General features: G+C 41.4%; 5 protein-coding genes across 9 annotated transcripts; 3 read left to right on the forward strand and 2 right to left on the reverse strand.

Annotated features, from left to right (window-relative positions):
• The first annotated feature begins 4,636 nt into the window (after positions 1-4,636).
• Positions 4,637-10,605, forward strand: crip1 (cysteine-rich protein 1). Its single transcript, XM_030786553.1, has 5 exons — positions 4,637-4,778; positions 9,142-9,236; positions 9,461-9,518; positions 10,224-10,274; positions 10,374-10,605. Exons 1-4 carry the CDS (start codon positions 4,739-4,741, stop codon positions 10,262-10,264), a joined length of 234 nt encoding a protein of 77 aa, XP_030642413.1. The 5' UTR covers positions 4,637-4,738; the 3' UTR covers positions 10,265-10,274; positions 10,374-10,605.
• Positions 10,606-18,568: 7,963 nt separating this feature from the next.
• mideasb (mitotic deacetylase associated SANT domain protein b) lies at positions 18,569-36,730 on the reverse strand. The gene is made up of 13 exons (XM_030786199.1): positions 36,651-36,730; positions 29,139-31,196; positions 26,004-26,306; positions 25,198-25,558; positions 24,948-25,014; positions 23,625-23,767; positions 23,049-23,152; positions 21,797-21,872; positions 20,992-21,080; positions 20,730-20,873; positions 20,497-20,622; positions 19,997-20,187; positions 18,569-19,031 (listed from the first exon to the last, which is right to left on the reverse strand). Exons 2-13 carry the CDS (start codon positions 30,813-30,815, stop codon positions 18,794-18,796), a joined length of 3,519 nt encoding a protein of 1,172 aa, XP_030642059.1. The 5' UTR covers positions 30,816-31,196; positions 36,651-36,730; the 3' UTR covers positions 18,569-18,793.
• A 1,928-nt stretch (positions 36,731-38,658) lies between these two features.
• Positions 38,659-41,954, forward strand: ptgr2 (prostaglandin reductase 2). 4 transcript variants are annotated; one of them, XM_030786200.1, is made up of 9 exons: positions 38,659-38,743; positions 38,841-38,959; positions 39,389-39,580; positions 39,723-39,893; positions 40,305-40,514; positions 40,614-40,735; positions 41,426-41,513; positions 41,686-41,725; positions 41,816-41,954. In XM_030786200.1, the coding sequence occupies exons 1-9, from the start codon at positions 38,695-38,697 to the stop codon at positions 41,878-41,880; spliced, it is 1,056 nt and encodes a 351-aa protein (XP_030642060.1). In that variant the 5' UTR covers positions 38,659-38,694; the 3' UTR covers positions 41,881-41,954. The 4 variants fall into 4 exon arrangements, with proteins under 4 accessions (XP_030642060.1, XP_030642063.1, XP_030642062.1 ...); XM_030786203.1 differs by lacking the exon at positions 40,305-40,514; XM_030786202.1 differs by lacking the exon at positions 39,723-39,893.
• A 2,144-nt stretch (positions 41,955-44,098) lies between these two features.
• tmem62 (transmembrane protein 62) lies at positions 44,099-50,535 on the reverse strand. 2 transcript variants are annotated; one of them, XM_030786579.1, is made up of 14 exons: positions 50,283-50,535; positions 49,593-49,704; positions 49,157-49,294; positions 48,514-48,559; positions 47,428-47,569; positions 47,126-47,250; positions 46,757-46,879; positions 46,294-46,449; positions 45,890-46,049; positions 45,430-45,543; positions 45,247-45,331; positions 44,996-45,091; positions 44,779-44,897; positions 44,099-44,695 (listed from the first exon to the last, which is right to left on the reverse strand). In XM_030786579.1, the coding sequence occupies exons 1-14, from the start codon at positions 50,472-50,474 to the stop codon at positions 44,375-44,377; spliced, it is 1,929 nt and encodes a 642-aa protein (XP_030642439.1). In that variant the 5' UTR covers positions 50,475-50,535; the 3' UTR covers positions 44,099-44,374. The 2 variants fall into 2 exon arrangements, with proteins under 2 accessions (XP_030642439.1, XP_030642438.1); XM_030786578.1 differs by having other exon boundaries at positions 45,211-45,331.
• Positions 50,536-55,653: 5,118 nt separating this feature from the next.
• ttbk2a (tau tubulin kinase 2a) lies at positions 55,654-65,868 on the forward strand. The gene is made up of 15 exons (XM_030787046.1): positions 55,654-55,722; positions 57,092-57,239; positions 58,443-58,516; positions 58,661-58,801; positions 58,940-59,044; positions 59,193-59,258; positions 59,442-59,534; positions 59,653-59,778; positions 59,954-60,111; positions 60,496-60,703; positions 60,898-61,112; positions 61,235-61,805; positions 63,040-63,369; positions 64,362-65,269; positions 65,398-65,868. The coding sequence occupies exons 1-15, from the start codon at positions 55,654-55,656 to the stop codon at positions 65,849-65,851; spliced, it is 3,666 nt and encodes a 1,221-aa protein (XP_030642906.1). The 3' UTR covers positions 65,852-65,868.
• The last annotated feature ends 4,262 nt before the right edge of the window (positions 65,869-70,130 follow it).

Below are 70,130 nucleotides of genomic sequence, written 5' to 3' on the forward strand. Positions count from 1 at the left end.
GTGAAAACACAACAACCTTCTAGATCATTTTTTTCAACTGCAAAATTCAATGCATTCTCATTTACAAGTCTGACTGAGTGTCAGGTTTTCTAAACCTGAAATTTGTTGAAATCAGTCTCTGTGATATCTCATTGACCATACTTTCCTGGTTTATAATGATACTATTATGCAAAGAAAGGCCTGGAACTTTTGCTTAAACCATGATAGTTTGCCTCTGTGAACCTATTTATGTTTTTCCCCTCCTAGCAGCCTGGAAATAACTTTTAAGAACCACTGACACACGCGCATGCTCTTAACATCCTGTCTTCTTCCTCTCGTTATGTGTTACCATAGCACAGGAAGCAAACTTTATCAAAATAAAGACAGGTTACCAAGGAAACGACTGTTTATTTGTTTGAGTCTTTTTTGGGAAATAGTTGTATGCCTGCCAGTTCCATGCCAAATTACTAATTGTGTTTTAATGATGATAGTTTTGGGCCAGTGGTTTCAGATGATCGTCTGTAGCATTATATGAATGGATTTTCTTCACTGATTAGTGATGTAAACCTAGTAAAGGCCTTAGCAAGGTCTACTGGCAGTGAATTAACTTGCATAACCACATCACAGGCTACCAAGTGCTGTGTGTTCATTATGAAATGACATCATAGACTTGCCATATTTGCAGCATCTCGGAGATCTGATACTGAGGGGCAATAAAGGGATGCCCATGGTAAAGTTTAAAGTCTGTGTTTGTGTGTGTGTGTGTGCGTGTGTGTGTGTGTGTGTGTGTGTATGTGTGTGTGTATGTGTGTGTGTGTGTGTGTGTGTGTGTGTGTGTGTCTTCAATGGGAATAGACCACAAAGAGCACAGGTCCCTCCCACTACTAGCCCTCCTCTCTTCAGACAACTTTATGAGAGGAATTACCTCACCTTTGATTGTTTTTCCACTATCCTTAATTACCTCATTCAAGCCTCCCCCTGTCTTCCTCTTCACCTTATTTTGATTCATCATTCTAGACATTAATTCCCACAAATATCAGCCTCACATAAGCCTGTGACAAAAAAGCAGAAGGTCAATTATTTTTTATGAAAACTATGTCAGAGAGCAAAGAACTGTAGTAAGTTTTCATTTAGCACACAAAGGAGAGGAGAGTGAGGAGAGTGCAACAGTCTTCCATAGACTCACCTTCCTTTGTCCAAGATTTTCCTGTCAACATTCAGGTTGCTCGACATGCTGAGGGACTTTCAGATAGAACGTATCTGTTGAATTGGTGCTCCACTGCCTACCCACATACTCCCACACACACGCCACAGCTGCAGCAGCTGTTTGGCACTGTTTCAGAGAGTTAATGTGGGCAGTAAGGTCTGTTAGTTCTACCGTTCACCATTAAGACAGGGGGGGGAGAATGACTGAATGGAGGGAGAGATGTTAATGGATGGGATTGGGAGGGCCTAGACATGCGTCTGAAGCCATGCCCAAGGCAGACAGAGTCTGCTGTCAACAACTGGCAAGAGCAAGAGAGTGAAAGAAAGACTCTTTAATGGAAAAATCCTTCAGAGAAAACCCTCTAAAGCGTTGAGATGAGCTTTGTGTATGGTAGTATAATGATAGGGTGGCAGAATGAGGATGTGGTCCACTGAAAGATTAAAAAGGGGTAGGGTGCAGGCTGTTGATGTGCCAGCTCAGATAAAACTCAGCCCAGAAGGACAGTGAGGTTTGGTTGGCTTGCTCCTGGGTGGCTGGATCTGGAGATGGAAGAAGGCGCTGAGGTCTCTGATTGAGAAAATGTGGGTTACATTGTCTACTCTCCTTATCATGGGTCTTTCAAACCTCCAGAACAAAACAGAACCTTCTTCTTTCTCTGTGACCACACTGAGACAAACACACACACACACACACGCACGCACACACGCACGCACGCACGCACACACACACGCACGCACGCACACACACAGTGTGCACCAAGTACGTCCACAAGAGGACATACAAACATATATACACAGACACTGTGGAAGATGTGGTTGTAATCTGTCACCAACTAACTTGTTCAAAAGCAATGAAGTATAATAATGGTTTCCCTGATCTATTTATAACAATTATGTTATCATTTTATTTCCTGGACTTTACATCTTTAATATAACTGTTTATATTTATACTGCTTTTATGATTAAATTTACAGGTAGGCCAAACAGCTATGAAGCTGATCAAAGGGTCAGGTAAGGGGAACTCTTGTAGACTGAGCTCAGTTTAATTCATCACAACATGTGTGTTTCTGCAATGAAAGAAAACAACAGGCTTGGTTGCTATAGTACTCTATATTTAATTACAGTTGGATGGGATGGTTTTGAGACTCTCCTATCTGTCCCACATAAAGTAAACAATAAGTTGGAACAGTTTTCACCACATGCAAATGATAATATATGCAGGACCCATCCCCCACAGCAAATACCCAAGGCAGAAAGCACTGTTCAAATATACTATATCTAAGTACTAAAAGACTATTCAAATATTTAGTATAACTTGAAATGTTCTATTTGAAAACCAGAATGTAACATCTTCAGTAAGCCATCAAAAAGCTTTTGTTTAAGACAGACTTTTTGTAGTCTCAGATGTTAAACGTGTGGGGGTAAAAACAGGTTTAAGAATGTGTAGGTGGGAGTCATTTGTTTGCTTGCCACTCAAAAATGCTTGCTCATGCTCACTCACTACAGCAGTAAAATTAAAAAATGAGGTATGGGGAAGAGTTTTATCCAATCTAATTTATACAATCCTAACTGTGATCCTATTGGGGAATATATATATATATATATATATATATATATATATATATATATATATATATATATATATATATATGTATGTATGTATGTATGTATATATGTATATATGTATATATATGTGTGTGTGTGTGTGTGTGTGTGTATGTGTGTGTGTGTATATATATATATATATATATATATATATATATATATATATATATATATATATATATATATATATATATATATATATATATATATATATTTATTAAATATTAAATAGAAAAAACTTCAGGATCCGTATCATTTTCCAAAATAAAAGTCCACAGGCTCTCAGATGCAGCCATGACTCATTTTCATAGGCATGTAGGGTAGAGAGGATGAGGGACAAGTGTTGAGGAGCGCACACAATAATCCGCTGCTGTGACTAAGCCAGGCACTACGCAATTACTACACAAGATCGCCAGGGCTTGACTTTACACAGTGGGAATCTAAACACTCCCTTTGTACCAAAACATGTCTCCCAGTCATAATTGTAAGGAAGTACTGCTCAAAGCATACCCTAAATATATCTTAGACAAATGTGTTTGCATTGTGAAATCGGGTTAGGCTGTCAAAATGCTACCATTTAACCTGCTCAGAATGCTTTCTTCCTGTTTAACTCAGTGATTTATTAATGACATATCCATAGAAAGATAATGCAGGTTTGTATGGGAACACATAGATCACATTACAAATGTAAGTAATTTTCATCTTGATTTTATGGTTTCTTAAACAAAAAACATTCAGCCTCTCTAACAATGGTGCAAGACTGCACTGTGGCCCCCAGCAAGTCATATCACAGATCCAATCATTAATCAAACCTTGACCTTGTCTGCCCAGCGTCTTTGTCCTTGGCTTTTGCTATAGTCTGATTTTGCTAAGAGAAAAAAGCTCTGTTATAGTGCACAGAGTCATGCATCTTCACAGTGCATATCTTGTTTCTATGAAATGATTATGTAAGTGCAGACAGGCATGTGCAAACATTGTTAACGACACCATCAGCCTTAGAACAGAGATATGATGTATACTTCACAACCCACAAACAGTTTGCATTTGAGTATATATGAGTATGTGGGTTTGTGTGTTCATAAATAAATGGGTGTCTAGGGTTATGGAAGTCACAAATATAAGAACATCTGTGGTGGTTATTTTTTAAAAAATAGAATTTTCTTTTACTAAATATGCTGATCACCAATATGCAGTCTTTAAAACTCCGTCAGGTAAACTTTTGACCTCTATATAGAGATCCAAATCACAAAAAAATAAGCAGGTGCTGTGTAATGATCTCATTTATGGAGGAAATATCCTTCTACTCATATCAGGCAGTCGTGTCCTCATGTGTAGGCCTACGAAAGAAAAAAAGTGACTTCTCAGTAGTGAATGCATTTCATGGCATTTGCACAGATATTGTGATGTAACGAAGAGTTACTTTGTTAACAGCAATGTTACTTTGTAACAGTTTCAGATGACATTTGCCCGTACTCAGCACCTGAACGCCTCAACGCAACTTGTGAAACTTAACACTCCTGCTCCCGTTCACCTTCTCACAAAATGTAAATGAAAACCAGATCAAAATATATTTTAGCATGGCATCCCAATGTAATATCCTTATGTAATATCCTAAGAGTCCAGAACAATAACATCTGAGTAGAGGAAGAAAAAGAAAAAGATTTTCCCTCTCTCTCTCTCTCTCTCTCTCTCTCTCTCTCTCTCACACACACACAAACACACACAAACGGGTACATGCACACGGCCAGCGTTAGCTGAGAGCCTCTCCCTTTTTCACCGTGTGCAAAACTATTTCCTACACAGTATAAATAAGAGCATGTCGATCACATCTGTGCAGACCGAGGCGTGGTTATTGGCAGGTGGGCCGTGGCAAAACTGCTTCTCATCTCACAACATTACATTAGGAGCCGGGATTTTCTCTCTTCGGGAACACTACTAAACTTCCAACATGCCTAAGTGCCCAAAGTGCAGCAAGGAAGTGTACTTTGGTAAGCTACCAAACTTTATGTTTACAGTGAGTGTCGCTACACGTAGCAAAAAGTGTTTTATCGTGTTAAATAAAACGACTACATAATTTGCCGTAAACTACTGTAAACCAGCAAAATCATTTCAAATGATGTATTTAAAATGGACTAAACTTGTTTGATAATAAAGACGGTGGGAGCGTGCACATTGGGGTATTAAGGAAGTATGCATGATGTGCAGTACCCTTTGAACCTATTTCCTGTTTAATGTCTGCTGTAGACAACGTTGCCCAAAATATATCAGTTACATTTTAGTGATTTCTCCCCCCAAATATAAACAACATAACTAAATTTTGATCCTTTTATTATTATTATTATTTCTGCGTTATATTTATAATTGCTGATCATCCAAGTTTTTGTGGTTAACGCACTGCACTGAGGTACTAGAAAATACCTGAAGAAATAATCTGCTCTGTGCAGTGTGCAGTGATAATTGATACGCTGACTGAAGAAACAGATCCACGCGCACCATTTTTCCCCAGTTAACTGGCTTTTGTCTCCGACCTTAAATTATTAAAGTGGCTGAAACCACTCAACTGTCATATTAACTGTTAACTTAGTGTGGCACTTAGATCCCGCTGTCAATCATTTTTCCAACCCATTTTGAATGAAAGATTTAATAATAAGCAGTTCCATGATTTATGGGAATGTTTAGAGCAAACTTTAATACATGGAATTGAAAATAATAATAATAATAAAGTCTAACGAAATGCATTTCAGCTCGTTAATTTTATACACAAGAGAAAACCTCGCAATGAATTATGCAAACTTGGGTTGAGATTAAAACGAATGCGATCGTGCTCCAGGTCTGAAAACGCTCATTTACCTCTGACCAACAGAACTCGGGAGCGCTGATCAGTTCAGCTGATTCAGAGCCTAGATGACAATGAGTGAGGATGCGCCCTTTCCCCCTATGTCTGAATGCATCCAGCATATGTCTTTTCTAAGTGAACGAAAAGGCAAAAAATTCTCAAGTGATCCGTTACTCCGTAGAGCCTGAGTACAAAGCTCTGTCTCTCTCTATCCTTACTCCGTGTGTCTGGGCTCAAAGCCTGACTTATGTCAGTCAGATGAACTGATGCTCCCGTCGGGAAGATTTCTTTTCTTCTCTCTCCTCTCTGTGGATTAATTTACCACACTAGGCCAAAATAAGCGGGCCAATTTGTTTTCCATGTTCCGCTACAACTGATTAATCTGCTCTTTTTTCAAATTTGGCCGGCTATAAAATTGATGAATTGATTCTTTTTATATCAGAGTAATTTTATAAACACATAGTATCCTTGTTCCAATACAATTCTATTTTGATTTCTGTGGTTATATATTTCACAGTTGTGTAAAACAGATATTTGCAGTCTTCGCGCTGCCAGTGATAAAACACCCACACAGTAACATAATTCCTCCTTCAGTGCGGGAACATTTTCATTAACTCCACCCAGTATGACGTTTCCAGTGCAACTGTGGATTTTCTTCTCTCCCTGTTAGCTCCTTACAGTTGCTAATAATCACCTCTTTGCCTTCTCGCCTTGCACGAATACTTCTACTTTTCCCATTTCCGTTCACGGAGCTGTTGTTGCTCAGATGGAAATCATCACACTTAGCTACCGATGCCTATAAGGCTGATTAAGGCAGACCGCTGCCTATTGCCAAAGAGAGAATGTGCAAACCCACCCACAGAGAAATTCTGAAACTAGAGGTAGAGAGAAAGAGAGAGAGAGAGAAACAGAGAGAGCTGTTATTAAAGTGAAGCAAATAGTCCCATTTCACTGCAAATAGAAAGGAACACGCCCTCAGAAGCAGATTCAATTTCAAACAAAGATATTTGCTGTAAATGGACATGAGGAAGCATCCATATAAAACCAGCTGTCTTCAATTTGGAAAATTTGGACTGACAGCTGGAGTTATATTGGGTGCATCTACAGCGAAAGAAGCTTATTGTCCAAAAGTACTGCTTTGTTTTATAGGGCGTCTGTACTTTATCAAGTACTTCACAAAGTTGAAATATTCCTTCATTTTGCTTTGCCACTGATCCTATTTGTGTTGAAAAGCCGGAAGAAAAAGAGACAGAAACATGGAGAAAATCAGAGTCTGTCACATAGTCATACTAACCTCAAGTTCTAAATCTATCCATTCAGACAAGGCAATCTGCAGATGTAAAATGGGGACATTTACTTTTTCTCTTTCTCATTTTTATTGTTTTACTTTCCTTTCTTTTACATGGACTGTTGTTTGCTTTGGGTTGTTTTGTTTCTTGACTTCTTAGTATGCATCACTAGGAGTAACCAAGAGAATGATCTACACAGCTGATCATCCTTACAGCCTGTCACACCCATTACAAATGAGGAGGACATCAGGAAACTTCACTCATGCATGCATGCTCTCTCTCTCTCTCTCTCTCTCTCTCTCTCTCTCTCTCTCTCTCTCTCTCTCTCTCTCTCTCTCTTTCTCTCTCTCTCTCTCACACACACACACATGCGCGCACGCACGCACGCGCACACAGGCACACGCACAGACCCAAACATATATTTGAGAGATTTAATTATAGAAAAATTTGAAGTGAACCACCCACTCATGGTTAGGAATAATTTGTGGGAATTTGTCTCCCTGTTTGTATTGGAACTCTGTGATGAACATACAAGCAGGAGCTGTCGATCAAAAACAAAGCACATGGCAAATCTCTGAGCTGTATCCCCAGTGATACTCCTCAGGCTTTGGCATTCATTCAGGTGGCCAAGCCTTCAAAAACTGGCTCAGTCTGTGGAGGACAGCTGCATCTTTGATAGAACTCTGTGTGGGTGTGTGTGTGTCTGTGTGTGTGTGTGTGTGCGTGCGCGCACACGTATGTTGGTGTGCGGTTGTGTCATTCATTCTAATTCATGTATTGTTATAATGCAGAGTATTAAGTGGTCATGATTTTTTCAAAGTCAAACAAACAGCAAAAACTCATACTTCACTAACTTGACACTGAAAAAAGGGAATCTGTGTGAATGGAGCCCCATTATGAATGAATGCATGGCCTGCTAGTATTCTTTACTTGAAACTCTCAGCCAAAGTAATGCATCAAGGTGTTGTGAAGCTGTAAGAAAAGCTCTTAGAAGCTCTTAAAAAGCACTGACGTGAGACCATGCATGACACTTTTGTAGCGGACACTGATACTACCATAAATTTGTTTCGGTGCCTCTGACATATTTTACAAATCTTTCCACGAGCTGTCACACCTGGTGTAACCACTTCATGACACTTTTATGACAACCTTTGCACACAAGGTGCATGTTATGTTGTATCCAAGTCTGTTTCTCACTGAATGTAACAATACAAAACTTGTTTAAGACATTTGCCTCCCAGATGGTGATAGCAAATTACAAGCATTTGTGTGTATATTCTGTTTTATTTATGACAAAGTATTCTTTTAGTCTTTTTAGTGATCTCAAGTGTAATGTTTTTGCATACGTTTTGTTTTATAGTGATCATAACTCTGAGATGTTTGATAGATGGGGTTTGTGATTACGGACAGCATTTGGCATTACAAAATAGAAGTGCTTGCCCAAAAACCCCTTATAAAATTTGAGATGCAGAAGAACTTCCCTTAAACACATTATCATCTCCAATAATAAAAGTGGAACCTTGGGACACATGACTTTGCCTTCCCTCCCTGTTTTACAACAATCATCATTATGGGTGTTAGCGAAAATCCTGCCCTTGCGTAGCCTTGGAGATAAAGACTTTCTTTATCAGCCTTTTTATGAGGGAGGAACGGGGGGTAGATTCCTCTGGGAGAGTCCCTTGGACAGACACCACGCCTGTTCAGTGTTCCTTAAACAACATTTTTATCTGTTGTTAGAAGGGAATGAAAAACAAGGCAGTGATCTGAATAGACTGGGCGTGTACTGTTTTGTTTACGAAAGCTACAGTCACAGACAATCTAGAGCCTGTCTGACTTCAGAGCACTTTCATCCACTCCGAGATGTGAACAAGGTTAAATTACTGACCCTGTGCTTATTCTCTCACCAACTGTCTAATGTCCTCTGCTAAAACCTGAAATTCTGAAAGGCCCGGATGCGGAAAGAAATCCCGCGTGAAGCTTACATGAAAACCTTTTTAGAGTCTTCTTTTTAATGTACTCATATGTGCAGTTGCACTCCAGTGTCTGAACCAGAAACAAGAACTACATGCAAAGTTACATCTTATGATATTATGACGTGACAGATCATTCTGATTCTGAACACAGATATCTGACTTAGGCAACTGGGAGCCAGTAGCCACAGTGAAATTCCGTATTTTCCATAGTTAAATGTGTGGGTGTGTGTGTGTTTGTGTTTGTCTGTTTCAGCCGAGAGGGTGACATCACTAGGGAAGGACTGGCATAGACCCTGTCTGAAGTGTGAGAAGTGTAATAAGACTCTGTCAGCAGGCTCACATGCAGAGGTGAGCGGCACCATTGACATCATTCATTTATGACTCAAACCAGGATAAAAGAACTCAATAAAGATAAAACTAAATAGTAGATGAACGTAGATATTACGTAAAATGGTTAATAACTCAAAGGGTTACGGTACATTATGTAAATCAGTTAGGTTGCATCTGACTTCTTTTTTACACCCTAATTCATTTTATGTACTTTTTTTGTTTGTTTGTTTGTATGTTTTCAGCATGAGGGGAAGCCGTACTGTAATAACCCTTGCTACGCTGCACTCTTTGGACCCAAAGGTAGCGCATCATTTATTCTTGACAGTTATTGTATAACTTAGACTGTTACTTTATTACTGATTCATTATAACACAAATAGCATATTCTGTTATTAGACAAGGAGCTGCAGGTTAGCTAAGATCAGCATGAGAGAATGGCTTAGTGCATCAGGGTTTCCGGTTCAAATCTCAGCCAGAGGACCAGGGAGTAAGTCAAGGAAAGGCTGCTGGTTTTGATGTTCCAGCCGTTCCTCTGGTGACTACCACTGTGCCTTTGAGCAAGGCACTTAACCTGGAGTAGTCACAGGGGGAGCCCCTGTCTACCCTGTGATTCACCCCCAGAACAGTGATCTTCAAAAGGAGCAAGTGGGTGATTGCTTTGCCATAGTTAAATAGCTCCCCCCTCTAATAACCACCCTTTCTGTTCAGGGCCACTTGGTCGCATTTGATCATTCTGGTTACTACAGTTTAGGTGATGTCCTGTATTGGGTGTTACTTTCATCAGCCTCGAAAAACAGATCAGTTGGTCCCTGCTTGTACCCTACACTTTAAATCTCGTGTAACTGTCCTCACTTGGGGGAACTTTTGAAATTCCGTGTCATCCACCCATGGTTGTCGTAGGAATTTTGAATGTCGTTTCCACAGAGTAGAAAGTAGTTGTGCAGAGAAACAGTTAGGTACTGTCCTGAGATTTCTCATGTAATATACTGTCGTCTTTCTCTCTTAGGTTTCGGGCGTGGTGGTACCGAGAGCCACACATACAAATAGTCTGACACAAGTGAGTGATATCACATATGTAGTTACAGTCTGTTTTCCATGTTTTAATCACACTCTCTGTGTCACTAATGGTGATTTGTCTCTTCTCCTGGATTCATAGGTTTAATCCCTCACTAAACACACGTTTACTGAGGAGAGAAGACAACCTTTTTTGACTGCCATATTATGTAATTTGTTATACCAAAAAAGAAGAAGATGAACCAGCAACCAAGTGTATGTTTTGAAAATATCAACTTGTATTATTGCCGCTGTTAATGTTATTTTGGGGAAAGTAGCTTAACTTAGCACATGTCATGAATGGTTTTTAAGCAATGTTAAAAATTTATGCAGTAACATTTGTTGGAGAAGAATTAAAAAAAATTGTAGTTTTACCATTTTGTCTCTTTGTCTTTGGGTACTGATGATTCTGGAAATCTACAATATGTCAATATATGCAAACACATACACATACACATATATCCTTTTGTTCACTCTTATTTAATTCCAGCATAAAGTATAATTTTCATCAAAGGAAAAAGGCATCAAGAAAAAAATATTAACAGTTTGTCTTGAAAAGATAAATGTTACCCCAACTGATATGGGTCCATAACCTGGAGTATTTGCAAATTATAGGAACAGGTTAAGAGCTATATAAAAGACTAGAAAACCAGCATTTATTATAAGACCAATCTGAAGTGTTAAGTGAGTTCTGCTTCTGTTTAAGTTGACTACAAACATTAGCTATGGTAGGATGGTGTGACTCAAATAAGCAGTCACTGATAATGGTAAAAGTGTTCAAAAATAATTCAAAGAAAATATCTCTCACATGATGATACTTTTATAAAAAGGGTAACCGTGAGATACAACCTCATATGCTACTACACGTCCACTCATTTCAAGACTTCCGAGTCAAAACAAGAACTTAGCATCATTTCTCAGAGTTCTTGAAACATTTCAAGACTTGCTGTGCCACTCCCTTTCTACAACACAGTCCTCCCATACCACAGACACACAAGCAGCTGGCAACAACCAGAAGGTCATGTCACAGGATACAGATCGTCATGGTTACCAACCCAAACAAGAACCAACAGAGACCCGGCCAGTTCTTGTCTCTTTCCTCCTCCTCCTCCTCCTCATTCTCTGAACAAAGACCCTGTCACCCAGATCTCCAGCTGACCAGACGAAGGCATCTGAAACTCTGGACAGAGAACATCACTGGAATGTAAGAAAAATTCTAGCAGCTTCTACTGTTTAGGTGCAGTGATGTGCAATCTTTTCAACATTTGAATCACAGTAAGGTAATGTTAGGAGGCTTGATTAAAAAAACAAAACAAAACAAACCCTTGAGATTTCTGAAATTGGCTAGGCATTCTACATCAGAGTTGCTCAGTAAAGCTGTGGATTTCTATCACACCCATGATCACTGTCATTCACCACAGGAAGGACATCCCTTTGATTACAGTTCTCATCTCCATGGTGATACATGTATATTTCAAGCAAATATCAGAAGTGAAACTATGCTGCCCTCCTAATGGTGTTTTGTAACCAAAATTAGACAGCCAGCCAAACTCCCTCAATAAACAACATGAGAGTCAGGACGTAGCTTCCTAGCTCCAAGTTTAATGTGGACTCTTGCAGAACATGTTGTCAAGGTAAGAGAGAGTAAAACTGAAACGATAGAAATATGCATCGAATTACATAGATACAGATAATAAATGTATAGCCATACGTTCATCAAACACTATATATAAAGCTAAAACAGAACGAACTGTGCTCGAAGTATTGTAAATGTGAATGATATACTACAGAGGCACAACGTAACATGCCTTATAGTACGGCACCTAACGGCCGATATCTAATTTTAATCAAACATAAGCGTATAAACGTCCCATCGACAATCAAGATTCGTCGACCGAAAGGTAACTTTGCAAACAATAAAGATTACTCACAGGCAATGCTTACGATGGGGCAAAAGGAAAAATTACAACGGACGTTATAATGTTACATTGATTTGCTTAGGTCTCCCTAGCAACCGAAGCGTGTAGTCCACTTCCTGTTTACCGTTCGAACTGCGGCAATACCGCATTTGACAACTAAACAACTAAAACATTATATCAACTGCGGGCAGAATAGAAACTATTCACAACTTTTTTTTGAGTCTGAAGGAAACTGCTCTGCTTGCATGAATCAGTGTGTGACCCAAACGGTTATGGGGGGTGGGAACGTAACAGAATCTGTCTTATTATAACCACAAAAGCCAAATATTCCCCCTATATCATTTCAAAGTGCAATGCATCTTAAAAAAAGAAAAGAAAGAGAGAGATTAAATGAAAGAAAAAAAAGGGTTTAGGACTAGGTCAAATGGTTAAAAACACAGAAGCAGAAGAGCTTTTCATCATTCATCTCCTTTCAGATAAGATAAAAACTGCTTTGGCTAGTAGCAATTTCGAGTGCTCAAGCTGTTAAATGCTGATACAAAATAAACCAAATGATCTATTGTTACATGACAAACTAGCTCCTTCCTCTTATTCGTAATCCCCAGCTAGTCACACAAATAACTGGATTAAATGCTCTCGCACTTCCATGATTTCAATACCACGCAGACTTACTTAAGTCTTACTAAGTCTACAGAAAGCCCCAATCAAACTCACTATCAATTAAGCACTCAACTTCATTAAACAACCACAACTTAGAATGACCTGACTGACTGCACTGATTGTAGATGAGATCCACTAATTGGAGATGAGATCCATTGTTTTTCCCTGTCAAAGAAGAACAACTACTGGCAAAACATCCCGTCCAGTCAACAGTAAATATGTTTTAAGTCTTTGAACTCTCGCAATTTTACATTAACTCAATCAGGGAAAATTTAGGCAAGCAGTTTTATGACAGGATATTTCTCAAGTTCCCCACAGTGAAACTGACGTTAAATAGCCAAACACAATATAACGGTCGTCACTGACAGAGGCCTACTGCACATCTCCAAGAACAACATAATCATTTCTTTGTACATTACATACTGAAGGCCATTGAGCAATAGAATAACTTTTATGTAAAAATAAAATACAAGATGCCAAATATTTAACTCAGTAATTATACACACCTTAACAAGCATGTATGAATTCATTGTTGCATCATGGAACAGCTAGTTTTATCCCTGTGGTCCTTCATTCCCACAGAGTTCCTCAAAATGGGCTATCTATAAAGATTGTGTCAATTGTCATGTAATAATGTGTTTGAGTCTTCCTTCTGTCTCTAAGCTTCATATGTTTTAGGTCAATTGCGTTTAAGAGCTGCAGTTTCACACTGGACAAGAAAATAGATAGCCTTTGTTTCAGTGGATTTATGATCGGGAGTATGATAGTGTTTGCAGATGGTGACACTCCAATAACTGTTTCCCTTCAAACAGGAATTCTTCTGCTTTATGAAATGTGAAATACAGCTGGGAATACAGACACTTTAGATAAAAATCACTGCATCCACGCTGGTTGGTCATGAAAATGATTCCTTTCCAAGTCAAATGAAGTAGCAAATTGGCAGATCTTGTGTGCCTCTTACTGAGTTCTAGGGTTTTCCGAGTGAGCAGAACTCTCATCTTTTAAAGGTATGTTTTGTGTTTTTGTAATATTCAGTATAAAGATGTCTTAGCAAACGGTATACGAATTGAAAAAAAAATAAAAAGAATTATAAAGAGTGAAACTTTCATGAATCACACGTGAAGCGTGGACTGTTAGGTTGACGAGTGGTAATACAGGGAGCAGTTTCTCTATGAGACATTGTCCATTTTCCAGATAAATCTTGTCGGTGTCTTAATTTAGAAGAGAAGCTGACACAGACTTTTATTCATGCAGGATAAGGCCTATTTAAAAAAAAAAAAAAAAAAAAACAGGGAGGGGAAAATGTGTTGGTGGGGAAGAATGTGCTGTTCAATCTGTTTCTCGTTTTTTTGTAATTGAGGGTACATGGAACTTTAAGATGTCCTCATCCTTCTCCTCAACTCTCTCCTCTCTTCCTGAGTGATAGAGCAGGACTGGATGTAATTATGTCTGCTGAATACATCTGGATTGAACACAGCTCAATTCTGCAGATGTGCAATACTATCCCCTGTTCTATGTGATAATGAGATGCAAGCAGGAGGGAGGATAGAGTCAGCTTCAAGGAACCTTTGTGACATGTCTGACACATTTCTGGGTCTATTTAACTTCTATTCCTGGATAACAAGCCTGACCTCCTTGAAGAGGCCTCTGAATTTAAGACTGCCAGACCCACATGCCCAACTACCTCTTGGTTTGGCATTTCAGAAGCTCGCTCTGGTCATTCAGCCTTCTTTCCCGGCTTGCCAGGTAGGCTCCAGTAGTCCTTAATGGAAAGCCCCTGGTCAGAAAGCAAGAAATTAAGTACATAAACAGGAGATGCCACCTACATACTTCCCACAAAACTAGTAATTACCTGACTAACTTCTTATCTTAAATGGAAGGAGACTCTCTATGATCCACCTAACCCTGGTGGAGCAAGCTAAGGACTGATGGATGTCAAAAGATCTATATGAGTGCATTCATTACCAAATGAACAATACAAGTGTGAATCACATCTCTGAGATGACCCTAAGGTTTGTGAGAGTGTGTATGTGTTTGTGTGTGGTCTGTGGTGTGTCACTGTGTTTTCCTATTTACATTTTTAGAGCTGAGCACTGGCTGAACATTGAGATAGGCATGATGCACGTTCTGCTGTATGACCAGCGGCGGTTTGGGGGGAAAAAAAAAAAGAAGGAAAAAAAAAGGAAGTCAGCCAGGATTTTGTCCCTGTGATACATCTCAACATTCATGTATTTTTCCGCTTAGCAGAAAATGGTTCCAGAACTTTCTTTTCCTCCTTCCTTTTTAAGCATTGAGGCCAAGTTTCAACTCTCTTTCTGCATGTGCTTCCATTGTCTAGTGGGAGTTAAAGACAGACTGATTTGAGTCAGATAATAAATGTCCACGTTTGGACTTTCTGTTGATAAATGAGCCAAACTACAAGCACAACATACAGTACAGAAAGTGTTATGAATGGCCTCTTGGAATTTCTGTGAGTCCCCCCCCCCCCCCTCCTCCTTCACACACATTTGATTGGCTGTACACTCCTACTGGGCTATGTCATATCAACTTGTATCTGACTTCTATGTGTGTAGAAATATAACGGAATCCCTCTGATCTTCGATTGTTTCCATATGGCGTCGGGAATGGTCGTACTACCCGATGCCTTCTCCTCGCGCTTTTTTTTTTTTTGCAAACTAATCCTAGATCTTGATTTTTCTTTACTTGAGTTCAAGTAGAGACATGATAGTGTGTAGAGTGCAGTGTGTGGATGCGAGAGCCACATGTCCTACACTCAATGTTCTCGTTTGTCTTTCCCACCAACCCCTCCTGTTTACCCTGGCGGCAGCACCTCCCCCGTCTGAGTGGACAGTTCAGTTTGTGTCTATGATATCACAGTAAAATTCAACATGTTATATCGATATTTCCCATAATCACCTGAACCTGCAGCAAATATGGCACATCATGTTACCATTTCCAGGTCACAAGACGTTTGTCGTGCTGATCAATGGCCTAAACGGGTCAGTGCAATGACACGCCGTCATAACAAGAGTTGTGCTTACTTAGCATAGTTCCACAGTTTAGTAATTACACATCTCAGTAGCCAACCACACTTCAACACAAATCTAAACAGAAACTCTGTTACAACTCATTTCAGCCACAAGATCTGAATGTGGCAACAAAGAGGGGAAAAGTGCGACCTGCTTCTGTCAAGAAAACAGGCGCAAGCTACATGGCTTTTCATATCTCTTATTGGAGAGAACTGTCCAATAACAGAGACAGTATGAAGCTTATGGAAGCTAAATATCGCCCTCTAGAGCTTCAGCGGGGAAGCAACAGCCTAGATTTTGGAAGGTCAAATCAAAATAAAGCGTGCCAATGTGATTGAAATTTTGGAATCTTTAAAGAAGGATCATTGATATGGAGACAAAAGAATACAGAGCACACACAGAGGGGTAAAGAGTCTAAAAAGTTAAAGTTAAAAGTTTAAGTTAAAAAACACCCTTTTTAAATGAGACAGAGATCAACTGCTTCAACTCTTAAATAAACGGTGACACAATTCTGCCCCCTACCGGATCTTAATATCACGCAAAAAGAAAAGTCTGCAATTTGGGCTACTGATATTTCCTCATCTCTAACAGTCATACTGATGCTTTTTTTAATGCGGAAAAAAAATCTGCAGAAGTTTAAAATTATTACCTGATAAAGTATACATAATGAATAAATTCAGTCCCAAACACAGTAGATACCTTTACAAACATACCAATGCTTTATTTTACGCTTTTCCCCCTTATTTATTATTCCAAAAACACGTGATAAAAATCGAATTAAACACAAATAAGTTATATTGTAGTAAAAAGCAATTGAGATTTCTTTTCATGTTCATCATTAGTGTATGAGCCCCTAAGAAAATAGCATAGAAAGTATACATACTTACAGAATTTTTTTAGGTCATTTATATATGTTCTCTTTCCATATAAACTTATCATTTCCCTTGGCTAAATGAAGGACAGCAAGCAGAGATGCAGTGTCCTGACATCTCTGATTCAATTTATAAGTCTTTGTTGATTTAATCCTTTTTTGTTTAGAAAATGAAAGCTTGAATAAACACAACTTCAACACAACAGCCCATGTCCTTACATTAGAACAGGTAAATCTCTTCAAATATGAACAAAAGTACAGAATAAAAACTCAACAGTCTGGGATATGTCTTTTTCTCACTTGGCTCCAAGTTGTTGTTTTTTTTTCTTTTTTTTTAACCTTTTTGATTATTTGAACAATATGTGTGCAGACACAATCATTCTCTCTCTCATACACACAGATACACAATCATACATATACACATACATAGCAGTGCATAGAAGACTCAAGTGTGATTAACAAAAATTCTGAGCCATTCGTCTTGGTTGTGAACATCCCAACGTGGCTGTCTTTAACATGAGGCTATGGAGCCTTTCTTGTTGCCATGGAGATATGGCCAAGTGTTTGGCCAGTGGGGTTAGAGAAGAGATACAAGCAGCTGGGAGGAGCTTGACAGTCAAGGCTTCAGTCCCGGTAACCATTGACAGCAAAAGAAAAGATTTGTTCTTCTCAACTTTCTGACACTACCAGATGAGCTCCACAGAATTGGTAAACCTCTTTAGATCAAGAGTAGCTCTTAGTAAGTTGTTGAAAAAAGAGAAACGTGAGAATGGATTTGCATCAAATTGTTCTATTGCACTTTCATATTCTCTTAATGTCTTTATATGTTTGTCTTTCAGATCTGATTATAAAGCCAAAAAACCTCAGCCAAAAAATATGCAAAAAAATTGAGTCAAATGAGAAAAAGAACTCCAAACACACTTTGTTCAGAAAAAAAAGAAACAAACAAAAACATTAATATAATAAAACAGAACAATGATAATAATAATGACAATAACAATTATAATAATAAGAACAATAATTAATAAGGATAGCAAAGACAGCAACAGCAATTTGTTGAATATAAAAAGTAACCTTTGTAAAACTGATTGTCACGTCATGTAAAGATAAAAAGCATCATAGACATCTAAGGCATCGACAGGTTGACGGCCCAAAAAAAAAAGATAGATAGAAAACAGACCCTTACACGCACACACACACACACGCACGCACACACACACACACACACATGCAAAACAAAGCCCAAATTACAGCATTAGGAAACCCGTTGCGTGCACAAAGAGAGCTGTGGCAGCATTTGGCAGTTGGGTGAAAAAAAGGACAAAACAGTGAATTATCATTTTCATTCAGGAGAAAAAACAGCTATTACATAACTTGCATGTGCCCAAGGCACAGATATACCAGCTGTTAGACAGTCCACACACAAAGTGTCTCTATCTCCTTCCATTTTGAGATTATTTCAAAATATATGTGTATAAAAATCATCACTATGTTTATGGTAATACAGTCCAACGGTGTGTCCAGAGCAGTGGCAATGGAGGGAGGGTCATGCCAGAGTTCGTGTGTGTACATACATCTTTATGCTGGATCAATGTGAAAGTGCCAGAGGGGGCCCTGGAGAGCTGTCTTCACTTTACAGAGAGGTGGCATGGCTTACACTCCCTATAGCCCTATGTCTAAAGGTAACCCCTGAAAGCGTTTCAAACATTCACAAACGAGTCACATTCTCACACTGTCTCTCACTCACACGTATGATTTCTCTCTCTCTCACACATGCACATGCAAATATGCATGTTACAACACACACATACACACACACACACACACACACACACACACACACACAGGTGGGAGAAAGCCGGTCCCTGAAGGTGATCATTTAGTATACATCCTGTAGGAGAGAGTAAATTTTTTACAAAGTGTCACTGGGCGTTTTCTCCCAGTAATCACGAGGATAAGGTCATCGTGGCAACAGGGACAGTACCTCGGCCTCAGAGGCCAACTCTCTCACCATGCCAACCCCCTCAGAGAGAAAGAAGCCTTGTTACTGCCAGTCTTCATCATCTGCGTCTTCCTCTTCCTCCTCTGAGGAGTCTTCGCTGGTGGTTGGCCGAGCCTTGTCTCTGTCCTGCCTCGCTCCATTCTGACTGGCTGCTAGGAGAGCTGCGGCGGCTGCCGCCGCCCTCTCCTCCGCCTCTCTCTGCCTCAGAGCGGCCGCCTTCTTCTCCTGCTCAGCATGACTCTTCATGTGAGCGCTGCGACTCTTTACCTTATAAAACACCCTGACAACAGAGGGAAAAGAGCAGAAGTCACAACACTGTCCCAGCTCTCTGTGCTACTGCAAGACACGTTCTGTGTTTCACCATTACCCAGCCAGACGTTAAGCAACACGACAGAGATGCCGCTTTATAAACACTAACCAGGATTCAATCACAGGCATTACAAGGTAGACATAAAGATGAGAGAAAAGAGAGTGTGGGAGGGTTGGGTGATACTGTGTGGGCAGAGGAATGTTTAAGATTTGACAAAAAAAAAAAAAAAAGAGTATTTTAAACAATCCACACAAACACAGTTTCTAGACACAGCCTTTAATGACTGGGTGGAAGAGTATGGCTTTGCACATCTATGTAGAGTTTCAGTTGCTAGGAGACAGTTGATAATAACAAGACCGCCGTCACCGTGGACGAGCTCTCAGTTCAAAATGAGATGTTGTCTTTTTATTGCTTCCTATTCCAAAATGAATCGGATGCATATTGGTGCTAAGAGGCACCTTTTGTGATTTCTTACAATACACAACAGAGCACTGCAGTCAGCCCATCAACAGCCTACACGGAGTCAAAGCTTCTTACTTCCCCTGGCAACAGCAGGGCAAAAATGATATGATGCTGTGATAGCCGACTCACAACCACTGCAGTCAATATAAAAACAGACTCCATTCACACACACATTCTTCAATAAAATATAAAGCATTCTAATTTTTTATGGACCACAGGTGGAAACAGACCTTTGCTTTATACTAAAGAGTTCAACCAGAGTAACCATATTATCATCTGTACACAGCCACTTAAACTATAGAAGATTTGTAGTCTCACTGGTTTGTGACTAGAGACATACACATATAGACATAGAGAGACACACACAAAAGTATGTATATGTACTTGCACACACACTCGCACACACACACACATACACAAACACACACACACACACACACACATAGTTTGGAGAAGCCAAATCTCTGGATTACCTGCCACATTTCTTGCAGGGGAACTCTCCCTCCTGTCCGGCTGGGGCTTTGCTCCCACTGGTGGCCCCGCCCTTCCGTGCCCCGCTGTCTGTCCGTGGTTTAGGTGGAGGTAGAGGAACATGATTGACTCCAAGTGCTGACTGCTCCCTTTTCACATCATCTTGGTTCCTCAGAACCAGGACAGCCCCCTCCTGTGAAAAAAAGAAAACTAGATCAGTACACAGGAAACACATACAGACAAACACAGTCCTTGACTGTATTACATAAGCCATCAAAGTTTATAGATAAACAGCACCGTAGGGTCTATGACAATTGTCATGAATGGTCACAGGGGGGCGCCGTGGTTAACATTCCAATTTAGGCTTGAGAGAACGTACAATGTTTGTGATAAGTTACATTTCAAACCTATGAAATTTGAAAACACGTGTCTTTCAAACCAAGTGTTATTGTTTGCATCTAGATTGATGGGCAGTATGATGAAAATCCAGCATGTCTCTCACATTCTCAGTGGCATGCAGAGATTGAGTCACCCTGCCAGGGCTGCTGTCCCGCTTCCTATCACACGAACCCTCCCATTTCCTGTTCTCGTTGTCCTCCTTTCGTGATTCAAACCGCTGAGAGCTCTGCTGATTGGTGGAGACAAGAGACAGACATCACTCATGTAAACTGGCCTGTTTCAAATGAATGAGGACACACATACAAGCAAAACGTGGACAAAAAGTGTCCTTATTACCTTATAGTCCACCTCCTCTTCTGTAACCTTAGCCTCTGGAGGCTCAGAGTCTCCGTAAATGAGAGTTCCGTTCCGACCAATCTTAACCTGCTTCTTATAGGTGTAGTAGAACTCCACACACTGGGCCACAGTCTTTGAGATTACCTTCAGGTAAAATACATGAATACACCATTTTTAAGAATATATATTCTACTGATGTAAAGACTTAATGAGGAAAGAATATAATAGAAACAATTCAGAAAAAAAATTAAGGAGGCCATACCAGTTTCTGCACCATGAAAAAGTCCTTCTTATAAGCAGCAATGCCTTTATTGAAGTAACGTTTCTCTGCGGTTGACCAGCTGTCTGAGCCTAGGAGACAGTCAAACATACACATGTACACACACACACATACACACACACACAAAAGACCAGAGAAATCAGAGAGTGTCTGTGGAGTTCGGGCAGTATATTTGTTTATTCACAGAGTAGGCAAATCCACAACACACACACACACACACACACAAACACTCACACACACACACACACACACACAGAGAGAACAGACAGCCAGGACACACATGGCCAGATAAACAATGGTCCTAGTGTCCTCCTTTCAGGATTAACCACACGCCACAACCCCCCGCCAGCAGCCCAAGCCCCCTGCCCCCACTTTCAGCTCAGCTGAGACTGCTTAGAACTGAGGGAGTAACAACTGAGGACAAGAGAGAGAGAGCAAAAGAGAGAAAGAGAGATGTAGAGGCAGAGACAGAGGCAGAGAGAGAGAGACAGAGAGGCAGAGAGAGAGCATGAGAGAGAGAGAGAGAGAGAGAGAGAGAGAGAGAGAGAGAGAAAAAGAGAGAGAGAGACATAGAGGCAGAGTGAGAGAGAGAGAGAGAGAGAGAGAGAGAGAGAGAGAGAGAGAAAAAGAGAGAGAAAAAGAGAGAGAGACATAGAGGCAGAGTGAGAGTGAGAGAGAGAGAGAAAGAGAGGCAGCCAGGGTGTAGGCTATTGGGAGGACATGGAGGTACACTCAGCCCACAGAGTGAGCAGGAGTGTTTAAGGAGTAAGGAGTGTGTCTGAAGTACCTGAGTAGTGGTAGTCCCCCAGCGGGTGTGTTTTGGGGAATATTCTGTCCTTTAACAGCAGGAGGGAAAGGGCTCCCTTTAAAATGAAAGAGAACAACTAAAATTAGGCATTCACTAACATTCTCTCTCTCTCTCTCATGCACACACACATAGAGCATAATAAATATATATTCAAACTAGTAAATTCATACCAACCAAACATAATACAGACAACAATAAATGAATCACATAAAAACCCCATAAATTCAAAGAACTCACTTATATTTCGGATATCAGTACAGGCGTGTAAAGAGTTTGGGTAGGGTCTGATATGATGAGATTAATGAGGAAGAGAGAGAGAGAGAGAGAGAGAGAGAGAGAGAGAGAGAGAGAGAGAGAGAGAGAGAGAGAGAGACTGGAGGGTTGCTGTCAGACACCCTGTGTCGTCTTGGCAACTTGGGCAAGCGCTTTCAGCGACAAACCAGCGGCAGTCACTGTATGGTACATCATTTCATCTCTCTTGTTTTTATCTGATTTTCTCTGCAGACCAGGGTTACAGTGAGGCTAGAGTTGTGGGCAGCCTTATACATGAGAATAGCATCTGCTCAGTGCAGATGAGTTGCAAGTTTCAAAATCACAAAGGTGATGCTGGAGTCTCAAAAAGAACTACTGCCATGGTCTCAGAATCAAGCCAAACCATGACTCAGTGGCTCAGTAAGAATGACCTAAATGTTGTAAGATGACTGGAGGAGAGTTAAAAATAAGGACAGTGAGATGAGAGAACCACACTCTCAGCCAAACTGCCTCTGAGTAAGTTCAGCAAACATACTCTGGCTACAGTTTTGTTTCAGCTGCCCCCTCAGTAAAGTGACAACGAAAACTGTACACACACAGACACACACACACAGCATTTTGCACGTCTGCAAGAGGGAATGTGTGGAGACCTGTGCACTCAGACACAGAGGTGATAACACACACACATCTTTTACAGTTAGACCACTAACTTTATCTCCCTACACACACACACAGACTCTCTCTCTCAAATACATAGACACTCTTTTCTTCATTCATACATGGTACACACATGTGCCAATATGCATGTGCGCACGCGCGCGCACACACACACACACACAGCCGCAGTAGTTTAGACAGCGCAGGCATTAAGTCAGTCTAGGTTAGACTGAATGAACACAAAGCTGGTGGAACCATCCTCCCTAAACTGGGCCACTCTGCTTACACTATGCCAGGCAGTATTACATCATGTCACACTCACCATGATGTCACCCTTGCACTCATAAAGGCAATGCATGGCCAGCTCCTGATTGGTCCCTCCTCCACACACAGCACTAGAGCAGGCCAGGTGCATGAGGTCATCCACTGCAGCCAGAGAGGGGGGACAGAGAGAGAGAGAGAGAGAGAGAGAGAGAGAGAGAAAGAGAGAGAGAACGGTAGAATGATTAAGTGACAATAAGATAACACATAAGGTAATTTCTTTTAGCCGTAGTGCTGAGTGTTGACTAAAAATGTTGCTGGCATGCCCTCAAGCATCCAAACCCTTCATTTCACAACACTGATCCCTGCAATTAAATCTGAGGTTTGGAATGACCCAGTTATGCAGCTGAACAACATGAGTCACAACTCTAAGTACTATTATAATTATGGACGTTTTCATTGCTATTATGAAAATATTACACCCCCATTTCAACACAGATCACTAAGGGTCCTCTCACCTAAACTAGCACTCACAGCCTAGCTTCTTCAAGCAGGAGAAAATATGGTTTTCCCGCTAGCTGTACTTTTTACTGTGACTAATGCAGATGAATTGAGAGACGGATGGTAAGTGACTTACTTCTCTCTAGAAACTCTGGTTTGTCCTGAAGCTCAGGAAGCGGTGCCCACACCAGCTCAGCCTTGTGTGGATCCTGCTGGGCAGCCGCACGGTCCCTCAGCTCTGGCACCTCTGCCTGGTACCGCAACCCAATGTTTATTCGCCTGTGTCGAAAGAATGAGTTGTAAGCGAGAGAGAGAAGAAGAGAGAGAGGGGGAGAGAGAGAGAGAGAGAGAGAGAGGGGAGTGAGGAGTTAGATATCATGAAGTGTTCAGTCAAGATTACGTTGGCTCGGCTAACACAGTAAAAAAAAAGAGAGAGAAAAATCCTGAGAACATCAGAGATTTTGCACAGTGCTGTGTTAATAGCAACACTTTTCTCATTGATTTAAAGCTCAGGTAAATAGGAGCTTCAAAGGTGATCTGGTAAACATTAGGAATGAATGTGAGAGGTCAGTCCACTCTCTCACTGCGACAGCTCAGATCAGGGTAAGGAAAGTAACATTGTCTTTTATTGTTTGGTTCCAGGAAATACTTTTATCCAACTGCAGCCAACTCCTTTTAGTGGAAGTTGCAGCCCTGTGACGTGAGCTGGAGGGACTGTGTGTGCGTGTCTGTGTGTTCCTAACAGAACGGCTCTGAGGACAGAACACTGGCTCAGCCCATGCTGACTGTTGGACTCATTCAGGCCAGCTGGTACCAGTCAGAGATTATATCCCATAATGCTTTCTGCTTCACACTCCACCCACTTTTTCAAACTAAACAAGAGACATGCTAACTGAACGTGCTCCAAAAGAGCCATTCAGGAATTCTTCCTATTCTCTATCATACACGCACATACACACACACACACACACACACACAGATAGACAGAGAGAGACACACAGACAGAGGGGAGACAGACACTATGGCACAAAGAGGCCAATAAACTCAACCTTTGACAAGACTTTAATCAGATACCAGCTATAAGTTATTAACTAGCTATAGGGCTCAGAGGTTAAAGAGATCCTATGGAGCTATGATACATTGCTGTCTCATACAATAGGAAGACACTGAAAAATGTGCTGTGTAGGAGAGGATGATCAAGCCATTCGACACTCACTGAAGACACTGACTGACTGATGCAGCAGACTCAACATACACACAGGAAACAAAGACTAACCACATATTGGCTCATTACCAACTCTCTCTAAATCTTCCTAGAATGACCAAGATGCTAATAACAACCTTTCCTCAAACTATAGAACTGATACTGAAATCAAAATACTAGCATATAATCATGTTGAGCTGAAAACAATGAGTACAGAAAGTCTGTGGAAGCTGTAGAAAAACGGTAACCACTCACGGTTCAATGCTGACAGGTGTGGCCTCGTTCATTGGCGGGAGAACAGGGGGCGTGATGTCACTGCTGTCTAAAAACATAAATGCAAATAAAAAAAAGCCACGAAAAATACATTGAAGGATCCTTGAAATTTTTAATTAATTAGGTTAATTTAGTACATGTTAAAAGTTGAGGCACAAAATTTTAATGTATTTATAGATGTAGGTCTGTTTTTAAGGTAAAGCTCAACCACACTTGAAATAAGAGCACTCACTGGATCGGAGGAGACTGCGGGTGGCGGATTTAGGTGTAGCTGGCGGAGGCAGGACCTGGTTACCTGCAGCGGCTACAGCAGCAGCTGCAGAGGAGAGGAAGGTGGAGAAATAGAGGCCAGAGCCCTCACGGACAGGGCTGAGGATGGGTGGAGGCGTGTAGGGGGGCATGTTGAGTGGATTGTCCACTATCCTTACTGGTGAACGCAGGTGGCTCTGGTAAGGTGTGATGGTGGAGTAGACCGAAGGGGCAATAAAAGTGCCCAGTTTGGGAGGTGGGATGAAGAGTGGTTCAGGCCGCGGCCGTCTCTTGGACTTTGCCGCTTTGCTCTCAGGGTCATTTCCGCTCTCTGCTCCGCCGTTCTTTTATGGGGGCACACAAACATAAACAGTTTATCAGTAACACAGACGGAAAAATATGTTACCATTTATGGTAGTTGTTTTCCTGGTCAGCGTATGAATTATCTGAATCGGCTTTACGTGTATAAAGTCTGGAAAACACAGACATTATGGATAAACTCTTTAATCTGCTAGTCTATTCAGGATCACAGCAGATTCCATAAATCCCCATGAGCCAGTAGGATGTCAGGGCATAAAGTGATGGAGAGACAGGTGGAGGGACAGAGAGAAGGAGGAGAACGAAGTGAACGTGGGACTCAGAAAAAGGGATTATGGGGATTGGGGTTATCTGTGGGAGATCTGATAATTCCAGGTTTAAGCAAAAGAGATCAAAAAACAGAAAGAATCACGATCAAAACATCTGGATGATTCCATATGGAACCCACCACATCACCACTGCAAGACCTACCTGGCTTGAACTCTCGGACAGGGAGTTTCTGAGGGAGCGTCGACGCGTGACTATGACTGAGGGTTTGTGATCGGGGCGGCTCAGGTCCTGGTAGCCGGAGTGGCGTGGGGGCCAGCTGGACGCCAGTGTCCCCTCATGGTCAGGGGAGGGTGGGTCGGTCTGACGCACAGGCACCGACACTGGGATGACCAGTGGCATGAGGTTGTCATCACGAGAACGTTTGGCACTCACACCCTCTAAGTCTCCTGCACCCCGACCTGGACCAGACGCTGCACCGTGGGGACTCCAGGGCCTGTGAGGCTCCTGCAGTCAAGACAAGCACACACGCAAATTAATCACGTGTGTCAGCGTTTCTCAAACTATGGGCCGCGGACCGGCGCCGAGGAAACTGCCAGGTCCCCGCCCCCTTGACTGAACTTCCTGCTTTGATAATAGTAACATTTTATTCAAGATTCTAAAATGTTAAATGTTCCCATCTGCGAGAACTTGTTTAACGTTCTAGAATCTTGAATAAAATGTTTTCGCTTGGTGAGTGACAGAAGAACCGAGCATAATTTGACTGGCGCAACGGCGGGGCTCTGCAAACCGGCAGTTTCTTCGTCCGGTCTGCGGCCCAAAGTTTGAGAAATGCTGACGTATGTCATAATACTCATCCTAAAACACAATCTCCCCTACTTGACTGACATGACTGACATGACTGTCGAGTGACATGACTGTGTGAAGCAACATGATTAAACTGAATAAATAAAAGCAAGCGCGGCCTACATCCAAATGACGCCCCGTCTCGACATAAACAAGGGTGTCTTTCACCCATTCGTCACTGCAGATTAAAACAGCCAAGGAGAGAATCAGAAGAGGCATGGATATCAGGAAGACAGAATAAAAAGTGATTTTATTACATGAACGCAGGGGAGTTCCCTCTGTACACACAAGAACACCACCCTTAGCTTCTATGAAACTGGAAGTGTCCTCTTACTTTTATGAGCAACAGTAATGCTGAGCATGTGTGGGCGTGATAATGCACTTTGTATCAGCAGTGGATCAAACAAATGCATGTTTGCACAGGATACAATCTGTATTTCATGTCAGTGCACTTGTGATATTTAATTGTGGCTATGTTCCATGTTGTCATATACAATCATTTCTATGATTGATTATAGAACAAGTCAATGACTTGCAAAGAGGTAGTGAAACACTAACAAAATGTCTCATTTCAAATATCCTGTCCCCTTCAACAGAAGACTTAGCGATGCATGAGTTTCACTCACATACATCAAACACTTTTGAGGAGAGCGTCGAGCCCCTGTTTTTTTTCTTTTTTTTTTTTCATTTGTGTTTGAGTGTTTCCTGTTTGTTGATAAATTAGACTCAATGGAACAGCAAAAACAGCTCCCATATTTGTCATATGAGTTAGCTCAGACTACAAAAATGTGCTTCTGTCTGGGTACTAAAACAAAACAAAAAAAACCCCACTAATATATTGGCTTTTAAGCCAGCTACAATTAATAAAATAAATCTAGTGGCAATAAATGCACCAACCAGAGAGCAAATCAGCTTTGAAGTGCTGCAAAGATAGCATGGATGAAAAATTCAGCTGCAGACTGGGGCCTCTCTGATACTCACCCTCTCAAACAGGGGAGCTACGGAGCTAAACTTAAATGTCCCGGAGAACACTTCTTCCTACAGTAACACAATGTACGTCTTTCTTATGACCGTGAGAATCGTGGCATACAGCACCATAAGCCAGTGTTTACCTGTGCATATTTAGCTTACTTTTTTGCTTATCTGACTTCAAAAATCACCTGTAAACATCCCTACACATCCAACTTTGCTACTGGTTTCACCACTTAGACACAAGCCAATTATTCAGACAAAAACAGAACAGACCAGTAAAAGTTAAACATTCTCTTTCAGTGTAAAATGTGTCGCATTTTTCTGGAATCAAAGAGCTTTTCTCTAGCTTTACTTCTTGTTGTTACAGGGATAGAACATTTCAGAACAATTACTACTGGCACACAGGCATGAAGCAGACTGCTTCTATTCACACCTCAGCTTGTTATGGGAGTCATGAATCCCTTTGCAATCATGAAGGGGAACATTTTCATTATAAATAGATGTGTTAAAAACTCATAATACAACATGAGATTGACCGTTAGCACAAATTGTTAGAGCACATCTTTTTTTTCCCACAGTGTGTGAATTAAGTACACATTTACAGCAAAGGGTTGTGTTTAGACGTGAGGGCAGCTGATGGTGGACGGTGGCTGTAATGCTGGTGATGGAAGTGACTGGTATTTGATGCCAGTGTAAACTAATTACTTTTTGTTTGTATATTACTTTCATTCCTTATCATTCTGTCTTTCTGTACTCCTCTGGGATGACGTGGGACCTCTTAATTCACTTGCTGTAAACAGTTTTTAAATCTGTGTACAGTATAAGTTGAGAGAGCACTGCTCAGTCTCTATAGTGAATATCATTTTCATCTCTTCCTTGTCTGTAAAGTAAACTTTGGTTCAAACAAAAAAAAAAAAAAGTTAGTCACAAAATAAAGCAGAAATGTTTGTGTGTGCCTGCTAGTGTTCTGGCATGAAAAGGAAGGTGGACTCAGGGGGTGGAGAGTGCAGGTCAGTATTTGTTCACATGGTGTCAGCCACAGAGGTAGTTGCTACAAGTGCTGTGGAAAAGCCATTGTTTGGAGCAGCAGGCCATGTGATTGTTTCATAGCTTAAAAGCCTGTATTTGCACTGAACTCATTTTTCCCTTCATGACAGGAAACGGCTGAATGCGAATGAAAAAAAAAAAAAAAAAAAACCTGTACAACCAGTAGGCATTTGAAACTATTGTCTACAACTTGTCTCTAATTTTTTGGAGCAGGATCTACCGTCACCTCTTCCTCACAAACGACTAATCATCATATTTCCCATATTCCTTTCAAACTTTTGTTTCTTGTAATGATGAGTACTAGGTCAACACCCATGCTGAAAGGAATTCAGCTTGAAGTGTTGAATGGATTAGGTTAACACACTTTGGCCACTCTATTAACAACAGAACTTAATATAATAGTTCATAATTTGTCAATATTTACAAAATAGACCAAAGAGTCCATGTGGAGTACAAATGCTACAACGCACTTACCTTAACAACATGGGAGGGTAAGGACTCCATCTCTGAGGCCTTCTGGGCTAGTGTCTCCAGGTTGACCTCTTGGGAGACCCGTCTTTTCCGCCTCGTGCTCTGGATGACACCTGTTGGAGCTGCTTTGACATCCTGCATGGTAGCACCCTCGCTTGCCCCTTCAGAAGCCCCGTTCTGGGAACCCTGAGCTTGGTCAGAAGGCATGACAAAGGGGTTATCAGAAAGCGGGCCGCTGCCTTCTTTGGAGAGGCGACGGGATCGGCGGGGCATGGGTGGTTGTGTCTCGGCAGGTTGCTGGGTAACGGAGGCAGAGTCCTGAGGGGCTGTGTCTTGACTCTCTGTGGATGGCTGCTCTGGGGTATCCTGGCCTTGTATCTGAGGATGAGGTTGCTCAGGTTGTGAGGGGCCATGTGTGTGTTGGGCGCTGGAGTAATATTCTACTAAATGTTGGTGTTGCTGCTGCTGTTCAGTTTTTTGCTGCTTCTGTATCTGCTGCTGTTGTATTTGATGCTGCTGCTGCTGCTGCTGTTGTTGTTGTTGGTGTTGTTGTTGTTGCTGTTGTTGGACCTGCTGTGTCAACTGTTGCTGCATCTGCTGTTGTTGCAATACTTGTATTTGGTGTACTTGCTGATGTTGCTGTTGTATTTGAATCTGTTGTTGCATTTGTTGTGAATGCTGCTGGGACTGGCTCATTTGCTGTGTCTGTGGCTGTTGGGGTTGCGTCTGTTGTGACTGTGGAATTGGTTGAGACTGTTGTTTTTGCTGTAATAATATCTGCTGTTGCACTTGCTGTGCCTGTTGCTGCTGCAGGATTTGTTGTTGTTGTTGTTGTATATGAAGTTGCTGTTGTTGGAGCATTAGTTGTTGCCTGTGCAGTTGCTGCTGCTGCATTTGTTGTTGTTGCTCCTGCAATTGGTGCAGCTGATGTTGTGAATTTGTCTGAGCGCTGTAATTCAAATTTGGCAAGGCTCTGTTGCCCTGAAACACCTGGTAGTACCCGGGACCAAGGTGCTGCTTGGGTTGGCCAAATGCTAACTGGAAAGGTTGTAGCACGGAGGTGTTCCCAGTTGTTGATGGTCCATGCTGCTGAGGGTTCAACATTCCTGGTTTATGGCTTTGCTGAAAAGCCTGCTGCTGTTGCTGCTGCTGCTGCTCCCAGTCTTGCCCAAGACTGCTCTTAGCCGCATCCCTATAAGCCTCTCCTGCAGTGTTGGCCACCTGCTGTGGTTTCTCTGTCACCCTAACGCTGGAAGGCTGTTGCTGCGGCATAGACAGTCCTTCATGAATCTGCTTAGGAAAGGTAGTCTGAGATCCCACATACGGAAAATTCTGGGTCCACGTTGTCATGGTGATACCCTGAGACCAGCCGCCAGGCCTTTGCTGAGGCTGCTGGGGCTGCTCCTGGTGCGTCCATTTCATGGGCATTGTCTGCTGGAAGTGCCCGCGGCTCTGATCGCCTTTTTCTGGAGAGAATATAACGGAATTCATGTACATATGTGGAGTTTCCGAGTCAGAGCTCTCCACTCCACCAGTTTCTGATGATGGAGCCCCAATGCTGTAGTAGGGACCCTCAGCGTGCTGAGCAGCTTCCTTCATCTCCACACCCTGGTCGTTAAAAAACGTGATGCGCTTGCCGGTTCTCTTTGTGTTCGGTTTCTGTTGAGACGGCAAACTCATGGCTTACATGAATTAACAAACTGGGGAAGGGGAGGGTTGGAGAAGTCTTAAGTGTGGCTGTGGTATGGGTCCAAATCCAAAATGCGTCCGCTCAAAACCTCAAACAAAAGTGCCCAAAAGTCCAAAAGGCTCTGTTTCTTTCTTCTTCTTTCTTGTTTAAATTACGAACCTGTTGTTATCGAAGTACTCCAAAATTGAGATATAGACATTAATGTTGAAAAAGAAAAAAGAGGAAATCACAGAATTAGAGGTGTGAGCTTGATAAGAGCTACACATCTCTTTAATACTCCGTCCACTGCGGATCCTCCTCTTCTCTCAGGCTGTCCAGCCAGATTGAGACGTCTGGAGGCTGGCTTGTGTTCCTTATTCATGGGTGACGCCCTGAGAAGAGAACGGTCAAAAATATTATAACCAGAATGAATGAGGCTGATGCTTAGGACTCAGTGGGTGGTTCCATTGTGATGTCTGTCACAGCTTTTTTCATGAGCAGACACCCAGTGATAGGTTCCGGGGTGGGAGAGATGCATTTAAAAGGCTGCATTTAAAAGACTTGTGTCATTTGCTCATATGATAAAGTAGTGACTTCAGAAAAAATATACACAAATTCAAAGTTATATTTATAATGTTCGCTCTAGACATATACTTCAGCCAACCACCCACATTGCAGCACATTCTGAGCCACAGCGGGAGATGTGAAAATGCCCCAGATATCACAGAATGAGTTTGGGGAAGTGTGTCCCTCCACAAAACTGTAGTGTTTACTGTAGTGGCTGAAGGGTCATTTCACAGTAGTGGTGATGCTCTTTTGAGCCCTAGCATGTTTACATATCAGCTTCTCTCTCATATGAAGAACTGTCCAGCATGAAGACAATAAGGGTGAATAGTATCATGTTTTCTGTGTCTCACAAAACAAAGTGGAAAAGAGAAGAAGTCTACATAAGATCCATCCTGAACAGAAATAAGAGCAACAATAAGAATATCACAGCACTAGTCTATTATACAGCGCTTTCCTTTTGAGATAGTATTGGTATAATTTATAAACACACAGCATCTCAATGCCTCAGTGCAAACATTTCAGTCGTCTGAAATGGTCAGGTCCCAGCATAATCAACAGTTAAGCATGTGTTAAGAAGGACACCCTTTTCCATGGCAACCATGCAGCAGTTTTTGCAGAATTCTGATCTACACTATTATATTACAAAACAAGAACAGTCTATGCTGAATTGTGAAACATGAAAACAACTCAGATCTTGCAAGACATTAGCATAGCTGAATCACCACTTCACAGCCACTGACTACAACAAACATTTTCAATGGGCTGATAATTGACATAGCTCAGTGAGTGATGAACACGTGAATATTTGTGCAACCTCAACCACCATATTAAAACCTTAAAGAGTGCTCTTTGGACATAGCTCAAACAGCACATTTGGTTTACCAAACATTCCTTGTTCATATACTGATTCTCTTGACAGAAAAAACCCCTGTTAATTCCTCATTTCCTATTTGAACAAGATGGGGTTATGCCTCTACAGAGTGTACTGCCAACTATCTCTTTCCTTTTCTTGGACTGACACACAGATTAGTCATCACCAAACTGCCAAAAAGAGGACCTAAAACCTGGACAATGGTTTAGTGGCCACTGACAATACACACACAGTCTAATTCTGCCAAAATATTCCTAAATTCTGTCACTCTTGCTAACGGCATAAATTATGCTGTATTTCAATGCATTTTCCAAGGATAGCAATGAAAACGAAACTATCAGTCTACATGTTTCCGTAGTAGATATGCCCTACAGCAACAGTCTAGGCTAAGATTTTGAAGAAGTGGACAGACCAGCAACTTCCTCAAAATTTCACATAATACATGGTAATACGACCTAAGTAAGAAACCGTGACACAATAAAGGTCTATGGAACTAACGAGCAAGATTGTTAATGACAACTGGTAATGTTAGTAGCTTCACGGTGAACACACTCGGGCTTAAACTCGAAATAGCTTGCTGCAGCTGCTATGGGTCGTATCAGGGGCGCTCTCTGCAACTTGACTACACTTTGGTGAGGACTGCACTCACAGGAGCGGAATATGGACCGGTAATGTAAATATACAAATCATTTAAGCAAACCGTTATCTTGTCCTTTCTACAGTTCTTCAAGATTCCATTTTATCTGTGTCTCATATTAGTTTGTGAATCGCATTAGCCAGCCATAACATTCATCAAAGATGTCAGTGTTTTTAGACGAGCGAGACAAGCCTTTGCTTGTATTAAAAACAATGTGTAGAGCGCATGCTTAACATGCTCGCTCACAACACTGTGACCATATCTAGGGTACTAAATCGGACACAACAACAAGGATTGGTTACACAAGACCCAATTTTAGCAAACGACAAGGTAACGTGTTTAATAGGCTTGTAACGTCAACGACAATTACCTAATCCCGACCTGATTCTTAATTTGAACTGTAAATCTTGCAGACACTGACGAAAGGAACGTGTTTGACATGGCAGCGTGAGTGTTCTCCCAATAGAGAGGAGAAAATATGCTGCGTACTACATCTGTGCCCTTCCTGGACCCCCCCTCCGCCTTCAGAGTCCAGCCAGCTCAGCGCTATTTACGAGAAGTCCTTTGTTGCAGAAAAGGGATTATCCAGTCACTAATTCCGTGGCACAACGTAACAAAGTGAGGCAACAATACGCCCTATAAAGGCAAGCACGGGCTGCAAGATAACAAAAAGTGGTTGTATGGGCGAAACCGTGAGGCCACGAGCACCAGGATCCAAGTTACTTGTCAACACAGCGAACGTCATCTACGTGCAGTCAGTTCTTGCTTTCAGTATCGTAACAATCAAGGATCCAAGAAACAATTTAGAGATAAAGAAGGCTAAGTTTGGTTTCATGCCTTCTTAACTCGCTATAGCCAACGTATTGCATATCAGTAACCTTGCAAAATATTCGTAAGTTATAATCAACTTTGTTTACTAATCACGAAAGCTATGATTTAAGCAGTCATTCCTCTAATCAGACCACCATTTTAGTAGACAAGTTGACTCCATGTTCAATAAACTGACGTTATTAAAAAATCTTACCTTATTCCTGTTGTAGCTTTACTCACAGATCAGTGAAAGTGCAACTGCCAGGTCCATGCTCCCAGTGTGCAATCGTACAGAAATGACTGTATGCATCTCCCAGGTTGAGTCATGCAATGCTGACCTCACACCAGTGTTATTGAAATCAAGAGGTAGATTAGCGTGTCATAGATATCGGCAGTTAATTTTCAAACGGATGGCTAGTCTGCAAAAAAATATATATTACGAGACGTTCTGGAATTGCACGTGATTGCGATATGTTTGCACAAACACATTAGCGCGGCCCTCTTAAACGCACAGTGGAAAGCTCTGTCGAACAACACATTCTCTACAGCTCAAGTCTTGTGATCCCCCCTGGGTTCATTCGCCACACCTACTTCCACTACCATATAAGGGCTTTCCTTTCCATGCGGGGCGCTGTAAATTACGGCACTAACTCCCAACAGTTCGTGCGGGAAATTCCGCCAGTGGGAGAAGAACTGCGTATCAAGAGGAACCGAACTATCGTGGACTAGCTTCAAACGTTCTTCACTGTGTCGGAGTAAAGATTCAGCTGTCAACGCAGTTAGAAGTCATCTGTCAGTACATTCAAAACATGTTGGGAAATGTCTTGGACTGAACATTAAAAAGGGGAAAATGCACCCCTACCGAGAAGCTGACGTGTTCCCTAAAAATGCTGCTTTTCATGCCTATTACCTGTAGCTTATAAACGCAGTGTCACTTCACAAGCGCTGAACAGTCATCTCCTGAGCACAGTAAAATGTGTATCAAAGAGCGTTTCAGTTCTTGACAGCAATTGAGAATGAGTACACACCTGACTGAATACATAAAACAGCTAATTGTTTACACTTACATGGTGAGATACATCAGTTTTCAGCAGAGTGCTGTTATAATCAAACTGTAGAGAAAATAATGAAGTCAGCTGCTGGTGTTGGGAGAGACACAAAGATCTTCCATTTGTGTCATGAGATCCAATCTTAGCCATCCACATCTTGGGGGAATAGGCCATTAAGCAATAGAATGATCAATGGCCACACAACTAAAATACGAAATAGCCACGGAGGCAGAAAAAATGTCACAGAATGATATATATATATATATATATATATATATATATATATATATATATATATATAAATGAAGTATCTTTAGCATTTATCAGTACATCACTTAATTTGACCCCATTATTGGCAAAACCAACAAACCAACTTGAAACCATTAATTAACTATGTTCAGGAAATATAAGCTTTATGCAAACAGCTGATTTTAGCTGGTCACTAGTATTTGCTAACTGTCAGGATTAAAACTGTCTGATTTGCAAGGAAATTTGCATTCTGAGTACTTGTGTAATGAGTCAATCTGATGAAATCGAGGCCATGTGGTTAACGGTAAGACAGTTTATTCTTCTTTACGTACTTGGGCAAACTAATTTATTCTTAAAGGTTTTCCCCAAAACATTTTCCCCCTCAAAACAATTTTAAATGCGGACTCTAATGCTGACTAAAATGTCAGCAATTTTGTTTACAACTAGTCAAACAGCAAAATGTTGGCTCGGGTTTTAGTGCACAATACATCAGCTACCATGTTGATCACATACTCTCAAAACTAGAAATGCTATAACAGGGCTGTGTTAAATGAGAACAAGAGATGTCATATCAAAATCAGAATACAGTCAAACCATCGTTTAAAGTAACGTGGGTGAATTTACAGTGTGCTGCACTTGTGGCTATACAACTCACATCTCAGCTCTAAGTTACAGTAGAAACGCGGTGTATCTGCACGTCTGCAAAACTGTTCAGTTACATTGCTATGGGCATGACCAAGCATGCGTCTGCCACTGGAAAGGAGACACTACGAGGCCCTCATAGTCTTCGTGTGTCAAGAGTGTGCATGTTCTCTTTATGGTACCTTAAAATAAAGTGCTAAGCTTCCAAATATTAAAGCATTGCAATGCACGGTACGTACTCCAGTCAGGCAGCAAGGCGGGTCGATAAGAAATACTCAGCCGGAGTAAATAATTTGCTGATCGACCGTGGATCAAACGATGGTTACGTCAAAGTTCGCTAAAGGTAGATTTCGTTTGAATGCAGTTCAACATGAAATTCCCTTTCAATTAAAGAAAGAAAGAGTAAAAACTCTAGGGACTGCGAAAAGACAGGAAAGTGTAAACGCGAAATACAAGACTACCTTAAGACAGAATTGTTGCAACATCACCAAATATTATTGCACAATACATTTTTGGTCAGGCGGATACAATTAGTACAGCCGAAAATGCGAATACATTGTACAAAAATAGTTACATTCAGTGTACATCAGCTTCTTTACTGAGTAGTTTCAGTCGCGAGTCTCTGCTGCATGAATGTGCAACATACACCCTTCAAGGGAAAAACCTGGATATTTTTGCACAGTGCAGTGTTGTCTTTCCCACCCCTTGTCGTCTCGGTCAAAGACGGTCTATTGCAGTGCACAGAAACGTAGACTGGTTCCTTGTCCAGTACAGAACAACATTAACCATAATTGTAAATATTTATGCAATTAAAATCTGTTTTAAATAGTTTCTTTTAAATGTATTTTTCTGTTATTTAAGCGCTTGAAGTAACTGAAGCACCACCCAGTAAACTTATCTTGTAAACTAACTCCTCTGTCGACGCCATGCACAAATATATGTAGCACACAACACTACGAAACATATGAAACGACTTACACACACACTGTGCATAACAAAAGAACTAAAAGTGCAACTCTACCTTAAAATAATCCAGTCTTGGAGCCCCCTCTGACAAGGTATTTTGTTCGTATTCATGTATGAGGAAAAACTTTTTTCTCGTCACTTTTCGAACACTTTTCGCGTCACTTCCTAGTTTGTAACATAAGCGCCAGTGGCTGCACATCAACCCAGATTTGTCGCGTTGGCTACTCATTTGTTGGTTTACTTGTCCTGTTTGTCTCTAGCTTGTCATATACCACAGTGACAGCTCAAAAGTATTTGAGTGCCTGAGCAGGGAGCTTGGGGACTTTCCTTGTCACCCTTTCCACGTGCGACTTACTGTCGAAATGTTACTAGTCTAAACTATTTTTCTAACGAAATATTAGCAAGTAATATTTGTATATTTACATAAGCTGTGTAATGTAACAAGACCGTCATACAATTATATCATATCATAAAATTTCAAAAATATAGTTAAAACGAAACGCTACTTGCGATAATTTGTCGTCACAACATCTGTATCGGAATTTTAAGAATACTTTAATAATTCACTGTAACATTTTTCTCTGTTTGTAAACAAACCACAGATAATTTCATCTGTGTTTGGGACCTATTTTCCTTTATTCAAACCACAGATTTTCTGTTGGATTCAAAGTTGGACACTGAGACGGCCGTTGCAAAATAGAAAATTTGTGGCCTGTAGCTTTTGGATTTTTGTTTCCTGGTTGATTTTGAGATATCAAAATCGGGATCAGCAGTCTGCTAGAAGATTCACAGGCAGACATGTTATAGCAGGGTTTGGTATATCTTGAGTTCATGATTCCATTGGTCCAACATTCAACCATTATGTGCAAAACAAACATATAAAAAGGAACACCATCTTATTTAATCAAGTTTTTTTTTCTAAATTAAAAAGATACCATACCATCTCCAAGATAGAGCTGAACTTTTAAAAATTCTCATGATAATGCAGCTTTATCTTAGCTTCAGACTGGATTTTGTAAATAGTTATGACACTGAGAATAAAACTGAGTTGTACATTTTTAAAAAACATAAAATACAGCTTGCTGTCTGCATTGTTCATTTTACTCTCCCTGCACATCTTTACCAAAGGTAGGGGTCATTTTTGATGTTATAGCTCAAAGCTCAAAACACCAAACTCAGTTTGCTGTTAGGCAATACTTGGAGCCTAGTCTGCTAAAACTTGTAGTAAGGCAAGAGTTCTGACTTGTGTAAAACTAGTGGCCTGGTCAGAAGTCACAGATTTGCTTATGTGTCAATCAAAGGCCCTGCTGTATTGCAAATACTAATTTAATCATTTACTTCAAAATAAATGTAAAGATCAATGACCACTAAGCATGTAGTAAATGGCTCAAGGTCTATATGATAAAATATCTAAATAAAATGCAAACCTCTGCAAACCCACTAGATGACAGCAGATGATCAAGGATTCTTTCCGCCACCCTTTGGTCTTAATATCGTCTTTAATATTACCACTCCCTACAAACTAAATGCATGTCGTGTCTTCCTTTCATCCTAGGTACGGATTCATCACATGCACTGAAATCAGTCCTTCAATGTGGAGAATATCCAGATAGCGATTGTTTGTGTTCATGCTGAAAGTGGCTGGCATTCAAGTACTACCATGCTGATAAATAATTCATATCACTGATTCATATTACCTCCAGATGTTAAATGGGAGACAGAAATACAAAAATACTCACAAACCTGTGGTATATAAACAGGAAAGTCCACATGACACACATAAAATTCTATTTAAGTTACAGAAAGTCTCAGGTGAAAAATTAAGTTTGCATATTCTACTGTGGCTTCAGGTCCCGTTTCTTACACATTTCCTTGTTAAACATTGCTCTGTCTTCAGACTAGAGCATAGTTAACGCGCTGTACTCACTATCATTTGCGATGGTCCAGTTGAGGCAAACAGCTGACTTTTAGGCCACAACATCAGAGCCAATAGGAGGCTCTTAAAGGAATCATATGACTAAACACGGAAGCTTGTGAATCGACGACACTAGAGTGATGTCAAAGTGGTATGCTTCCATTTCGAAAGCGTTGGGTGGATAATGTCTGAAATGTTAAAAGTGAAGAGAGTAGTGTTACATTCTCGCCCTGGTATGTTAGTTAAGAAAACATGCGTGACGCATGATCTCTGCGTATAACTTCTGGCACCTCTAAATTGTTAAGTCGACTGATTTCTGTCTTTTCAAAGGGAAAAATGGGCAGCCAGCTCCTGAGAATTTCCACGTTGAAGAAACATCTCTCTCTACCGATTTGAAACATGGAGAGCTCCTGGTTCGAACGTTATACCTCACGGTTGACCCATACATGGTGAGTTTGACTGTTCTCATTGTAGTCAGGACTCACGGCGATAACACGGGACCAAGGGCTATTTTAGAGCCGCCCCCTCGCGCCCGTCAAAGCTTAGATATGAATACATTTATTAAGGCTCTCACTTTAAAAGAAGCCATTGTTTTACATATTGAAGGTCAGTTCGTCTGTCAGATGACTTTGACATACATAGCAGTATTTTATTACTCTTTTGTGAAGTTTCATGTAACACATTAGACCATTTCATGATGTCAGAAAAGTTTGTTGAGTTCTTCCTTTTGCATTATGCTATGTGTTTCTTTGAAGCTTTTCTAAGTTAGATTGATTTTTATCATCTCCAGTTTTGACAGATATGATAAAAAAAAAAGTTTATCCTTAGTCAAAGTCGAGGTACGCCACTCAAATTAAGAAGTATCAAACTCTTGGTAGCGTTGCCGTATGAATGAGGACACAGGAACTGATTATCTGTTGCCATGGAGACTGTCTGAGTGCATTGATGGCGGAGGAATTGGAATAGTGGAGTCCAGTAAAAGTGAGGCATTTGCTGAAGGTGACATTGTCACCTCGTTCAACTGGCGCTGGCAATCCCACGATGTGATGGATGGTAGCCATTTGCAGAAGGTACGAGATGGTCATCCAGTTATATCAGGCTATGTTAAAATAATAGTATAAATTATAATTACAAGCATAATATATCAACCCTGGTTTAATGTCTGTCATCTCTGCCTGACAAACTGTGTAATCCTCTCGTTCTCTTCTACAGGTTGATCCTAGAATGGTTGATGGACATTTGTCCTATTTCCTGGGAGCTGTTGGCATGCCTGGCCTCACTGCACTTCTGGGAGTAAGAGAAAAGGGTCATGTGATTCCAGGAGCCAATCAGACAATGGTGGTTAGTGGCGCTGCAGGGGCTTGTGGGTCATTAGCTGGACAGGTAAGTAATTTGTCACTCTGTACATTCATTCATTTTCTAAGCCGCTTGTCCTAATTAAGGTCGCAGGGGGTGCTGGAGCCTATCCTAGCACTCATTGGGCGAAAGGTGGGGAAATACCCTGGACAGGTCACTCTGTACAGAGCACTTTTATTCACAACACTTTGATATCTCCTTAGAGATAGAACTTAGAGCAGGCGTGTTGGATTCATAAAACGATAAAACCTGCTGTATTTGTAAAGGCTACAAGGTCTTCATTAAATTAATTCTTCATTTTGAGTCCTTTGAATTTGTACTATATAATTATACACATATTGCTCTTGTTTCACTTTGATGATTTTGTATGCTCAATAAACTGAATGCTTTTGTGTGTTTAAATTTGTGGGATTCCCTTTTCTTCCTTTGTGCTCTAAGATTGGCAGATTGGAAGGATGTGAGAGAGTGGTGGGGATCTGTGGATCAGATCAGAAGTGTCAGGCCTTAGTATCAGAGCTGGGTTTCACTGCAGCAGTGAACTATCGCAAGGGAGACGTCCACTCAGCACTAAAAGAGAATTGCCCCAAAGGAGTGGATATCTATTTTGACAATGTGGGAGGTACTATTAGTGATACTGTCATATCACAGGTACAAATTTCATATCTTACATTAAAAAAAGTTTCTTTTAAAATAAGTAAATAAAAATCAATACAAGGCTCATTGTGAACATTAAAATTCTGCATGCAGATGAACAAAGATGGTCATGTGATCCTGTGTGGCCAAATATCCCAGTACAATAAGGATGTGCCTTACCCACCTCCTCTGTGTGATGAGACTCAAGAGGCCCTGAGGAGCAAAAACATCACTCGGTATGAAAGTTGTAGAAAATCCTTCAGCCACGCACAACTTTAGTTATGTGGTTAGTGTAGCCATAAGCTAGACCAGCGGTTCTCAATTCCAGTCCTGAGGGCCCCTTGTCCTGCACATCTTTGTTTTAACTCTTCATTATCACAGTTAATTGAGATAATCAAGCTCTTGATGATTAATTGATCGGTGGAATCAGGTGTGTCAGTCCTGAGCTCAGGAGAGTTAAAGCAAAGATGTGCAGGATGGTGGGCCCTCAGGACTGGAGGGGAGAACCACTGAGCTAGACATTTAACAAAAACAACAACAACAAAAAAAGACACGACTGCGCTTTAAAAGGCACTCTCCTGTAGATTTTAGAATATGAGTGGGATGTAGATTGATGATCATACAGATACTGAGGCTATAAACTTGACATGTTTGGTACATATGTGGGCCTCAAGAACTTGAAGTGAAGGCATGATTTACCTGTAATACTGATTTGTATTTTGTAAGGTGTCCTGAAGGCAATCAAACTACGTTTATACAAACTCAGACATATAATGTAGTTGTTGATAGCGTTTTTTTTTTTGTTTTTTTTTAATAGAAATTGTTGTTTTGGTTTTAAATTTATGTATTTATTGGTGCCTCCTCTGTGTTTTTGTTGAGAAGTTCAGTGATGCAGAGCTGTTGAGTGTTGGTTTCTTTACACACAGGGAACGGTTTATGGTACTGAACTACATGGATAAGCATGAAAAGGGCCTAATACAGCTGAGTGATTGGGTCAAGACTGGGAAAATCAAGGTAAGCAGATGATTTTATGCAAAATACTTTGCATTCAGTCTGTCACATAGAGCAAAACTGTATGCATCACCAAAAGTTCGGTGCCGGAAGTCAATCATACATGTCTTCCTACATTTGAAGTCTTTTTCTGTTTTATTATTTGTGCCTATCAATGTTTTGACTCATTCTCTAGGTTCTGGAAACCATAATGAATGGACTAGAAAATATGGGAGGTAAGATTATGAATAATAGTTCAGCTTTTCTTCTTTTTTGAATTGTAGTCTCATGTGAAATCAGAGTAAATGGAAATGTGTATTTTTCAGTGGCCTTTTGCTCCATGATGACTGGAGGCAACATCGGAAAGCAAATAGTGAAAATTTCTGACTGATACATGGCACATTGTCACAACTGCATAGAAGGATGCTGGAGGGTTTCTCCTCCTGAGGTTTTTAACATTTCTCCAAGTCCCAGCTAAGTAGCATTAACATAACTTTTTAAAATATAAAATAAACAAATAAAACTGAAAACAATTGTTGTAATTTGTGTGAATGTCTGAATAATTTCCTTATCTGGAAATAAGATGGTCTTGCCCTAATAGCTCCAAAAAAAGTTGATCATGAGTTGATTCAGGTCTCAAACATTTTAGAATGTGTCAGTTGAAAGGCGCGTATGACAAACACACATAATTATGAGCCTGAGTGCATTTCAGTTGACTTTGGCTCTACCATATGTTTTGCTATTAACTGTAAATCCCCATTTCTATTACAGTACATTAAACTGTTTAAACTAGTTTAATGGTTATGATTCACAATTAAAACAGTTTTAACAAAGATATCTCCACACACTAAGCTACATGTCTTACTGGTTTATTTGATGATATTGCACAACAAATACAGTAGTGGCGACCGTGTTATTTTTGTATATTCTTAAATGTATTCCATGGTATCCAAAGAATGAGGTGTTTCAGTTTTGACAATACATCAAGGTCATTTGTGAACAACAGTTAATGGAAAACAAAGATACTGACAGATAAAAACTCTTTAGTTCCACGTGTCATTGCTTGAATATGAATCTCTTTGGAGTTTCAAGAATGAGATTTGCATGTTTCAACATCTGTGGAGGCATAAAGCAGCATTATCGCCTAGAATAGGGAGAATGACTGTAAACAGTGCAAGATCTAGGTAAGGAGTCTACATAACAAAATCGATACAGGTCATTAAATTAAACATATCGCATAATTTGAAATCAACCAGGGAAATTTAATTCAGTGACATTCATAAACTTCTACCACCTCACCACAAATCTAGATTAACATCTTTACATAAATATGTGACTCCTTAAATCTATCACTATTCGGTGCCCAAACAGACAGCATTTACAAAACAAATGTGTATGAATGCACATACACACGCACTCACGCAGGTTAGTGAAAGACAACTGCAAACAGGCCACTGTTCAAGTCTTTACATTCCTGAGAGACAACAGAGACCTTTAGTGACTCAAATGGCAAAAAAAAAACAAACAAAAAAAATCAAAGAATACACCAGCACCTCTTGGTCACAGCATTTTTGTTTGTTCACACATGTGAAGTTTCACTATAGCAACAAAAACAACTTTGAAAGAACATAATAAAAATGCAGCTTCTGTCCAAAACAGCTGAAAATCCTTTGTAAAAATGCCCATTGTCTTAGTTTTCCATCTATAGTGCATGACTATTTGAGCCACCCATACAAGGCAAAGGACCTGTTAAAGGCAAGGATCGGTCCGTAATCAGTTCCTTGCCAAAATGGACAGCATGTTCCCGATTATTCCCTTATCTAGCATTGTTATATATTCTCTACACCGTACACATGAGCAGCCAAAACTGAGGAAGTCAAATTGTGAAGAAACAACTTCAAATCAGGCGTGAATTGTTTTCCTCCTCATAATTATTCAAAGAGCAAATCCAGCTAAAAGGTCTTCTTAATAAGGATCAGTTTAGGACAGTATGTGGCAAATGCTTGATTACATTCATATTCTTTCGGAAAAGTGGTTTCTACCCTGGGAATGCTCGTGACTTCTGAATATGACTAAGTAGACTGAGACAGAGCTAGGGATAGAAGAGTAAGCTTGCCACCAGTCACTGTTAATCTACTGAAATGTGTTTTGTACAAGAATAGAGAAAGAGTTGGGATACTGAAGGAGAAATAACTCTTTTCTTATGGCAGTCATACCAGAATATTTCATACTAGTGCAAACTCAGCCCACCCAGAGCACAATAAAATGCACCTTTAGTTACAAGTAAAACAAAACACAAAGCAAAGCCAGCTGTTCAGGAACACACTTTGGCAACACTTGGGAAAAGTTTAACATCAGCTGCAGTGTCCTTTTGATAAACCCAGGATCTATCAAATTTAAATGTCATCAGCAATTTCAGCTTAGTTACTGCAACATGACAAGCAACTGCAAGTCGTCAAAGTACTAAAAAAACATGTTATTTGAAATTGTAAAACCCCAATATTTCTAACCTGTGATAATTTGGACCAAATCATCTACCATAATAATGGGTATGCTTCAGTAAAAAAAAAACATTTTGGTACTTTTAAAAATTTAAGAATTTAAATCAAGTCAAGTAAAGTCAATGAAAGAAAAACCAGCCTTAGGTGCACTGTGCCAAATTTTAACAACTTTGGGCTAAACCATCGCTAAACTATTAGGGGTGACATCTCTACTATCTACCTCTGCGATTTGAGGGTAAGGCCTGGAAATGCAGTGATTGCTCACACACAGAGAGGAGAACTTGGCACAAAAAAAAAGATCAAAACAAAAAGTCAGCTGGTAAAATAATGGCTAAGTGAGTGGATGAAGGCTTAATAGCCATTGCCAGAGGAAGAGTGTAGTCGTCAGGAGCCTGTGGTAGTCTTACTGTTGGCACCAAGCCTTGGTAAAGGACCCCTCCAGGCCTTGTACACTAGCAGAAGGCCCATACCCAAAGCCCAGGTGCGTACGGGTGACAGGAAGAAGGCCAGTGGACCATAGGTCTCCAGCAGAAAGTAACAAGAGTAAGCCTGCCAAATTAGCAGGATCAGCATACCCAGGTGCACGGCGAGAGTCCACCAGCGGCAGCCTCGCCGGCAGAAGTGTGAGCGGAAGGAGTTGCCACGGCAACGCTGCTGGAGAGTCCAGCAGAGGTAACAAGTGAGAGGCATATTGAAGAAGAGCAGCTGTTGAGAACAGGAGGGGAGAACATTTAGCCATACAGTGGCACATTCTGACTTGTATTACTTCCCATTCTATACAACCTTACCTGCATGACTCCAACAACATAGGTGAGGCTGCCCTCGAGGAAATGACCGTTTACAAACACACCAAAAGAAAAACAGGCGCCGCTGTGTCCGTCTATAACCTCACCAATGAACCACGGACCTGCAGAGAGTATTAAAGTAAGCAGCACATCTCATTTTATGTGCACTAAATCAGCTTGTGTTTGAAAGGATGCCCTCGAGGCTGACTGACTGACTCACCCAACGCTGTACACAAGTTGAGCAGCAGCAGAGAGTAGTAAAAACTGCTGATCTTACTGACGAGGTGTAGAGACATACATGCTTGAGATGAGAGTCCTGAAAGGGCGTCGGCATGCAGCAAATAGAGATGGAATGGAAAATGGGAAATGTTTAATAAGGTTACTGTCATTCACTCCTCTACAATGTGACGGCTGGCTAGTTATGCCAGTCCCCACCTAATATTTCTGGCAAAAGGATTCTAAGAACCTCACCTCTAACAGAGGGTATCTGCAGAAATCTGAACACCACCAATGCTCCAATGTTAAGCAACACTACCAGCACAAAGGCTATCCTTGCCTGTGGACACACACATACCCATGCACAGATGAGACGTTCATACACCATCATCTCAGAAGATTATCTCCAAAGCAGGAGCTTGTATCAAATAAAATTACCAGGATGTAGTGGTCAGTGAGCAGGATGAAAGACTGCAGGAAGCCAAAGCCTGGAGAGAGGTCTTCCTCCAGCGTGAAGAGCTGCTCCCGCACTATGGAGCGTCCAGCGGAGTCCTGTCGCGGAATAAGGAGACATTGGACAGAAAGCATAGAATAGATATTATTTTATAAAATCATCTGGGGCATGACCTCTTTTTCAAAGGAAATCCTCTCCATTTCCAGTATGTATTTCAAAAGTCATCCTCCAGGTGTCGCTGGATGACCTTAAATTGATCCTTGAAGTATTGCAATCGACACAGCTGATCTGGATCCGAGCACAGTCCAACAATACTAAAAATTTTATTTTTAGCTAGAACATAAAGGAGTAAAATCTCAACGGATTAGAGGCATACGCTGCAGGTCCTGCTATTAGGCTTGCTCAAAACAAGCCATCTCTTATGTAAATCTATGAAAGGATTACCTCCACTTTAACCTTGATGGTGTGCAACCCTGTAGCATACTTGGAGGGGTCCCAGCTCAGCACGTACAGTGGACCCCCAACTGAGTGACCTTTCCCCATAGGCAATCCGTCTACACTGACGTATACGGCAGTGATTGGGGCAGTGGAAAAGACCAAGATCCTGTGGAGTTCCAAAAAAACAGCAGGGCTGACACCACAGCAGGAGTCACTGCACACAACACTGTACTTCATACAGCCAAATACATGACAGTGAATATGACAACAGAACAAGGCCTTATGGGTCAAACTGAATGGTACATATATGGAAAATGAGTTTTGATTAAAATTGGGTATGATGTGGGCTGGTTGAGGGTGAGGATTCATGAGTGGCTTAAGGTACAAGAAGACACACACAGAGATGACACCTGATGTGTGTTGAGCTGCGAATTCGACCGAATGGTTCCAGGCCAGGGTGGAGATACTGCGCCTCTTTAGGGTTGGTAATTAGCACCACAGGCCACTCCTCAAATGTCAGGTCAGAGAAACTCAGCAGGTCATGGTCAAAGGCCAGTATTCTGTACCTGAGAGGAGGAATGTGAAAATGATATCATTTGGCTAATCTGGTAATCTAGTAAATCACCAACTAAGTAAAGAAAACAAATGTCCCGAGATTTTGAGATGGAGGAACGAAAACACATTTATACTTGAATTGTTGAATAGTATCATGAAGGATATTTAAGAGAAAATATTCTTCATCCTATTGTTTTGTTTGAAAATGCAGAATGATGTGTTATTTATGCAATAATGTTTAAAAGCAATTCTTATTTATGAGTGTCCTCTTATTCAGTGCGACTGGCAGATTTCATTCAGGCATCAGCTAACTTATACCTTCTGTTGTCCATCCAGTCGCCAAGCTCCAACTCCAGTGTACCCCCAGAGTGTCTGCTGTGCAGCACGGGCATCAGGCCCCCGAGAGTGTGCAGGTGTCCACACAGGTAGGCTACAGCTGAACTACAACCAAAATATGCCCATTACAGCTATACCACCAATGGAACACGCTATGTGATGTCATCATGTTATCATCATGTTAAAAGAAAACTGTCCACAGAAAACTGATTTTGAACGACAAACAATGAGTTGATGTTTGTGAAAGTGGCAGGAATCATCTTTGGCCATGATATGTCAGAAGCATCTCCAAAAACACTAAAAGGAGAAAAAGATTAACAGACAGAGCTGCTCTATTCTGTATACACACACCTCATCATTGTCCTAATTCCTGGGAAGGGGGAAATGACAGTAGATGTGGTGTAATGCCCAAACCAGATGGACTGATTGCTGCTCCGGCTCTCTTCTCTGAAAGTAGCCAACTCATCCATCTGAGTCTGGGAAATAAAACAATGTCATGTAATGTCAGTATCAAAAAACTGTTAACCATGTATTGTGATTTTTTTTTTGGTAATCTATTACGACGACAATTCTGGTTAATTACAAAACCATTCCAAACAATCAGCTGAATCCCCTTTTTAAACACTGAGTGGTTTTCTTCTGAGGTTTCATACCTGATTAAGAATACCAAAAAAGTTGTAGGGCCGTTTAGGCCCAGGGGTGAGAGTGGCATCAACACAGACAAAAGAGTAATTGCCAAAGGAGGTCCTATGTATGTAGTGGAAAGAGCCGACTTTTTGATTGGCAGAATACTTCCTAAGCAAACAGACCAAGAGTTACAGAGTTAGGTCAAAAAGAAAAACAAAAACGGCAGAGGAATGAGAAGATGTGCCATTCTTAATATTTAAAAATGGCATACATTTTGTTTCATATTAAATCATTCCCTGCACAGACTCAGTTACAGAACATAAACCTTTGACTTCATATGTTTTGATAGCTTTTTTGTAATGCTCAAGATAATTATTAAGATTCAGTATGCAAAATCAACATAAGTCAATTTGTGAGTGTTCATGTCTTGAAGGAGTTAAGTTGGACACAGTTGTAAATTTTAGCTTGTGGTCTAACAGGTTTCTATTTCAGATTACAGCTCTCTGTTCTGAGCTTCAGACTTCCTCATGTCAGGTCATTAGCCTCCTTAAACTGCTTAAATGTGTCTCCAAAAGCTCATCTTACAGCCCAGGACAGAGCACTTAAGTAATGTTTGATTAAAGAGGAAGAAGAAGAAGAAGTAGTAGTACTTTATTGGTCACACACACACACTAGAGTAGTGAGCAATGAAATGCAGCCTCTGCATTTAACCCAGCCTATTCACCTGTGAGTACACTCACACACACTAAGAGCTAGGAGCAGTGGACCAACTCCAGGTCTTTTTGCCAGTGCCTCAGTCAAAGTAACTGACAGGAGTATTAGTCCTAGCATACATGTCTTTGATGGTAGGAGGAAACCGGAGCATCCGGAGAAAACCCGAGCAAACACGGGGTGAACATACAAACTCCACACGGAAAGGACCTGGGAAGGCCGGGATTTGAAGGCAACAGTGCTAACCACTGAGCCACCATGAAGCCCCTCGATAGTAAGTAAATTAGTAAGGCTAGTGAAAGAATTTTCCTGATGCCAACTGTCTTCTAAATATATAAATTGTTACTTTTGTATCACGCCCCACCTGAATGTTTACACCAGACCAGAGAGAAAATACTAACCTGTAGTAGTTGTTCACACTTTCCAGCGATATAATGTTAAAGGCATCTGTAGAGAGCAGAAATGCATGTTGTCATGGTTTCCATTTTCAGGACAGTCTCAGTAATTAGAAGCTTTGTTACACATCAAACAGTCTTTGTGTAATGCAAAACCAGTAACTTTAGATCCAGAGAGAATAATATGAGAGATCTGTGAAACAAGCTTATAAAAGCTCGGCTTCACTTTTCCTACACACACCCTTAGCACAAAACAAGTCCACACTAGGTGACTACTGGAAACTGGGATTAATTAGAATCAGAGGAGTATATTTGCATTAGAGAGTAAAGAATCGCCACTATTTCACATTTTGTCAATAAAGGAAAGCACTATTCAAATATGCTTTGCTCAAACATCCCTATTCAAATCATAATTAAGTCTGTGAATTGCACTAAGGACTATGATTGTATGAATGAAACATACTTTAAGAGTGTTTAAATCTACATGAATTTTGTATGTGATTCAATGATAGCCATTAAACAATTTAAACAATAAAGAGTATACATGTGTTAATGCTGTAATTTAACTCAATGGAATTAACAATCTCTATTCTTTACTATGATATCTCTTCCTTTACACTACAGTCAAAACAGTAACAAACAGGGTCACCATGGTTTCCACGGATGTCAATCCACTTTGTGTGTTCCAAGACCCGCGACCTCTTCAAGACATTGTGATAGGCTTGCCACTCCACCTCATGCTGAAGTGATCCTACTTTGCTCTCTGTTTTGGCATCTGTTAAATCCCCTGGTGAACAGTAAATTCGAAAAAAAATCCCTTTTTGGTTGTGTTTAAGACCTAAGATGGATTGCATCTTTGTATATAACTCCAAAATGTTAATTAAAAAAAAAAACTTGCACAAATACTAAAATTACATATGAGGTCTAAGGCAGTTTTAAGTAACCTGATGTTTGATGATGGATTCTTAAGCACTGCGATGTTATACTTAATATAATGACTTGATTTGGCCTAGGTAAATTCTCGCTGTCCTCTGTTTAGCGTCGACGAATGAGCAGGTCAACACTCATCAAACCTATATACACACCTGTGGCAAGCACAAGAGCTGGCTTGATCACGTCAATCGTTTCCGTACAAAACTTCTCAAAGTCTGGTATACGTCTTGGATCACGAAATCGGCTGATATGAATGTCTGACACCTGCGAAGGGAAACAAGATTTGAATCCCTCTAACTCTATGCGTAATGCTAATAAATCTGATTCCTCTGCGATCGAATATATTCATTCAATTAAAACCCCAGTAAATTAATCTGTCACCACAGCGTTGGCCAGTGTACACTGCAGCACACCGTACCGTTTCCTTAAAACATCAGCTAAAATAATTAGCAGTAGTCAAAGGTCTAAAGCTAGCACGTGATCTTACGGTTACAGATACATTCTATGTTCTAAACTACGCTGAATACAATCAGAGTTGGTTACACAGCGACACAAGATTACAAGTATGACATTTGATCACTTGAGAATTCAGTACGGATGGTGCGAAACGATACTTCATGGCATTTGCTAGCAGCGAGTATACAACGATTGCTAGTCGAAGTAGGCTAACATTCCCTAACTACACACAATAACATTGAAATTTTTGTAACGCTGCGGTAAGAGTCGAACATGATTATCATGAACCCCGAGCTCATTGGATCTATATAGAATAAGCAAACCCATTCAGAAATAATTTGCCGGTAACATTACACAGTCGCTATCAGGAAACTATATCGACTCACCTGCACAAACCAAAATATGTTGTCCAGTTCTCCGCCGGGATAGGGTATGTCACTTTTCTTGGATAGCTCATCACCGGTTTGCTCTAGGCTCCGTTTAGGATGCCAGGAGGTATCGTAGATGTCTAACACCCAGGAAGTGAGACACGCCAGCAACAGCCCGACAATGACCAAGATAGCAAAGAGCCTGAGCATCCTGGTGCAGTGGAAGTGAGAAAATGCACTACTGCGAGAAGTAAACACCTGGAACAACAGATATAATCACGGACACATCACGTATGGATAGCCACCGTGTATGCTTCCCATGGCCTTCTCTTCTCAATCACCAATAGCGTCTCATTGAGGCTGACAACTATGTGTCCGTTCTGCTCAGTTTATCCTACAGGAGGGCCGGTTTCTCGACAAACGTCAAAAGACAGTATCCCAGTGTTCTTTGCGCTCAGTGACAGTGCGTTCAGTGACATACACACATCTTGCGTGGACGTGACACGGTCACTCTGGAACGCTTTCTGCGTGACTGTAGTGTATTAAAATCTATTCTCTCAGTTGGGTTGTAAGAGTGAATTAATGAAAGGAGATTTTGCATTTCCAGATCAGTTGTGGCGTTTTGTCACGTCCGAATTTCTCTGGTTTTGCGACGGGCATAGCGAAAGCAGATGTATTTTACGGAGGGATTTTTACAGCTATGATAATTTCACAAGACAGACGACCTTTCGTACATTTTTAAATATCCCTTAAAATATAACCAGTTAAATATCGTATGGGTGAGTTAAACAGCTAATACATTCAAGCAGAGGTAGAAATACACTTGTAATCAATGAACTGGGGACCCTCTTAACACTCTCAGTTTCTCAGTGCAGTGTCGCAGATTGGAATAGATCTTTGGCGCGTTCACGTTACTAAACTGAACAAACACGTGCACCCTCATATGGGTACAGCCGTTCGTGAAGCACGCTGTTGCGAGGGGGGATAGTATCGGGGACGAGCGCGCAGGCTGGCAGGCTGGCTGTTCTGCGAAGTAGTCACGTCACGGATCCGCAGCGAAGGAGGGATGCTGAGGTGACAGGGAGGAGAAAGGCGGATTTTAAAATACACATCTCCAATTAATTCGCATGTCAGGCTGGTGTCATGGTTTATTGCAATGCATTCGCTCACAAATGGATAGAATATTAGCAACGGCAGCAATTTTAACATCTTTATAACCAATGAAGACACATATAAGGGAATTTTAACCACACCCGGCACCTTCTGGATCAAGGGTTGGAGCGTCTGAGGTATGAACAGCTAACATGGATACGACACAATATTGTGTTTGTACCAACATGAACAGACGTAGGGTTCGGAGTTATTTCCACAGAACGACAGTGGTTAGTGTTGTCACTGATGGCTAAATTGTACGTACTCTGCCCAGCATTTTTCGACAGTTTCTAGATGTGGGCTTTTCTGTGTTGTGTATCAATTGTGCGTGTGCACGCAATCGTAAATCTGCTGTGTAGCAACGCAGCGCAGTTTTGCTATGCAACAAGCGGCTAACGCACAGCGCATATCTACACTCGAGTCACAATCCAACACACGTCGTTATTACACGTTTCATTTTGGACTTTCACGCGTATATCCAAAATGTGCGTTATTTGTGATAATGAACTAGAGTTGAAAATAAAATATCTGAAATGTTTGCTAGCTTTAAATATGCCGTAACTTTACGTGTCGGTGGCTAGCTGGCCATACTGAAGACTGGTTGATAGTGTGCCTTATATGATGAGCTAGTTGTTTTACAGCTAATTGTTTCACACTTTATTCTCAGCAAATAAGTACACATTGCAACGGAATTATCTGTAGTTTAAATCAGACACTTAGCTAGTTGATACTGCCTTGAAGTACATATGCTGTGCTAGTGCTAGTGATAAGTCTGTTTAACTGTAGAGGTTAAGTAATTGACGACGAAGTTGTCAAACGCACTCTTCCCATCTCAGTTTTGCTTTAGTTACAAGTCTAGGGTACAACGCCGACCTGTCAAAATTAAGATGAATTAAGATTAGTATTTTTACAATGTTGCACAAACTCCCAGCAGCTCCCTGTGAGACAGTGATCCGTTATTGCCACGGATTTTTTTTCTGACAGAAATGGTGTTATCTTAACCATCTTGAACATTTGGAAACCACCAGGATATACATATTCTTTGCATTGTTAGGGACGAAAAGAATTTGAATAAGCAAATGTTTTGCTGTTAGAGTAGTGTTATTTCTTAGCTTTGTAACATATTCAGTGGAGCTGAGAGCATGAACACAGATTAAATTGTCATTTTATATTTGATGTGCCGTAAATTCGGCACATCAAAACGCAACGTCAGATTATTTCCTTTGTAAAATATAATAAATAGTTATGTGTTCGCAAAAATAAAAGGATAGATTGATATATGGCTACTGGGGCACCATACCCACACCCGTCCTGTCCCTTCAAGCTGTAGGTGTTCTGCTGTGAGAAAACCAGACTCGATGACAGCGTGTTCTTGGCCTTGGAACTCTGCAAAATCTTCAGACTCAGGGCAAAGAGAGGAGTTTTGGCAACTGTTATTTAAATTAGAGCAATGCAGATGCCAGTGAGTATTCAGCTAATGAATCAGATTTAGTTTAAACCAAGAAGATGAATGTTCCCTGACTGGTTGTTCTTTTCCCACTGTGCATGTGTGTCTGAGTGTGTTTGATTGTTTTCTGCAGCGTTGTAACTGAGCTAGGATGTTATCAAAACAGTTTTAGTAGTTTCAAATTGGCATGTATAGCCTAACTGTGTATAAGTGAGGTTTTTTTCAGGCCTCTTTCTCAAGTTAAAAGCCTGACAACTGTTTTTGTCTTCTAGTAAATCTAATTGTTGACTGCTATTGTACAGTTGTACTTTGCAGCATTTGTTGGATTTGGCTAATACAGTCTGCCTCTGTGATTCCAATTTCAATTTTCTAGCAATAGAGAATCCTGACATGTTTTCCAAAGGAAAGAGAACTAGATTAATGATAATTAAATAGCCTTTATTGTAGTTGTTTGTAAGATCATTGCATAGTCAGAGTTATTCAGGTGCAGACAGCAGACCGCAGACACATTATTTTCTTCTTGCTGAGTCAGACATCAGGTTGAAAAATCATGAGCAACTCAAGAATTTCGATTGTTGCTGGAACTACTTTCACGTTTTACAGGGGAGGAATCTGACAACAAGGAGTGAGCATGTTCTGTCATTGAGCTTCAGCACTGAGATGAATGACCTTGGATTTCATGTTTTTAAATTTACTGCGGAGGAGACGTGTCCTGCCTCCAGCTGTCCTTAGCGTTTCATTATCAGCCCTTAGGGTTTCCCACTTTTGTTCTTTTCAGGAGAGTTAAAAAAAAAAAAAGGAGAGCAAAAGAGTGGAAAGTTTGTTGAGTTTGTGCAGTTCTCTTAGCTTTTGTGTTCTGTGAATGTGCTGACACTGATTGCCAATTAGGCCAATTGATTTCAGTGTTGAGGCAAAAGCTTGGCAAGGATAGATGTGTTAATGTCTGACAGGAGAATCAGTTTGCAACCAAATTAAATGTCTCCATCTCACATTTTTGCACTGACAGCATTGTGGAACATGACAGACAAATGTAAGATACAGCAAATCGGATAATTACCAGTGCTGTGTAATAAATACAGTTCAAGCTACGGTTATGTTTTGGGTTCGCGTTTGTTTGAATTTTCTTTCTGTTTACAGGAAAATGGTATTGAATATGCTAATTATTGATGTGCAGCATTCTTGCTGTGCCATTACAGTAGTTGTACTAGTGTGCGTAACTGTATTGTATAGTTTGAACAGCTTTTCATAAAGAGGTCAATATCTAATTTTAGGTTGTACAATGAGTCAGCTGGAAACAGGGATAGCTTTATAATTGTGTCTAGGAACGATGCAAAGAGAAGATTCACAAGTTAACATTATTGTTACAGAAGGTTTTAACTCATGTTGAAAAGTCTTCAGAACCAGTAACATGACAGGTGTGTAGACCAGGGCTATCACTCGCTCTGTTTTTTTTTTTCTTATAGAAATTCTTAAAGCTAACAGTTTTTCAATAGGCTGTTTAATAATCACATGCTGTTTCACATGTTTGAGTCTGTACTTTTGCTGCTCCATCTGTCTGTGAGTGTGTCTGATGTGTCAGGGCTAGAGAGAGTCTCGGAAAGCATACTAATGTCTTGGAATGATTCAGAGCTCAGTGACGTCAAAGAGGAGCAAGCTAGCTATGCAGGAATTAGCATCCTTCCTGACTCCTCTAACAAACATTTGTTAAAGCGCTGTGCTTATTTGTGTTTCACTATGTTAGGGACTCTTTGTAGTTGTGTGTGTGTGTATACTCCTGTGCATTTTTGTCTACTGGTTACAGGAGCAGTGTCTGGCTTTCTGAAGGTCAGCCACTTGTACTTGTGCTGAGTATTGTGTGTGTGTGTGTGTGTGTGTGTGTGTTTGGGTGGTGTGATGTTGCTGTGGCAGCACTGGCAGTAATGACTGAATAAGTGTGTGTGAGCGACAGCTGCTGTCCAGACTGCATACAGACAGATGCCTCTTTCACCCCACGAGCCTTTCTCTGGACATGACTGTTGTTCTGGTTCTGATCTGCTCCTGCTCTTGTACTTTCACTCTTACTCTGACCACAGCTGACTGCTTTAAACCCAACTGCCAGGTTTCTTCTCCAGTTTTTCAATGATTATCCTACGCACTTCCAGAAACATCTCAGTATAAAAAAAGGAGATGATCAAGGGGCATTTTGGAGAATTGTTTCATGTTTCAACAACAAATCTCTTTGTTCCATTACAAAATGATCAAGGAAGAGGATACTTTAGTACATGTTATCAGAGAGAATCACAGTTGGACAAGTAAGTACAGGAAATTTCATAATTTGGAAGAGCAACTTCGGTTTAGACCACAACAAGATGTTGTGGACACATGTGCAACGCTAAGGATGTGTTAATTCTTCATTGTATTTAGTTCTTTAGAGAAATAGAGCTGGAACTAATTTAACCAGGATTTGTGTTATGAAACTAGGTGGATGTGGTGATTGGTGAACTCTGATAACTGAGAGCCTGCAGTGACACTTAGGGGATGAACACTGAAATGCAGTTTAGAATCTGCATAGGTCACGTGCTGGCCCCCTGCCGAAAGGTTGGCAAAGGTTGTCTTTTACTGTAAGAATGAGCTTGATGAGTGAAACACCTGAAAAGACTAGATCTTTTCCACTTTAAATTACCGTATTTTTATTTTCGGCTGACTGGTTCGGTGTTGATGGTCCTTTTTTCCTCTACTCAGCTCAGGGCTCTGATGCCTGGTCCAGGCCGAGGCTCCGTTTTTTAGAACTCGGAGCGGAGCACAGCCAGGATGAGTGGGGGTCTCGAGCAGACTGACATCCTGTCTGTGGCTGTCCTGGTCAAGGAGCGATGGAAAGTGGTGAGTCCCTGGTTCTGGTCGTCCTGCACGTTGCATCCATCAGTCCCTCATTCTGCATCCCCATCTCTGGCATATGTGAATGTCAAATAGAGTAAGTCGTTTTAGTACCGCATTGAATGTGGAGCAGTCATAAAGCTAGAAGAAGACGACTCTTTAATACAGAGGGCTTGCTTGTAGAGCAAAGCCCTTTCTCATCTAACCTGTATTAGTCAGCCTACATCACATGTTCTGTCATTGAATTATCTGTTTTGTCCATTTTGCAACAGAAGTCAGTCTTCTCCACAGTCTGATAATGCAGTATTTCTATATCTGTACCTGCTGTGGTAAAGGTCCAAACACAAGGTCAGCCATCCTGTACCATCTCAAGAGTAACAGCTCAAGGGCGCATGGGTAGATTCATGAGACTTAACCAGCTTCCCTCTAGAACTCAATTAATTTTTTCCTAGTATTAGGCCTTGATTCCACAATCCTCCCAGTTGCTGTTCTTGTTGCCTTACCACTACACTTGGCGTATAATTTCACCAATCTGTGGAGATACTATTATTAGATATACACTATTTTTGTTCTTTTATTTCTACTGAATATACCTCTATCAGCTTTACTTTTATACTCAGTGAATTACATAAAGTACTTCTTCATGTGCCTCGACCCCAGCATTCATTTTTTACTCTCATTATTTAGTCACTCACTCAATAACTACTTATCTCTCGCTGCTCTCTTAGTGATGAGGATATTATGGAGTCTCTCCTGCTGTGGTTACCAACACTGATGCAGTCATCATTTAGGAGCAGGATGTTTTCCCAGCACATAGGTCTAGATGACAGATAGTGACCTTCTCACATCCTGGGAACTGGCAGTTCTGGCACCACTTCCTGTGTGGAGCTGTATTATGTAAGAACTGCTGCTGTTGCCACTATAGCCAATGATGTTAGTCTGGGGAGTAGCACTGGGACTGTGACACAAGATTGGAGAGAAAGGGAGGGACTGTCGTACCAAAGCACAAGGAGACTTGGTGTCAGGATAGGTGGCTTTACCAAAAGGCGATATCCAAAAGTAAAAAGCCAACAGGCATTGGAAATGTCCCTTTCAGAAGTATTTTAGTAAATTCTTTTCAGAAAGACTTTCAGACTAGAATTTTGGATTTTAGATTTTTATAGACTGCTGGCACCAGTTCCAGTTAAAATTCTGTTTAAACAGATTACTAGAATGAAAAGCTGTTTTTTTTTTCTTTTTGCTTTGCAAATTGGCACCATGTTCGCATGTTTTTTTCTGCTCAATCAGGACAACAAAATCTAAACAACAGACCATTGACACCTTCCTTTGTACTTCTTTACCTCCATTTCTTGCCTTCCTTTTTACGCTCTGTTAGCTGAAAAAAATTGGTGGTGGTGGTTTTGGGGAGATCTACGAGGCGCTGGACCTGCAGAATCGGAACAGTGTGGCTCTCAAGGTGGAGTCAGCCCAGCAGCCCAAGCAGGTGCTGAAGATGGAGGTCGCTGTGCTGAAGAAACTGCAAGGTATGTCAGTTAGACAGTATAGGACACAAGCATCTCCTGTGCCATGTTAACCCTGCTTAATCCTGTAAAGTGCACAGGTCTGAGACAATGCAGTGATTTGAGAGGTCAGTCTGTATGGGATCCTCAGTTTGGCCTACAGCATCATTCAACGTTGTTTTCACAGACTGCCCATTGCCTGACACATTGGAACAGAGTTTGCAGGTTAATGTGTAAAGGACAATGCTTTGTACCTTGTGTTTGTTGAGTTGTGGTCGAGGTTGCAGTTTTGCCCCAGTGCTGGGCAAAGTATCAACAAACCCATTAGGAGTGCTCTTTTAGGGGACATTCCATCAGCGTTCTTTTTTTTTTCTGCCCTCTCTTCCCTCATCTTTGCCCTAATCCCCTCTCAATCCTCCCCCTCCCCTCTGCCCGGTGAAAAATCGATGGACTCGGATCATGTTTGCGTTATAATGGCTATGTGTCAGTGGCTTTTGGTATTATTGGGCCCTGAGGGAAAAAAAAAGGTGTAACTTGAGATCTGCCCCCCCCCCCCCCCCCCCCCCCAAACCATGTCCACTTCCTGTAAGAATCCTGAATACTGAGACTCGCTGTCAACCACGTAAATAAAATGCTCTATTCTGATTTTTAAGTGCTCTTTTTCAGTGCTTTTGGCTCTCACAGCATATATTAACCCAGTGACGTATGTTGTACATATATCATGGCTTTGTCTGCCGTGTCATGGGGCTAATGTAGAAACAGTTAAAGATTAGAAGAGATCTGAGAATAGTTGAATAGAATAGTTGAAATAGAATGAGTAAGATGAACGAAAGAACATCAATGTTCGAGAAACATTAAAGTGGACCAGGGTGTGTCCAGGCTGGCTGTCTCTTGCTCAGAGAGCTTGCAACGACGGGCTTAGTGGATTGGATTTGAGTAGAGTGGTCTGGTCGGGTCCCCTGGGGGCAGAGCTGCTCTGAACACACCCATAAATCAGCTGTGGCTCAGGGGGAGGGACAAGACAGACCTAACCCAGCACAATTCCATTCTATAGATAATAATCAAACACCATGTACTGTCTGTGTGTTTCTTTCTTGTTTTTTGTTCTTTACTATATTTTTGTTGTGTAGACTGTATAACACATGTATGATTGTAGTCAGATAATCCACTGTATCATATAAAAAGGTTCAGTGCCTTTCATGTGCTTAACACTTTTTACTGTCTCAGGTAAGGACCACGTGTGCCGTTTTTTTGGATGTGGCCGCAATGATCGTTTCAACTATGTGGTGATGGAGCTTCAGGTATGGGTTGAACGTACCTGAACACCCAGTACAGTGTGTCCATGACCTGCTATGATTTAGAGAGTCTCTGTCTTGTGGCTATGAGAGTGTGAGTTATTTTGTCAGTACAGAGGGCTGTATTTGAATGACATTTGAATATTCCAGGGTCGAAATCTGGCGGATCTTCGACGGAGCATGAATCGGGGAACATTTACAGTCAGCACAACACTAAGACTGGGCCGGCAGATACTGGAAGCCATTGAAAGCATCCACTCCGTGGGCTTCCTCCATCGTGACATAAAACCAGTGAGAGAGCCCTGCACTTTGACACATTTAGCAGGAAGACTGCTTCAGTAGTCAAGACTTTGGTAAAAAAAAAAAATCACTGTTTGACTAGAGTGTGAACCTATATCACATTTTGAAATTTTCTGATGTATTTTTCAGTCTAACTTTGCAATGGGGCGATTCCCCAGTACATGCCGGACCTGCTATATGCTGGACTTTGGCTTGGCGCGGCAGTTCACCAACTCCTGCCAGGAGGTCAGACCAGTAAGTGTCCTCACATATACATGTTTTATTGGAGCATTTCTGTTGATGTGGAAGTATGTGTGGGAGAGCAGACTCTGCTGCGAGTCACTCAAACACACCTCCTATGTTCTGATTTAAAATAATGACTTTTTGGTGCTCTTCCCTTCAGCCTCGCCCGGTGGCAGGGTTTCGAGGCACTGTGCGATACGCTTCAATCAATGCTCACAAAAACAAGGTTGGTGTGCTGCCATGGCTTTGATCTTACCACCCCATCTTTTGCCTTTATCTCTCGCTCTCTGTTTTTCCTTGATTCTCCATCTCTGTCTCCCTTCCACCTCTCTTTTTTAAAACCTCAAACAATCCCTTGCGTGCAATTGAATGCCGTTCTTGACTTATCTGTGTGGTGCCTGTCCTACAGGAGATGGGTCGCCATGATGACCTCTGGTCTTTGTTCTACATGTTGGTGGAGTTCATGGTGGGCCAACTTCCCTGGAGAAAAATCAAGGATAAGGTAATTATTTTCAGAGTCAACATGAGATGTTTATCTGAGTTTTTGAGGACTGTTATATTTTGATCTCTTTAGAGAGACTGTCTGGCTGTGTGTGTGAACATGTTTGCTTTTTGTTTAGGAACAAGTGGGAAAGCTCAAAGAGACATATGACCACCGTCTCATGCTGAAACCCTTACCACCTGGGTTTAGTGTTTTCTTAGACCATATCAGTAACCTGGACTACTTTACCAAACCTGATTATCAGGTAATGGACATTGTTATACATTTAGGACGTTTAGCAAAAAAACCCCTATAATTAAACATCTGCATTGTATTGTGTCTGAATTCTTATTGTATCTGTTTTATGCAGTGTACTTAACACTAATTGACACTGATCACGTGTCAGTGAAGCTGAATGTAATTTCTCCTTTTGCCTTTAGCTGCTGATGAGTGTTTTTGAGAGCAGTATGAGGACCTATAACGTAGTTGAGAATGATCCGTATGACTGGGAAAGGACAGGCCAAGATGACTCACTGATAATCAGTGCTACGGTGTCCACTCCGCAGCACCACACTCGCCTCACCCCAGCTCACATGGGGTAAGCAGCACCTTTTTTTAGGACACCTCCCTCTTGGTTGGCTCTTTAGGTGCTGAGACAGGACATGCCTTTTGTTTTAAAACCGCAAGGTCACTGAAAACACACTAGGATTCCTTTCCAATATGCTTGGACTGACACTCAGTGCTTTTTAACTCAAAGTGCTCTGGGTTCCCATAAAAATATGAGGCAAGTTACTACTGCTTAGCAGTCTGTCTGCTGTGTGTCTATATGTGAAAACAACTGATAATAGGCACAAGCAGGTTTTACAGCATGTCCGTGTGTTAAGAGCACCTGTCTTTGACATACTCACTGTACTCAGCATACTAAATTGTAATCACCTGGTTCTGTCTTTAAGTGGGTGAAAATGCTTTGCTTTGTTTACAGCATGGCAAATGCTTCCCTGGTGCCTGGAGACCTTCTGAGGGAGAACACTGATGAGGTTCTGCAGGATGAGCAGCTCAGCGATGGGGACAACAATGGCCCACCTGACCGCGTGCCTGGATCCCCCATCCTCCCCCTGCGGAACCAGGAGGCAGATGTTTGGGAGGATTTGGATCGCAATCGAAACCGGATCCCTCCTGCTGCCTGGAAGGTGCCAGATTTACTCTGTTTCTCAGATACACATTCTACGTTCTCCACAAACACATATACAAATATATATATATATATATATATATATACACACACACACACACACAAATATATTGTATGTAGATATACAGTATACATATATGTATTCTTTCATACAATCTCTCAGAATACATGATATTTCTCTGTAACTGATAGGCTGGCCAAGAAGAGGAACACAGTCCAAACCAAGGGAACCAGAGTCCTTATACTGGGCCCAGTCTTGGCTCTCCTGTTCGGGTCCGTCCTGAAATGGTGCCGTCAGACCGTGATGCTCCACTCCTGAGAAGACTCCTTCACATCCACAGCTCTGAGCTGGAGAAGAGGCAAACACTGGAGGCCAAACCCAAAATGGAACGCTTCCTAGAGGCCTGGTCAGTCCCAGCACCCCTTTACTGCTTGATCAGTACATTTACAACTCAACATATGTTCCTGTCTCACTCTGGGATTCTGTGTGTGTGTGTGTGTGTGTATGTGTGTGTGTATCTGTGCTTAGCTCTGGGAAGCAGGCAGCTGGTTCTGCTCGGGATAAGGAGAATGATACTGGGCCAGGCCTGGCCAATGCTGATGCTGTCCGAGGTGATCGGGTGTGGCACTGCTATGAGGAGTTTATGTCTGGGGGTGGCTCACCCAAACCTGGCTCCCCCGGCTCACCAGAGCAGGGTGAAGGTGCAGCCAGCAGTGGATTTGTGGCACTGAACCTGAGCTCAGGACAACAGGATGTGGACTCACGCGAGTGGGTAATCGTTGAGCGGGGCTCTGACACGCAGGACGTCAGAGAGGGAGCTGCCAGCTCCCCAGGAGGTGAGCCCAAGTTAACAAATAGCCCCTCAGAGGAGGGAGAAGAGGAACCCGAGGTCCTACAGCCAATGGAAGAGTCTCCCGACCAAGAGAGAACAGCCCTTCACCCCATCCAAACTGATGGAGGTGCAGCTACACCTCGGGCACCCTCTGTGGAAACCCTGAGAATTGAAAGACTGGAGCTAAGCGTTGGGCCTCTGGGAGGCTTGCCTGCTGTTACCCCCACCAGTCCTGCTGAGGCGTTAGCAGAGGGAGCACTCACACAGGTAATACAGAGGAACATGTCATGGCTCTGGATGCCCTCACACAGTCTATTAAGTTACTAAACTTATTGATACAGATGTATACTGTAGTGACTTCATACAGATTACCACAGTACATTCCGATGACCTCACACAGGTTACAGTTGTAATTTTTGCATATTCCCAAGGTGCATTCAAATGACCTCACAGATCTTGATGACCCCTCATATAGGTCATCATACCATATTTTAACGATCTTATAAAGGCGAATTGCTTCCCCTCGGTAGCCCTGAAGGGTGTGCCTGTGGCTGAGTGTGATAGATGTGTGCTTATGATAGAAGCATATTCCTAACTGAGAACATTTGCTGAAAGTGTTTTGATGAAAAATAAATAATTCTGCAGGAATTTGCAGGAGTTTGTCAAACTTCACAATTTCAGTTAGTGCCTTTTGTTTGCCTGTATATTTCATTTTCTCATTCAGTTTAGCAATATGTTAAATTCTGCATTTTATTGGTTTCTTTGTACTTTGAGTCAAAGTCATTCTCATATCAGAATCCATGATATTGTTTATATAAACTCCTAGAGGTCTCTGAAGACTCCTTGGCCGTCAGTAGTGGTAATGAGATGTAGAGCCTTTGTCCTAAGACTCTCTGATGTAATCCTGTGTTGGTCAAAGGTAATCTGATCCAGGATCAGTTACCTGATCCCAGTCATAAGTCATGCCACCAGCACAGGAGGGAAGCTTCTCTCGAGAGCTGTTATGTAACAAGAAAGAGCTTATTACTGGGTGAACGATCAGTATAGGAAACTAGCCTTTCTCCCACTCAAATATTCTTTTAATCACTTATCCACCTCCTCTTCCCTCCCCCATCACTACCTGTCTACTCTCTACCCCTGCTTTGACCTTTTTCTTCCATGCTTTTCCTGCACTCCCACACGCAATTTCCCTCTAAATATTTTGTCTCTGCTTACCCATTCACGATGCTCTCACTAATACTTTTTCCTCCTTATCCTCTTTTATCTTTCCATTCATCCATCTTGTATTTCTTATTTATTTTTGCATCTCTGACACCATGCTCATAAACTCCCTGTTTAACTTCACATATTGCTCTCTTGCCCCTGCTTCTCTACTCTCTCACCTCTGTCCTTTTGTGCTGAATTCACTCTCTCTTCTTTTGGCTTTTTCCTCTCTCCTGTCATTCCTCCACCTCTTCATGCTTTTATCACCTCCTGCTCTCACTGCCATGCCTTCTCTTAGTTCCCAACATCTCCTCCGTCCCTGCCCGAAGAGGTTGTAGTTCGGATGGGCAGCCCCCTGCTGCTGCGTTCCCCCAGCCCGCACACCCTCTTGACCACCCTGTCGGATCCCCTGCACCAGCGTGCCCCTCCTGGAATGAGGCGGAGCCAGTCCGCAGACCACCACCACCCTTCCTCCAACTCCTCCTCCTCCTGCCACGCCTCACTGCCAGCGCCCCCTGTGCCCCGCACCCGTTCACCCGGGCAAAGGAAACTTCCCGCCATCCCGGCAGGTGCTGCCAATGCCAAGTTCCCCTCTGTCATACGCATCACTCGTGCCCAGCTCCAGCAGGTGAATACCCGACGGCCCACCTCCCCCTCCCACCTCTCCAAATACTAACCCCTACCATTAAAAAAAAAAAAACCCTCTATTCCTTCAACTCTCTCATTACCCCTCTCCTTACGTTTTTGCTTCTTCCACTGTCTGTAACGTTCCTTGGTCATATCTTGGTTTTTGTTTCTTCGTTACTTCGTTACTGTTGCTTAATTGTCATCTTTATTATCGTTGCCACACTAAGTTTTCTCCAGGCAACACAGAGGTACTTACAGTAACACATTACCTGCATGCTCAAATGGAAGGCTTCACATTTTTTTTTTTGTTCTAGTGACCTAGAACAGTGAGCCTGATTGTGACATGTGCATTAACAGTCTGGTGTTGTTGTGATGCAACTAATCCCAAACTTTCAACTAATATGTTGTATATTAGTTTGTAAAATTGTTGTTTCACTTGTTTTATGACACAACTGAGATGACTATTCCTTTCACTTACGTTGTGGTGCTCCATGTTTCGTTTTTAGAAAGTTCGTCTTTATCCATTCTCTGTTTACTTTTGGACTGTGTTTGTTTGAGGACTTTGTCAGTCAGCTAAGGGCAAACACATCTATTGCCATCTGGATTAAAGTTAGAGGCAGTGCAAGTGTATGTGACAAGCTCTGGTGGTCTCTAGCAGCTCTTGCTAACAAATAACTGTCATTTTAAATGTAATTGTTGCAGTCTCTCCTCATCTCACTCTCTCTTTTTGTCTGAAAAATTCCGTAAGGATAATTTTACTCGAGGTGCATTGGTCAGTTTATCTCTGCATATATGTCTTTGTATCTATCTATCTATCTATCTATCTATCTATCTATCTATCTATCTAGCTAGCTAGCTAGCTGTCTGTCTATCTATCTGTCTATCTATCTATCTATCTATCTATCTATCTATCTATCTATCTATCTATCTATCCACGCATATGTATATATGTATGTATCTTACTCTCTTTTGTCCTTCGTCCTCTCTGTTAAGTTGACAGCACAGCGTCCGTCTGTCCTGTCCTCCCAGTCAGCCTCTGAAATTGTGCCACAGTGCCTCCTGTTGGAGAGGCATGACACTGAGGCTCAACCACAGGATAACACAGCTGACATCAACTCCCCCCAGGAGCACCTTCCCTCTCAGCCTCCCAGACCCTCCAGTTCTGGGGGAGAGCCTCTGCTAAATGGGGATGTCCCGCTAAAGTCCTCTAGCCCAGTGCCAAGTCTGGTCTCATCTCCACATTCTGCATGCTCTCCCCACTCGCCAGTCCTGATGAATGGTCATCTGTCTCCCGCTGCAGACTCTCAGGAAGACCCTGCCGGACGCTTCTCTGAGCTAAAAGATCCAGAAAGCAGCTCCGGTCATCCCAATCCCTCCGCTGAACCTAATCAGCAGCACCCTGTGGAAGGCAGAGGAGATGATTCCCCAGCTGAGAGCAATGGACCTGTTCCATCCTCTCCAGTCCCGGCCCCTCGTCGAGACCCTAGCCGTCGGCAAAGCCGAATTCCCGTCCTGGAGCCCTCCAGCCTTCTAGACCCTCCAGCACCTGGTACAGCAAAAGAGAAACTGCTGCAGAAGAAAGCGCACATCCCACACCTCTCCCCTTCCGCCTCTCCGTCCCTCTCCTCAGACAGGCGTGCAGTGGTAGTGGCGCTCTCTCGGGACCAGCAGTCCTCTGCCTCCTCTGACCGTTCTCAGGACGACGAGTCGTTCTTGGGCTCCCGCTCAGATCGTCAAGCTGACGACGCCCCATCCCTCTCCTCATCCTCTAGCCCTCTGTCACGGAAGAGTAAGATCCCACGTCCCATTAACCCCACCCCTGTCCCAGACTCTGTCCCCGCCCAGTTCCTCCCCAGGCCTCCGCCAGGTAAACCTCCCAGCCGCTCGTCTGTGGACGGCAGGTAAAGAGATGTTCTTTTTACTAATTTCAAGTCCATGTTACTCTTATTCAGCAGATACTGTTAACTCAGCTTCACATTCCTCACAGATGACATTATGTCTCTTTCTCTTCTTTCTGTTCTCTTCTCAGACTTCGACGTTATCGGATCCGTACAGGTAGCCCTAGTGACTCAGACCTGCTGACGTGCCTGGCCCAGCTAATGCAGGGCGGCTCAGCCCGCGGTTCCCCTCAGCATGGCAGCTTCTCCCCGCAGCAGTTGGGCTCCAGAGTGGTGTGTGTCAGCGCCTCCAATACAATCCACCATCACCACCACCGTAGCTCCAGCGCTTCCCCCCGTAGCTCCTCTTCCCTGCAGCACTCTGTCAGCTCATCCCCGTCACGTCATGAGCACCGAGTGGGTGTCGGGGGCTGCTTCAGCCGCAGCCGCTCTCCTCCCAGCTTTTCGGGATCGCCCCCCCTGCGCCGCCCTCACCCACACGCACAGGACTGCTGTGGCCGGCAAGCTCGCAGTGGCCCGTTTCACTTGACTCGTGGCAAAGCCTCCAGCCGCGAGGGCAAGTGCTCCAACAAGCTGAGCAGATAGTTGCCTTGGTGATGCAAGAGTCGCTGTAGCAGCAGCAATGGATAAGAAAACTGCAGTCAGGATTGATAAAAGGTGGATACCCATGTGTCTTTCTCCAGAGTGACCAAATACAAAAAAAAAAAAAAAGAATATTTGCCACCAATCCTCATGTATCATTCCAGTCCCTGGCCCTCTGTAAATCTTCCTTTGTCATTGGCCACTCCATTCTTGTGTGCCCATCTTACTCTTTCTGTTTTTATGTGTCTGTTTTTACTATGTTTTGTAAAGGGATGATATGAAATGATACTTTAAAGTTTAAAGTATTTGGCTTCACACTCACTGTTAAATTACTTAATGCTTACATACAAATGCCTAAAGTACATACAAGCAACCTAAAGTATTGATACTTAAATGTTTCATTCTAGTTCCTTGGCTCTGTGGGCTGGGAGCCTGCTGGTAGTGCCTGATTTAGTTTATTAGCATTGGTATGACAACAATTAAGTTAAACGTGATACACTACACACATACCTAATGAAATGATTATTTGTCTAATTATCATTTTATTTATTTTTATTATTTAAGTTGAATTTTATTTACTTTGAGGCATCTCATACACTTGAACCGTTATGCAGATATTTCAGTGTTTATGTAGTGCATTGGGCTTATGCATCTGCACTGAGCTCTGTAAAGTTGTATTATAGTATTTATTATCATATTTATTTAGGCTTTGAAGCATATCTCTCCCCTCTGATCAGTGCAGTGGCAGGTACACTGACAGATGCCATGAATCTCTGTCATTTTCTTTTGTCATCTTTCTCCTTACTTCTGCTGTCTCACCACCCTGTAGCACTTGACCCTACTGTTCCCTCACAGTGTCCTATTTTGGCAGAGCGTAGGAATTGCTGAAACAATCATTTACAAAAAAAAAAAGTGTTACTGCACTTTTACTTGTGCCTAAGGTGTGGATTTGGAGATTGAATATATGTTCTCTCCAGCTGTCCAAATCAAATGTACTTTGGCTGGGGGCTTGTTTTTTTCTCTCTCATGAGAGATATTCTAGCTGACCACTGGCACTCAGCTGCTCCTATAATAATAATAATACTCTATGAATCATGCCTGTGGTACTCATAAGTGCTAAAACACTCACTTGTAATGTGTGTGCCATGGCTTTGCACCTGAGACACATTTCAGCTTAGTAATAACCCTGATGTACAAAACTGGACAGTGATAGACCGTACGTCTAGTGTCTCATGTATAAAGACCTTCATTTTTTTTTTCATTGCTATTGGAGCTATTGTCATTTATTCAGAAAAGGGAATTTTTTTTGTTTGTTTTAGATAATACGGTAATATACAGCATTGCATGTTGTGAGTTTGAACACTCTTTGTTTTAGGTAAGTTACTGAATGTCGTTTCAGATCTTTGAGACAGTCTTACTGGGTCAGCATTCCCATCGTTAAATCATGCTTTGATGAAAAGTACTCTGTATTATAGGCAACAGGGTTAGATCACGTTTGCCTGCTCTACATGATATGCCAAGTCAGTGATAATAACTTGATGAAATATAGTTCTCCACAAAGCCTTTATTCTGACAAAGCATGACTCAACAAAAAAGACTCCTGGTTTTATTCTTATAACTATGTCCTTCATTCTTTAAACCCACACCCCTTTGTTATACAGACATGTATGTAGACGCTGAGACTTTTCAGTGTAACATATGCTCCTGGTCTTCCCTTTCTGTCTGTAAGATACTGTAATATAACTTCTGCTTTCCAGTGATACTGTTAGCATGCGCTTCAGACAAAAAGAAAAAATGCTACAATAAACAGCAATGCAGCACACTAGCTCACCTGCCCCCATTCAAATTCCTCTGTTCTTTTAAGACTGAAACAGACTCATCTTGTAAATAGGATCTTCTCTGTTGTTTAAACAGTACTTGTTTGTTGTCCTCTTTACTCCACTCACTACAATATCCATCTCCCCTGAATTCCTCCTCAGTTCTTTATGATGGATTGTCTCTTTCAACAGTACATTTCACATGGAAATTTGAACATTTCAGATCTGCAAAAATATTCAGGCCTAGAAAATATTTTTAAATGTTTGTGGATTGCAAATGATACCGACATGATTTTGTCCAATTAGTATTTTTATTGAAAGCCACATGCTCAGAAAGAAACCTCATAAAGCCAAAATGAGTGATTTCTCAGCAGATATTATAAACAAAAGCTAAATCCAAAACATGCTGTTTGCATAAGTGTTCAAACCCTGTTCTCAGGCAGCTCAGAAATCATAGGTGAAAGATAAATATTGGTATGTGGAGGATTCATTTGTCCAGCTGTTAAATCTCAAGAAAAGGCGTGAAAAAAAGACCAATGAGCATCCTAAGGAAGTTCCAACCTGCATGGAAGTGTGGAAAGAAATAAACCCTTATTCAAGAAGAACCACCCCAAAGCCCATCTGGAGTTTGCCCCAAATATGGAAAAAGGTGTTGAGATTGACAAAAGTAACTCTGCCTGCGCCCCGAAAAAGCACCATCCCTACAGTAAAGAATGGTGGCAGCAGCATCAGGCTATGTTTGTTCTTCTCATTGGTAATTATGGGTGATTTTGTCAGAAGTGAAGGAATGATGGATGTCACAAAGCACAGGGAAATACTGCAGGAGAAATTGTTCCAGTTTGCAAAAAAAAACCCCTGAAGCTGGGAAGGGAGTTCATTTTTCGACAGGGCAACAATCCCAAGCATAGGGCCAAAGCAGCACTGGACTGACTTAGAAACAAAAAGGTGAATTTGTTTGAGTGCTCTGGTCAAAGATCTGACCCTAACTCCATCAAAAATATGTGGCTTGCTTTGATAAATGCAGTCCCCTAAGAGCTGTCCAAGGAACTTGAATGAACTGATACAAGTCAACCAAGGGTGAGTGAGGGTCACTCCAAACCAGTAGATAAAACTGGTAAACACCCATTGCTGGAAACCCAGAGTTGTTTTTGTGGCAAAGAGTGGCTCTGCCAAATATTAATGTTTGGGGTCTGAATATTATTGTAAGCAGCACATTTCAATTTTAGCTTGCTTTGTAACATCTGCTTTTAAATAACTCGCTTTGCTTTAACTGTTTTCTGTTTGAGCATCTGACTTTGCAGTAGTAGTGCTAATGAACAGGGATTTGTCTGTATTATTTTGATCTAGCAACAGTTGAAAACATTTGGAGGGTCTTAAACTTTTGCAAGGTATTCTAGGTTGTGTAGCAAATGCAGAAAAGGGAAAAAAATGCTTGGAATTTGTTTTGGGGATGTTTCTTCTTACATTTGTAAAGTTAGTATTTGCATTTTTAAAGATAATCCGCCGTAAAAGATTGTCCTATAGACTGAAAGATTGTCTGGTTCTTTTGTCTGATGAGGCAGGTTTTCCAGTCTCTCGAGCAGCTACAGCCCTCATTCTCCATGCAGACACGTTTCAACCAATTGGTTACCTTCATCAGAGAGTTTGTGCTCCTGTGGGTTTAGGAGTGATAAGACAGTGTCTTGTAAGGGACCAAGAGCCCCGGGGATGGGGAAAGAAGGGATTACAAATGGAGGCCATGAAAGTTGTGAGTCAGATGAATGTTGCTGCGTGACACCTGAAGACTCTAAATAAATTAGCATGTTGCCTCCTGATAAAGAAACAAATGCCTCTCCATTTGGGGTTGAAATGCCACTGGTGGCGCTCATTGTGAAGATGCTATGTTTATCCTGGTTTGGAGTGTTTATGATCGCTCATTGTTTGGAATCAGTTATGAGGCTGTTTGGGTTCATCTGAAGTGAACATGCTAATTCGTAGCCTTTTTAGGGTTTGAAACCTAGATGATGGAAAGCGGCGTTTGTGTGTCTGAAGTTTGTGAACTGCAGAAAACAGTGTTGGGCTCTACCTTCTTTAAAATCATTTTAATGTTATTTAGCCTTGCTCAGTTGTTACTGCACACTTTTAATACTGTACTTCTAAAAAGTTAAATGGAAGTATTTATTTATAAAATACCAGTTGACAACTTCAAAATTATTAAGATAGTAATATATCATGCATACAAATATTATGCGACAGTGAATAGAAAAAGCTAATAGAAGAAGCGGTGCTTCTGATTTTGGAAGTGATTAAGCTTCAAAATTCCTGTTTTCATATCCTGATGATTGTGATAATAAGTATTGCTCACGTGTAACTGATTGTAATTGGTGTTCCATAGGTTCATCGTAATTGTTTTGTGAGCAAAGAAAATGGACCATCTCCTTATTTTTCCCCTCTGAAAGAATCTCTTTGAAAAGATGTATAGACTG

The sequence above is a fragment of the Chanos chanos genome, chromosome 10 (assembly GCF_902362185.1).
Source record: "Chanos chanos chromosome 10, fChaCha1.1, whole genome shotgun sequence".
In the NCBI taxonomy this organism is placed as follows: domain Eukaryota; kingdom Metazoa; phylum Chordata; class Actinopteri; order Gonorynchiformes; family Chanidae; genus Chanos; species Chanos chanos.

What these genes read in the sequence shown, in the direction of transcription:
- crip1 (XM_030786553.1), top strand. Translation starts at nt 4,739, where the DNA reads ATGCCTAAGTGCCCAAAGTGCAGCAAGGAAGTGTACTTTG. An exon ending in CAGCAAGGAAGTGTACTTTG is followed by an intron (nt 4,779 to 9,141) that starts GTAAGCTACCAA and finishes TGTCTGTTTCAG; the next exon opens with CCGAGAGGGTGACATCACTA. An exon ending in CAGCAGGCTCACATGCAGAG is followed by an intron (nt 9,237 to 9,460) that starts GTGAGCGGCACC and finishes GTATGTTTTCAG; the next exon opens with CATGAGGGGAAGCCGTACTG.
- mideasb (XM_030786199.1), bottom strand. Translation starts at nt 30,815, where the DNA reads ATGAGTTTGCCGTCTCAACAGAAACCGAACACAAAGAGAACCGGCAAG. An exon ending in TACCCTCCCATGTTGTTAAG is followed by an intron (nt 26,307 to 29,138) that starts GTAAGTGCGTTG and finishes TCTTGACTGCAG; the next exon opens with GAGCCTCACAGGCCCTGGAG. An exon ending in CCCTGCAAGAAATGTGGCAG is followed by an intron (nt 19,032 to 19,996) that starts GTAATCCAGAGA and finishes CTCTGTTGTCAG; the next exon opens with GGTGTTTTATAAGGTAAAGA.
- ptgr2 (XM_030786200.1), top strand. Translation starts at nt 38,695, where the DNA reads ATGTCTGAAATGTTAAAAGTGAAGAGAGTAGTGTTACATTCTCGCCCT. An exon ending in ATGGTAGCCATTTGCAGAAG is followed by an intron (nt 39,581 to 39,722) that starts GTACGAGATGGT and finishes TCTCTTCTACAG; the next exon opens with GTTGATCCTAGAATGGTTGA. An exon ending in TGGACTAGAAAATATGGGAG is followed by an intron (nt 41,726 to 41,815) that starts GTAAGATTATGA and finishes TGTATTTTTCAG; the next exon opens with TGGCCTTTTGCTCCATGATG.
- tmem62 (XM_030786578.1), bottom strand. Translation starts at nt 50,474, where the DNA reads ATGCTCAGGCTCTTTGCTATCTTGGTCATTGTCGGGCTGTTGCTGGCG. An exon ending in TTTTTGGTATTCTTAATCAG is followed by an intron (nt 47,251 to 47,427) that starts GTATGAAACCTC and finishes TTTATTTCCCAG; the next exon opens with ACTCAGATGGATGAGTTGGC. An exon ending in CCTTTTGCCAGAAATATTAG is followed by an intron (nt 45,092 to 45,210) that starts GTGGGGACTGGC and finishes ACGCCCTTTCAG; the next exon opens with GACTCTCATCTCAAGCATGT.
- ttbk2a (XM_030787046.1), top strand. Translation starts at nt 55,654, where the DNA reads ATGAGTGGGGGTCTCGAGCAGACTGACATCCTGTCTGTGGCTGTCCTG. An exon ending in TCCATCGTGACATAAAACCA is followed by an intron (nt 58,802 to 58,939) that starts GTGAGAGAGCCC and finishes TGTATTTTTCAG; the next exon opens with TCTAACTTTGCAATGGGGCG. An exon ending in TCCCTCCTGCTGCCTGGAAG is followed by an intron (nt 60,704 to 60,897) that starts GTGCCAGATTTA and finishes TGTAACTGATAG; the next exon opens with GCTGGCCAAGAAGAGGAACA.